At 34.7% G+C, this 72,089-nt stretch overlaps 1 protein-coding gene and 1 long non-coding RNA gene across 17 annotated transcripts; one reads left to right on the top strand and one right to left on the bottom strand.

Moving 5' to 3' along the window:
• The first annotated feature begins 30,127 nt into the window (after positions 1–30,127).
• On the top strand, positions 30,128–47,410 carry LOC108465488 (uncharacterized). Of its 10 annotated transcripts, none has more exons than XM_053025749.1 (9): positions 30,128–30,277; positions 30,884–31,038; positions 32,287–32,416; positions 32,537–32,649; positions 33,054–34,157; positions 35,884–35,921; positions 36,035–36,191; positions 46,141–46,232; positions 47,123–47,410. In XM_053025749.1, exons 2-8 carry the CDS (start codon positions 30,904–30,906, stop codon positions 46,141–46,143), a joined length of 1,680 nt encoding a protein of 559 aa, XP_052881709.1. In that variant the 5' UTR covers positions 30,128–30,277; positions 30,884–30,903; the 3' UTR covers positions 46,144–46,232; positions 47,123–47,410. The 10 variants fall into 10 exon arrangements, with proteins under 10 accessions (XP_052881709.1, XP_052881708.1, XP_052881715.1 ...); XM_053025748.1 differs by having other exon boundaries at positions 36,002–36,191; XM_053025754.1 differs by lacking the exon at positions 30,128–30,277 and adding an exon at positions 31,630–31,674 and having other exon boundaries at positions 30,975–31,038; positions 32,280–32,416; positions 36,002–36,191.
• Positions 47,411–48,801: 1,391 nt separating this feature from the next.
• On the bottom strand, positions 48,802–50,468 carry LOC128290358 (uncharacterized). 7 transcript variants are annotated; one of them, XR_008280124.1, is made up of 4 exons: positions 49,968–50,468; positions 49,624–49,712; positions 49,429–49,519; positions 48,802–49,360 (listed from the first exon to the last, which is right to left on the bottom strand). It is a non-coding gene; the product is annotated as an uncharacterized LOC128290358 (long non-coding RNA). The 7 variants fall into 7 exon arrangements; XR_008280126.1 differs by having other exon boundaries at positions 49,429–49,523; positions 49,634–49,712; XR_008280125.1 differs by having other exon boundaries at positions 49,429–49,523; positions 49,634–49,712; positions 50,101–50,465.
• Between the last annotated feature and the right edge of the window lie 21,621 nt (positions 50,469–72,089).

Here is a 72,089-nt window from a genome sequence, read left to right as displayed (position 1 = left end):
ATGGGCTAACAAGAACATCAAGCTAGCAACTAAAATATACATGAATCTCATGGCAAAACATCAAACTTACCTTAATCTAGGTACAAGTATGGCCAAACCTCCTCCTAAACCTCTTCCAAACCAACATGAAACAAGAATTCCTTCCTTCTTCCTTAGAATTTTCAGCCCAAAGGAAAAGAAAAATGATGAACAAAAATTCTTCTTTCTTTCTCCACACTCACGGCAATGGGCATGCATGAGACCATTTTTTCTCTTTTTTTTTGTTCCTTTCATTATTAAATTCCCATGCTCACTATTTTATTTTTTCTTACATACACCATTGTCCCAACATGTTTTATGACATGTTTTTACCCATAATCTCTTGTCATGGCGGCCACTAGCTATTAGGGGGAAATTTGACATGCAAGTCCTCCCCTTTGACTACATGCACTATTAGGTCCTTATAGATTAGCCTATCACTTTTCAAAAGTGTCACACAAGTCCTACTAACTGAATTCACATGCTATCGGCTAAATCGAAGCCTGAAATTTTCACACATTCATAATTACATATTCTAGACAATAAATATTACGTTCAAACATTTCGGTGACTTGGTTTAGCGGTCCCAAAACCACTTCCCGACTAGGGTCAATTTTGGGCTGTCACATCCCCCTTTGCAGAAACTCTGCCAAATTCTCAAGAAAAGATACCATGTCTCACAAAAGAACCAGATCTGCAAAGACTACTCCTAAAAACCCAATTTTGATCGATGAAGAAATGACAAAGAGATTTGATTCAATCTTCAAGCATCAACCTATGATGTCGGAAAAAGGTTTTAACTTGAAGAGTAATGATTTGATGGGTGTTCCTATACTATTTAGAAAGAAAATCAATGCTCTCAAGTGGGAACAATTTTGTAATGCTCGTTCACTTCTCGATGATGAACTAGTTTGAGAATTCTGTGCTAGTTTGACTATGCAAGATGCTATTGAGGTCATCGTTCAAAAGAAAAAGGTACCTCGTACTTCTAAGTCCATAAATGATTTGTTTAACTTACCTAATGTTGAAGAAGATGATTACTACCCTACGATGAACAATATCAATTGGGATATTCTTCAACAAGTGCTTGATGTTGTGACAAATCCTGGATCCCAATGGATTATAAGAAAGTATAGGAGCCATTCTTATCGAAGGGAATACCTAAAACCAGTAGCAAAGGTATGGTTTTATTTCGTTCGCTACAGTTTTATGCCTATCTCACATAATTCCACCATCTCGATGGAACAGATGCTCTTGCTAAATTCAATCTTGACAGAAAAGTCCATTAATGTTGGGAAAATTATTCTCAAGGAGATTCATGATTGTGCTAAAAAAAGACAGGAAGTGTTTATTTTCTATCATTAATCACTTCACTTTGCTTAAGGGCCCATGTTAAAACACAAGAAAATTTGAAGAGGCAATATGTTCAAGGGTGCATTACAAGTCATGATCTTGAAAGGTTAGTAGAGAAAGTGCATGAGCTGAATCAAGGCGAGCAAGAAGTGTAACAGCCCAAAGTTGGGTCTAGTCGGAACAGTGGTTTCTGGACCACAAACCCGAGGAGAAAAATTTTATTTTTATTATATTTTTATAGTCTATAAATTTATGGAAATATTTCGTAAAAATTTCGTTCGAAAATTTTGACGTTTGGGCACTCAATTTAGTCAAAAGGACTAAATTGTAAAAAGTGCAAAGGTTGAGTTCTTTATATATGTAACACCCCAAACCAGGCCCAGACGTTATGGCTAGATCTGATGTGTCACATGGACTTACGACTTAGTATGCATTCGCTGGTTTTAGTGATTAGGGTGGTCTTTGTAAAAAACAGCAGTTGAATGAAAAGCCAGTTTATCAATCTTTAGGCTAACCATTTGTTGTGCTTGTTGAGTCTTGAAAATGTTCATTAATTTTGAAAACCCGCGCAGCCTAACACTAGCAGTTTCATCATAGTATAAATATAATCAGAAAATAAAACCATAGCAGAAAAAGAAATTTAAATAACGGCCTTATTACAAATTAAAACCCAAAATTAAATCGAATATAAAATAATAAAATAAACTAACTTAGAAAACCAACTTTGCAGATGATGTGGCCACTCCAATCCCACACGCTCCAAGCCCACTATGGTTGGGGATTTCTGCAGAGATGAAAATAAAGGGTGAGTTCGTTAACTCAGTGTGTAACATAACCCAACCATAGCCCAAAAGCAGATCAAACCTCAGTCGACTTATCTCGGGCCTTAGCCCGAGATAGAAATCAGAATGAAACCCATAGGCCCATAGCGGATCTGAACAAATATATCATGAATGCGTAAATCCCAACCCGTAGTCAGTCCATAACACCCCGTGCATCAGCCTTACACCATGTGGGGAGACTACTCGACCCACCCAACCGCTACACACCACAGAAATTACAACGAGGCTGCCAGATATTGTGACGAAGTCACCAGATACAAATATTGTGGCTAGGCCACCAGAATAGATATATATATATATGTGACGAAGCCACCAGATTGCAAATGAGGTCGCGACATCGTGTGTGAAGTCACCGAATCAGATATATATGGTGAGGCCACCAGATTGCAGCGAGGCTACCAGAACGCTTCCTCCATCAATATAAACCCATGTCCCATGCAACAGAAATAATATGTCATGGCATACGTATACAGAAACAGAACATCATGCTTTTCAGAAAAAAATAACCCTAGGGGTAAAATCGTAATTTTGCATGCATAAGGGTATTTCAGTAATTATTACCTATTACTAAGGTTTCATGCTCATTCTAACGTTTATCAAGTAATCAGAAGTACTTACCTCATCTTTTTACCAAAGTGGGCCCGTTGGCCCATTGGCCGATTTTACCCATTAAGCCCAAAAATACCGTTGTACCGAAAATGCACACTGCACTCTAATCATCCAAATGCACCATATTCATTAACAATCGTCTCACGAGCGCCACACTCATGAGTTCACAAAATACCAACGTTTCAAAGATTTTGGCTTTTCTCGATTTAGTCTAAGGGAGGGTGTCGTTTACACACCTGGTTGATGACGATTGATGACGATATCTCCCATGCGATAATCTTTCAATCGATCACTAACACAAATTAGACTTACGAATTAACGATAACTAACATAAATCCACGTCAACTAACCCAATCATCACACAAGTTAGTCATTTACGCACGAAGGGCAAAATAGTCATTTTACCCTCTAGGGGTAAATCAGTAGTCCTATCTTACAGGGGTATTTTAGTAATTCTACAACTTATCCACTTGGGCCTACAGACCCATTGGGACCACATGGCCCATTTCAGCTCATCGCGGCCCGAAATAGCCGCCCTACTGCTAGAGTAATGAGAAATACACTCCTATTAGGAGACTGCAGTTAATCCGCGCTCCAAACACTCTTAGCTGACGCCCAACCCAAACGAGCACGTCACAAAGCGAAAGGGATCAGCCAATAAGGGTATGCCTACTCTCCTCATGGTTTACTCTATTTAAAGCCAGCTCTCCATCTACTCTTATGTTAGCTTCCCGATGTGGGATCCCTCCATCACCAGAGTTTAAAACCAACCCCATCTATTCCATGACCAGAACAGGAGGGGATACACGTTACACCACGATTTTGAATCAGAAGAGAGATTTCAAGAAATGGCAGATCTATTCACTCTATTAATAATAGAGCCAGATCTTGTGTATTATAAGGGATTTGCCTTTTCTATTGATTCCTACGGATTGGATCAAAAACAATTCTTGAATGAGGTATTCAACTCCAGGGATGAATCGAAAAAGAAATCTTTATCGGCTCTACCTCCTATTTTTTATGAAGAAAATGAATCTTTTTATCGAAGGATCAGAAAAAAATGGGTCCGAATCTCCTGCGGGAATGATTTGGAAGATCCAAAACCAAAAAAAGTGGTATTTGCCATCCCAACATAGCAAAATAATCAACCTTTGTGTGCCAAGGGATTCGAACCAAAGTCCTCTCACATGCCCTTTAATTTATCTATTTATTTTGGACAGGTCTGATAGCTTTGTTGGATTACAAAAAAACCATCCAAATTGAAGACCAAGTCAACCCAAATTCGGCTACACATGGCTGTCCACATAAACCACTTTTTGGTTTAATTACACAAAGTCCTTGCAATGTTGAAGAAATTAGATCTTCGCCCGAAGATTTACATTTGACTAAGTCTCAATCCTGAGTTGTTATGGCATTTAAATTGCTTAAAAATCAAGCAAAATTCAACTCAAAATCCACTAAGCATGTGACAGTCCTAATTCGACCCTAGTCGAAATGTGGTTTCGGGGCCACAAGACCGAGTCCCAAAATTTATTTAAAATTTGGTTGCATATCCTCTATGTGTATTAGTGCATGTGTGAAAATTTGATGTTTTAATTTAGACTTATGAATGTGAATTTCATGTGATTGACTTAGTTGAGAACTTAAAAAAATATGATAGGGGAATATGTAAGGATCAAATAATAACAAAGTGAGGAAACTTGGGTTTGCATGTCAAATTGCCCAAAAACCCAAGTAGTGGCCGGCCAAGCCATGATGCCCCATCCACTAGGTTGAATTTCAATGCAATTCTTTTATTAGTTAACAATTAAAATAAATTAAAGAAAAGAATTGAAAAGAAAAGATGAATAAAATAAGGAAGGAAGAGGGAGTATTCATCTTCTTTCTTTTTTTTGCAATTGCCGTGAGTTAGGAGGAGGAAGGAAGAAATGCTCTAGACATTCGGCCAACTCAAAAGGGGTTGATTAAGGTAGGATTTATGTTACTTTTACTAAATTCTTGTGAAAATCTAGTTAGTAGCCAATGTCTTATTACAACCCATATGTTAATTTTCTACCTAAAGGGGTACTTAAATGGCATATGGTTAGGAAGAGGTAAATGCTAAGAGTATGGTGCTTTTGATGTTGTGAATGGAAGTAGTGGAAAAGTGAAAGAAAATTTATGTAGAAATGTGGTATATGTGGATTTATAGGATGTTACAAATAGATGTGAAGCCATGCTAGATTAGGAAAAATTCGGTCAAGTGTTCATGAGATGAAATTTTGTGTTTAGATGAATTAAAGATGATAGTATAGTTGATATCATATATATATATATGCATATTCGCCATCAAATTAAGAGCATAGGTGATGTTGAGTCTAAGTTTTGCACATTTCTATATATATATATATATATATATAAATGCATGCCCAGTCGTGATATTACTTTTTGATTATATATATAATCGACTAAAAATGAGTAATTAGCAAGGGTGGTTGCCGAATGTCCAATTATATATATATATATATATATGCATGTGTGATTGGATTATTGATAGTAGGGTGATAGCATATGGTTATTAGCCGAATAGCTCAAAAACATATGGTAGGAAGATAAGAATTAGTCATGTATCTCCTATGATATGAAATCATTAATATTTTGATATAAATATTTAGCAAGACGGTTAAACTAGTTAATTTATTGATTAAGCTCAAGAAGTTAAAGGAGAAGAATCAAGCAAAGGCAAAGGAAAGAACATCGAGTAGCCGAGTTGGAACCGTTTTACCCAAAACAAGGTAAGTTATTAAGCATATATTTTGTATTGATTTAAATAATCATAATACCTATGTACTTATGCCGAATGGAATGATATATAAATGCATGTAGTGACAAAATTATCGAGTGTAAAAAGAAGTGAGATGTATTGAGTTGTTGATTTCGGCACTAAGTGTGCGGGTATAAACATTTACGATAATGAGATTGGCACTAAGTGTGCGAGTTTAATTGTATAGCACTAAGTGTGCGAGTTTGATTATTAAGCACTAAGTGTGCAGACTTACTATACATTTTCGAATAATTATTAACGTTAAGTGTGCGACTTTATCGAGTAGATCATGGACAGCGGAATGAGTAGATACTTTGAGTTCATGAGGAATAGACGTTATGTTTATATTTGGAACTGAGCTTGGTAAGTCTTGAACCCATGCGGTGATTATATTTGAAGTTAGGAACATAAGATTATTGTGGAATAGATGAAATGCTATTATTAGCATAATCTAAACGAAAATAAAATGATGTGTGGAAATGCATCAAATATCATATCGAATATCATACGAGATGTCAATGGAGGCTTGGCTAGTTGAGAGCATGTAATGATAAATGTGCGTGAAATTATAGCATAGTCGGTATGGATGGAGTACCTAATCTTGCATTATTTGTTTTCTTTTATGATACTTTATAAATGGACGGCAGTGTAATGCTTATGACTTACTGAGTTATATACTCATTTGGTGTGTTTATTTGTCATTTATTTAGGTTCCTTTGATCCATTTTTGTGTGCTCGGGACCATCGTCAAAGTCATCACACCTGCTTCCAACTTTTTGGTATCTTCTTCTTAGTTGGTCTAAGAGAACATTTCGGCATGTATAGGCTATTATGTTTTGTTTGAACTTTGGTATGTATACTTTTAGCCATGCGAAAATGGCATAAATGTTAAGTTGGATTTGGTCTTATGATACTTAGTTATAAGTAATAGTTAAAGTCTATTTGATTATTATGCCGTTTGTCATGGCTAATCATTTCCGGTGTTACACTCATGATATGGTTATTGAGTAGTAAGGAAATGCTTGGTAATGATTAGCCTTTGGTATGGCTAGTCATGATCATACTTGGTGATATGTATGTTAAATTACTCTAATAATAGATGCAGACAACAGTAGTGATGTGAAATTGAAAAATTACTAAAAATAGTAGAAATGGAATTAAATAATGAATAAATTATGTAATCGAAGCTAGATGAGTCTATTTTCATATGGAAGAAACGAAACGACCATATGAGCTATATTTTATGAGATGTTTCAATTTTTGTGAAACAGGGCCAGAGCGATTTCTGGATCCCCTGTTCTGACTTTGGAAATTCACCATAAATTTTGTAGAGATAATTAGAAGTCATTCTTTATATGTGCAGATTCATTATTGAGTCTAGTTTCATTAGAGACAAGCAGCATAGGCATTGAAGCCCTGTGTAGGGAGATATCTAAGTCGTAATGCTCAGAGGTCAGAGTAGTCGAACTCTGAAATAGGGGAGATTTTAACAAATAAACTGTACTAATTGGCCCAACCAAAAATTCTACAAAAATTTTATTAGATATATATATGAGTCTAGTTTCAGGAAAAATTTATGAAATTTAATTTCGAGTTTCGAAACTCAAGATACGAATTTTTAAGTGACTATAACGCAGATTGATAGCTTGTCTGGGAGTTTTAAAATAAATTGTTTGAGCTGTATAAATGATGAATTAAGCCCAATAACACCTTGTATTCGACCCCGGTGTCGGCCACGGTTTCTGGGTGTTACAAAGCATGGTTGGCCACTCATTGGAAAAGCTTGAAGAGACTAAACCTCTCTATTTTTAGCAAACTACCCTCCTCTCTTTACCTATAAATAAGACCTCATTTGATCCTTCATCAATCATCAATCATTCCTCATCCCTCATCATTCTCTCTTCTCTCTCAATTCTTTCTAGCATTTTCCATTTCCCATGCCTAGCATCACCTCTTCATAGAGATTTTACCAATTAAACCTCTTAAAGAGCCCTTGGTCAGCCACCTTGGAGAGCCATCAGCAAAGGAGCAAAGCTAAGGAGCAAAGGAGCCTCGTCGGTCAGAGTCTTGGGTGACAGCCACTTTGATTTGGGTTTAATCTTTCTTTTCTTTGATTTAATCTAAAAATGTTTGCTATGTGTTCTTTGTTCTTGTTTACAACAATGTTAGCTTAATTTTATTTAAGCTAGGATGATTGCTTTGATTAAATAATATTTATTTTATTCATGTTTATAATGTTTGAGCCTCAATCGATCATGTTTTCAATTAAAATCAAGTTTGTATTTCGTTCATATGTGATTGAAATGCACCTGAATTAGCTGAGCGATCCTAACCTAGCGATGGCTAGTGGACACATAATTGAAATTTGCATGCTCAATTTAGATCCTAACCCGATTAAATTGCAGGTTACATAACAACTCTAACCAAGCTCTGTTATTTGCATAGTTTTTAGATTTGTGTGATTAAATTGTTTCAAACCTAACACGTCCCTGTTACTTCACACGAATGCTAAGAAACCCTTATAAGGATCAGTAAAATGCGTATTTACTAAGTAAAGGATTTTGAAAGGACCTAATGTGGTTTCCAAACTCATGAAAGATCGAGTTGCCATGGAATTTTTTTCCTAATGTTATTAAGCATGTTGATAATAAATTGAGTTTGATTAAAGTAATTGTCCTAGTTTATTTATGTTATAATTGTTGCAAATTGTGTTTAATTTTGCTAAAATCTATTTCATTCATATAGTTTGCATACTTAGGATAATTTGCATTAGGGATCATTGCATTTAGTTTAATATATTCAATTTTAATCATCACTTCTCAACCATATTGTGTTTTGTTTACCAAGTTGTTAGTATAATTTTACAATTAAGTGATTTAACACAAATACAATCTCTGTGGAGACGATAACTTGATACTTACTTATTACTTGATAACAACCATGTACACTTGCACAAACCTACGCGTTACAATAGACACTTGTAGTCGACTCTAGACATAGAGTCATGATCATACAGAAGGAACCCATGCAAGATACCTAAAAAGCCTATAGACATAGGCAAGGTAACTTGAATTTTGCTCTCGTGAGAGTAAGGGTCAGTTCTAGGTAATCACAACCTTCCGAATTAAGATCACTTTATCCTTATTCTTTGTCGTAGTAACTTTGCCACAACATATTTAGTTGTTTATTTCTTCGTTTACATTACATTCAGATAATCGTTCTCGTTATTGCCATTACATTTTTGCTCTCACTTTTGCCATAGCATTTCCAATTATTTATCAATTCCACCTATCGCATACATCATCATTCCTTTGGATTATCACTGCATACTTACCTTTATTTACTGATAGTACTAGAAAGAACATATGTTTTCTCCCTACTTATTAGTTAATTTCTCTCCATTTAGTTATCTTTAGCACATATTTTAGCATTTTCAGTTCAATAATTTGCATTTTATAACTCAGTGGATCTTAACCTATTTATCCTTAATTTCGTCATGTTGTGGTACTGATGTCGCTATGTAACAGTCCGGATTAGACCCTGACCACATATTCGAGTTAGATATGATACGTGAATTAGCATGTGTGAAAGTTTCGATTAAAATTTAATCGTATGTGTACTCAATTTGATAAAAGGGCCTAATCGCGTAAAATGTAAAATTTGCATGCTGCTTGTTAAAAGTGCTTATTTGACTTGGCTTTATAATTATGAGCTCCTTATGTGGTTATTTGACCATGGCTTTGATTAAATGACATTGGTGGACATTAGTTGGTGGAATATTAATGTTATAATTCATGGATAAAATGGTAAAATATTTATTAAACTAATTAAAATAAAAAAAATAGCATGAAAATAAGTCAATTAGTGTTCTTCATTGTCGAAAACCAAAATAAAAGAAAAGAGAAAAGCTTTTCTAGGGTTCGACACTTGCAAGCTTTGATTTAGGTATGTTTTTGCTTCGGTTTTTTATGATTTCTATGTTTTTGTGATCGTTGTTAAGTGTTCTAGCTAGCCCATGCTCAAATTCATGAAATTATTGATGATTTGATGAGATGACATTGATGAATTCATGAGTTTTGTGAATATACATGCTTTGTAAAGTAATTTTGAGTAGAAATGTATAAAATGGGCTAAATTGTGAAATTTGTAAATTTAGGGACTAAAATGTGAAATAAATGAAATGTGTGAACTTGTATGAGAGCTATGAAAATTCAGCTAAGCTTGTGTACAAGCAAACTTTGTGTATTTTGTGATTTTGCGAATTAGGGACTAAAGTGTCGAAATGTGAAAATGAGAGGGTTAAATTGTAAAATGCCCTAAATGAATGTTTATGGATTGATTTGAATTATTTGGTGAATAAAAGGGTTAATTTTGAATACATATAGATCAAGAAAAGAGGAATTCGGATTTAGACCGAGGGAAGTCGAAGGTTATAAAGTAGACAATCCGAGTCAACAACTCCGAGTACGAGGTAAGTTCATACGTAAAACATGATGTTATAAGTATATTTTGATGTTTTGATTATACATGCTCCACTTTAAAAACCCATTACTCACAAGTACTTAATACCTTTGTGAACTAGAACACACATTTTACAACTTCTGCAATATAGTCCTAAATATCAAATTGGACCCTTTATCGATAAAATTTCTAAACAAAATTTTCACACAATCATGAAATCATGCCATAGACCTTAAAATGATAATAAAATAAATTTTTCTACCTCGAATTTGTGGTTTTGCAACCACTATTCCGTTTAGGCCCTATTTTAGGATGTTACACAACTAGTGTACATGATAATTCATCTAAAACACTGATAGTTTTTTCAAACCAAAATTCGGTCCTTTTCGGATCATCTTTGGTAGTAGCCCTAAATTCTTTTACCCCATATTTATGGATTTTATCTACTGGAGGCTTTCCATTTCTAACAAGTTTAGCACCTTGTGGCATGTCAGGAACTAGTTGAGGAACAGGAGGGGGAGGTTTTTGCACAATAGGATTTGTTCTCAAAAATTCTGTGAACCACTCGTTCATCATTTGAAAGAATGCTTCTTTTGCCTTATTACCTTGGCCCTTAGATACAGGCCTTCTACTACTAGTAGATGCAGCTCTTTGTACTGAAGCTTGAGCATTGCTCTCAGCTTCCTTGAATTCAGCTCTAGCTTGGTTGGATGACATTACTATACGAATAATAGTCAGGAGATATCACACTTATCATAAATATATAATGGCATGTATAGCTAAACTCGTACTTGCTAAGTTAGTTCAAGAATTGACTAAATCGTAACTCTGATACCAATAAATGTAACACATCTAACCTATATCCATTGCCAAAATAGGGTTACGGAGTATTACCGGAGTTTACAAAACAAATATAATTAATTCATTTAATTTACTATTCATATCCAAATCTAATCATATTCAATAATATTATCCCTTAAATGGACCCAAGAGGCCCAATTTATGCATTAGAAACAAGTTGGGACTAAATCGAGAACTCAGAAAATTTTTTGCAAAATTTTTAAAATTTTCCTAAATGCAAGGGACACACGCCCGTGTGGGTAGACCATGTAGCTCACACAGTCAAGTGACATGCTTGTGTCTTAGACCGTGTAGGCATTCGATGTAAGATACACCGCCGTATCCCAGCCCGTGTCCTTACCTGTGTAACTTTCTGACTTGGGTCACACGACTAGCCACACGCCCGTGTGTTAGACCGTATGGACAATTTAATTTTCGAAAATTAGGTGCAAGGGTTACATGGCTAGGACACATGCCCATGTGCTAGGCCGTGTGTCTCACACGGCTGAGACACACGCCTGTGTCTCTACCTTGTGCTCAATTTTGAGCATTCTGTTTCTTTAATTTTAATATGCAGGGGACACGTGGCTAAACCACAAGCCCATGCGCATGGCCATGTGTCACACACGGTTGAGACACACGCCTGTGTGTCTGGCCTTGTGGACAGAGTAAGGTCGTTTTCCAAGCCTTATTTCTCACCCTTTTTTCCTTGCACTTACATCAACACTTCAATATATTCACCAACCAATTCAAGGCATATAAATCAATCTAATGATTATGTTTTATGCATGACACACTTACTCATGCTTTCAATTATCATCTTTACATTAAAATTATATACTTACCCAAACTTAATTGCATCTAATATATTAAACTAAACACATCCATACCCTAAATATAATAAACTTCATGCATAAGTATGCATTAAATTTACTATCACTAGCTGTAACATCTCGATTTTAGGCCTAGTCGGAATAGTGGTTTCGAGACCACAAATTCAAAGTAGAAATATTTGTTTTATGATTATTTTAAGGTCTATGGTGACGTGATTCAGCTTGGTTGAATGAGTCAAGTCTACGTAAGTTGCCCGATTGTCAACGAAAAGGGTCGTGCACCAAATTGTCAATTGGATTGAATCGGTTTAGGAGGCTGAATGTTAATGAAATGGGGCTCAAAGTTGGCTAAGTATATGATAGTAGGTTCGGCTAGAAAGAAACAAAGATAGAAGATTTATGGATGACTCGGTTTAGGATAATAGGTTAAATAAAGGAAGAAGACGGAAATAGAAAACGAACTTAAACTTCAGGAGTGATTCAACACTATATGAGTGTCACCCCGATTCCTATATCATTTAAGGTGGGAAAAGTGATTGGTAGTTTGGACAGGAGAACGACACACCAAGTGATGGTGATAAGTTCTAAAAACAAGTTCGGTTGACGCCACTAGCAAGATAGATAAGTCACTCGAGACTTGTACAAAAGTTGAGAAGAAGTAAACCTCATAGAAATAAAGTTTCATTAAACAAAATGTCAAAAGTTCCTTACAAGCTGAAATAAGCAAACTACTTATAGGTATTACAAGGGATAGCCAAATAGGCTCTTAAGATAGCTAAATGGTTAGCAAAAAATTCCAAAATTCTTTAGGAGGATTCCTTGAAGTTTCTTGTGCATGGAAAACGTCAAAGGCTACTTCTAGATGCCTCTAATCAGCTGGACATTAATGAAGTTTAATGGTGAGCTAGAGGGTTTTTGGTTAGATTCGGCCAAGAGGGTGTGAATGCTTTAATGGAGCTGCCTTGATCAACTAAGTATTCTTAGAACTTAATAAGGAGCTTGGAGATTACAAAAAGCATTAGAAGTGTGAACCGAATTCAAACAGCCCCTTGTGTCTGTGAAAACACAAAACCGAACAGCCTTGAAGTGTGAATGGAATTTTCCAGCGAGTGTGAAAGCTTTCATAGCTGCTTTGGAGAGTTGATCGGTCAGCTTGGGGAAATAAATCTGTAACACCCCAAACCCGGCCCAGACGTTATGGCCGAATCTGACGTGCCACATTGGAGTTGAAAACCCACGTTCCGTTTTAGTGTTTTAAAACCATACATTTTATTGAGTTAACAAAGTGTATGGAAGCTGGGCACCAGTGTAATATCCTGATTTTGGGCCTAGTCAGAATAGTGGTTTCGTGACCACAAAATCCGAGATAGAAATAATTATTTTATGATTATTTTAAGGTCTATGATATGATTGCATGATTGTGTGAAAATTTCGTGAAGAAATTTTATGCATAAAGTGCCTAATTTGAAATTTGGGACTAAATTGAATAAATTGCAAAACTTGTGTTCTAGAAGTATTTTGCATAAAATTGAATTAGATTATTAATTAGAGGTCCTTAAAGAGTAATTTTACCAATTTCTAAGTCTATGGAAAAAATTAGGACATGGAAGGAATTTTTGGAAAGTTTAGTAGTAAGGGCATTTTGGTCATTTAGGGTAAAATGAATTAAAATACAAAATTAAAGCCAATTTTGCTCATCTTCAACCCCATGGCCGAATATAGCAAGGAGAAACCATGGCTAGGGTTTTCAAGCTTCCAAGCTCGATTGTAAGTCCGTTCTAGCCTCGTTTTAATGATTTTTATGTTTTGGAGTCCGTAGCTCGATTTAGCTTATGCTAGCAATAATTTAACCTAGGTTTATATTTGGAAAAATACCCATAGGTGAAATTTGTGTATTTTGGTGTTTTATGATAGAATATGAGGTTTTAAATTATGTTAGACAACTTGTGCTACTCGGTTTTAAGTGAAAACGAGCAAAAGGGCTTAATCGGTAAAAATACCTAATAGTCATAAGTACATGTTAGAGTGAGAATTTGATGTTGCCATAGAAGGAAAAATGATCAGCATGTCATAAAACATAAGAAAATAGGCTGAATTTTAATTTACGAGCTTTGGGGCAAAAGTGTAAATATGCAAAAGTTTAGGGGCAAAATTGTAATTTTTCCAAAATATGATTTTGGGTCAATTTGAATAATGTGAGTCCTAATTAGACTATATTTTAAATGATAGAGCAAGGAAAACTGAAATTCGGGCTAAAATGGGGAAAATACCAAGTGGTGGACGAAATGGTAAAATAGCCATTTTCGCATACGAGGTAAGTTCATATGTAAATGTTGGTAACATAGTTATTATTTTAAATGTTTTAATGTTTTTTAATGATATGATAATTATTATGAAATATTATACTTGTGATAATTGTTTGATAATATGTCAAATTATGTGATATACTTGGAAAATGTGAAATACTACCGAGTATCGATATCGGCATTCCGTAGAAGATGGTTGAGACACATGATTGGGAAAAGGTCCGTTGAACCTCGGGAATGGATTAGGATACAAGTGACATGTCACTGGATATTTGGGCATCTGAACTCGTTGAGTTGAGTCCGAGTTCACTTATGGATGCGGCGTCCGAACTCGTTGAGTTGAGTCCGAGTTCGTGAGATGTAACTAGGCATCCGAACTCGTTGAGTTGAGTCCGAGTTCACTTATGGATGCGAACGCCTGAGCTCGTTGAGTTGAGTCCGAGTTCACTTATGGGCGGGTTACATGGTAGCTTGGCTACATATGTGGCACTTATGTGCAAACTTTCCATGTATCCAAATTATATTCGATGTGTTCAACGGGTAAAGTTCTACTCAAATGGAGGAATACTCAAGATGAAAGGGACGTATTGGTAAGTGTTGTGAAATGGATAATTTGAACAGGTATGTACTTAACCCTCGGGTTGAAAACTCGATATAACAACAATATGGTAAGATGATAAATGAAAAGGTGATATGAATGTCTTGGTGATGATTATGCAAATGATGTTTTATGTTTGCTTATATGGTTATGTTACTTGCTATTTGCATGTGAGCTTACTAAGCATTTATTCTTACTCCTCCTTTTCATTCCTTGTAGTGTTGACAAGCCAGCTCGGAAATCGGAAACGGTCGGAGGCACGCCACACTATCCGTATACCATCTTGGCATAATGGCTTGTATATTTTGAGTATGGCATGTATAGCATTATAATCATTTTGTATATATGGTCTTATGATATGGTTATTGAGTGGTATGGAAATAGAAATGCTTGGTAATGATTAGCCATTGGAATGGCTAATCATGATCATATTTGGTATTATGTATGTCAAATTGCTAGCTAATCCATGGAAACCATGAAATAGGTAAAATTTACCATAAAATAGATTCAGACAGCAGCAGTGATGTGAGTTTGAAAAATCACTAAAAATAGTAGAAATGGAATTAAATAATGAATAAGTTATGGAATCGAAGCTTGATGAGTTTATTTTCATATGGAATAAGCGAAATAGGTATATGAGCTATATTTTATGAGATGTTTAAATTTTTGTAAAACAGGGCCAGAGCGATTTCTGGATCCCCTATTCTGACTTTGGAAATTCACCATAAATTTTACAAAGATAATTAAAAGTCACTCTTTATATGTACAGATTCCTTATTGAGTCTAGTTTTATTAGAGACAAACGGCATAGTCATTGAAGCTCTGTACAGGGAGATATCTGATTCGTAATACACAGAGGTCAGAGTAGTTGAACCCTGAAACAGGGGAGACTTTAACTAATAAACTGTACTAATTGGCCCAACCAAAAATTCTAGAAAAAAATTAGTAGATATATATATGAGTCTAGTTTTAGGAAAAATTTACAGAATTGGATTTTGAGTTTCGTAACTCGAGATATGATTTTTAAAGCGACTGTGATGCAGTTAGCCAGCTTGTCTGGAAATTTTAAAATGAATTGTATGAGCTGTTTAATTAATGAATTAAGTCCGTTAACACCTTGTGTTCGACTCCAGCAACGGTCTCGGTGCACGGGTGTTACATTTAGTGGTATCGAGCAGGTTTAGTCGGTTCTCGGACTAACCTAGCATGTGTAAAAGTTTAGCTATACATGCCAGCGATCGTGATAGTGTGATGTCTTCCGACGCGTATAAGTACCGCCTTATTTAGACAGGTACTCTCCAACCGAATGTCTTGACCATGTTCAATGTTATGTGAAGATATTTGAGTAAAATTATGATTATGATAAGTCTCGGTTCAGAAAAGTATGAATAAAAGTTTATGATACATATGTGATAATATGTGAGATGAAAGTTCATGTTGTGATAAATATCCATATTTGCTTAATGCTCATACGATGTAGTGTATGTAGCTTACTTGATAAGATGAACGGAATAAATAAAAAGTAGTAGAGGTATGAATAAAGGTCATAATATCATAATACTGAATGAAAATGTCCTTGTCTTGATTGGATGTCGAATGTTGATGAATGTTAATGGTATATAATTTTATGAGGTAAAGGATTATAATGAAATGAACTTATCTATGTTAAATTGTTGGACTGAATTATATGATTGTAATGATATGTACATGATGATGCACGAAATGAAAGTTGTGATTGTGATGCAAATATCTATGTTTGTTTGGCCTTATATAATGTCATGAGCATGAATTAATTTAATTAAATGAATGGATAAGTAAAGCTATCTAGAAAACATAGAATGTATGCATAAGTATATTGTCTAAATGGGACAATAGGAAAATTGGTGTAAGCCAACATGAATGAATGACATGATTTTGATGATGTTACTATGATGATGGAAGTTGTGTCATATGTGTATGTAAAAGAAAGTCGAGTCAGAGGTCCTACAACCCCTCCCCCTTACCAAAGTGGTACTTATAATGGAATTTCATGAGATTTGTATTGAATAAGTTTTGGTTGAGAACCCAAAGAGTTCAATGATAGAATAATTATAAGTATGATCCGAGATTAAAAATGAGCTGATAAGTAAAGTCGAGCCGTAAAGTATCGGATTGACGTAAAAATTATTGGAGTTATGCTTGTCCTAGTTAGAAAAGGAATTCTCCTTGGTAAATCGAATTACTCAAGTGCAAGGTCGAGAAAAGTGTAAATCGAAATTTATTCGAATTGGCCTTTTTAGTGAATGGTTTAATATAAAATTTGTGACGGCAGAACTAGTTGGGGAAATGATATTTCAAATGTGAATTATCTAAGTGTGATGATTATGACCGCATGATTTAGCGATCTCTTTTGAGATGTTCTATGTGTTCACCCGTTCTCGTAAATATTTCTATGGCTATTGATCTTCGAAGAAATTCTTGTTATATGGGAATGTCTTCTAATTCGGTGTTGGATGAAAGCATTGGTAGTCCTGATTGGTTTATAATTTATATTGCTCTATTTTATCGGGTATTCTATTTCATTTAAATCGATAAGAATTGATGAGAGAATTCATATGATATTATGATTCTGCTTTCTTCTACTTGATGCTTCATCCGATATATATGTATGGGAAGATATATTGATCTTGTTATATTTGATTTCAGTGGGATTAAATGATGTTTTCTTTTGGACTTTCTTTCTTTGAAGAATTATCAGGGTATTCTGTATTTTCTCTATGAATTTGGTTTTCGATTCTCCGGCATAGTATCGTATCTTGGGTTTCTTTATCCTGGATCTCTTTATTTTGGATTTCTTTATTCGGGTTTTCTATCTTGGATTTCTTTATTCGGTTTTCTTGTTATCTTTGTTCCATAATTTGTCAATTATGACTCATGTTCGAAGTACGTTCTTCAGCTCGTGATAATCATGTCAAATATGACTATACTTCTAATTTGATCTTGGTAATGTGGTGATTTTAGTATTGGGATTTTTTCTAATTTCGTAAGGATTTGACATCAAGAAAGGCATAGGTGATAAAAGCGAGTTTTAGTCGGTATGGTAAATTATTTATTTGAAAGATTTCATGTGACAATTATGTCAAGATTATTTTCCCAAGTCGATAATAGAATTTCATTTTGTACGTATAAAAGAGTAAATAGTTTGAACGAGAAGTGTATATTTAATAGAAAGAGTTGAATATTAGTTTAAGTCACTACGAATGATAAGGTTTCCATCTTGTGAAAGCTGAAAAGTTTATTACATGTTGATGAGTTCGGATAGATGAGAATATTGGTAACCAAGGCGTCCGAACTAGACTAGTCTACATTGAGCAAAGACTTCGACTTTCAAGAATGTATTGTTGTATGAATTGTGATGTGTTTCAAGACGGTGAGGTAATGTGATAGTTTAGAGCATCCGATGTTACATAAAATCGGAGTTGTTAAAGGGGTTAAAGCCGAGCATTGGGATCTATCAAAATTATCCTTGTCAATGTTGATATTAGGATGGAAATGAGAAGGATTATTCTTGAGGCCATATCGAATTATTTCTATGGCGGAAAGAGGAAAATGTGATGTATCCTATTGTTAAATGTTTGGCGAGATCTATAAATCACATTCAGTATTGAATGAATTCCTACTCATCGATTCATGGAATTTCGTCTCTTTGATTGTTGGATTTCTTAGAATTCGGTCTCCATTAAATCAAGTTGAGATCCGGTTTTATGTCATGATATCATGGGAAATTAAGAAGGGTTGAAAATTTAAGAACGGTTGAGAGTTGAGACGTAAGCTTTTAGATCATATGAGAAATTGAAGAGATGTATTGGAGGTACAGTCTAAGTGCAAGTTCTTGACACCAAATATGAGATTAAAAGTGAAGACCACTTTTCGGTAAGATTTTAGGGACGAAAATCCGAAGGGGAGAGTTGTAATATCCCGATTTTGGGCCTAGTCGAATAGTGGTTTCGTGACCAAAAATCCGAGATAGAAATAATTATTTTATGATTATTTTAAGGTCTATGATATGATTGCATGATTGTGTGAAAATTTCGTGAAGAAATTTTATGCATAAAGTGCCTAATTTGAAATTTGGGACTAAATTGAATAAATTGCCAAACTTGTGTTCTAGAAGTATTTTGCATAAAATTGAATTAGATTATTAATTAGAGGTCCTTAAAGAGTAATTTTATCAATTTCTAAGTCTATGGACAAAAATTAGGACATGGAAGGAATTTTGGAAAGTTTAGTAGTAAGGGCATTTTGGTCATTTAGGGGTAAAATGAATTAAAATACAAAATTAAAAGCCAATTTTGCTCATCTTCAACCCCATGGCCGAATATAGCAAGGAGAAACCATGGCTAGGGTTTTCAAGCTTCCAAGCTCGATTGTAAGTCCGTTCTAGCCTCGCTTTTAATGATTTTTATGTTTTTGGAGTCCCTAGCTCGATTTAGCTTATGCTAGCAATAATTTAACCTAGGTTTATATTTGGAAAAATTCCATAGGTGAAATTTGTGTATTTTGGTGTTTTATGATAGAATATGAGGTTTTAAATTATGTTAGACAACTTGTGCTACTCGGTTTTAAGTGAAAACGAGCAAAAGGGCTTAATCGGTAAAAATACCTAATAGTCATAAGTACATGTTAGAGTGAGAATTTGATGTTGCCATAGAAGGAAAAATGATCAGCATGTCATAAAACATAAGAAAATAGGCTGAATTTTAATTTACGAGCTTTGGGGCAAAAGTGTAAATATGCAAAAGTTTAGGGGCAAATTGTAATTTTTCCAAAATATGATTTTGGGTCAATTTGAATAATGTGAGTCCTAATTAGACTATATTTTAAATGATAGAGCAAGGAAAACTGAAATTCGGGCTAAAATGGGGAAAATACCAAGTGGTGGACGAAATGGTAAAATAGCCATTTTCGCATACGAGGTAAGTTCATATGTAAATGTTGGTAACATAGTTATTATTTTAAATGTTTTAATGTTTTTTAATGATATGATAATTATTATGAAATATTATACTTGTGATAATTGTTTGATAATATGTCAAATTATGTGATATACTTGGAAAATGTGAAATACTACCGAGTATCAGATTATCGGCATTCCGTAGAAGATGGTTGAGACACATGATTGGGAAAAGGTCCCATTGAACCTCGTGAATGGATTAGGATACAAGTGACATGTCACTGGGATATTTGGGCATCCGAACTCGTTGAGTTGAGTCCGAGTTCACTTATGGATGCGAGCGTCCAACTCGTTGAGTTGAGTCCGAGTTCGTGAGATGTAACTAGGCATCCGAACTCGTTGAGTTGAGTCCGAGTTCACTTATGGATGCGAACGCCTGAGCTCGTTGAGTTGAGTCCGAGTTCACTTATGGGCGGGTTACATGGTAGCTTGGCTACATATGTGGCACTTATGTGCAAACTTTCCATGTATCCAATTATATTCGATGTGTTCAACGGGTAAAGTTCTACTCAAATGGAGGAATACTCAAGATGAAAGGGACGTATTGGTAAGTGTTGTGAAATGGATAATTTGAACAGGTATGTACTTAACCCTCGGGTTGAAAACTCGATATAACAACAATATGGTAAGATGATAAATGAAAAGGTGATATGAATGTCTTGGTGATGATTATGCAAATGATGTTTTATGTTTGCTTATATGGTTATGTTACTTGCTATTTGCATGTGAGCTTACTAAGCATTTATGCTTACTCCTCCTTTTCATTCCTTGTAGTGTTGACAAGCCAGCTCGAAATCGGAAACGGTCGAGGCACGCCACACTATCCGTATACCATCTTGGTATAATGGCTTGTATATTTTGAGTATGGCATGTATAGCATTATAATCATTTTGTATATATGGTCTTATGATATGGTTATTGAGTGGTATGGAAATAGAATGCTTGGTAATGATTAGCCATTGGAATGGCTAATCATGATCATATTTGGTATTATGTATGTCAAATTGCTAGCTAATCCATGGAAACCATGAAATAGGTAAAATTTACCATAAAATAGATTCAGACAGCAGCAGTGATGTGAGTTTGAAAAATCACTAAAAATAGTAGAAATGGAATTAAATAATGCATAAGTTATGGAATCGAAGCTTGATGAGTTTATTTTCATATGGAATAAGCGAAATAGGTATATGAGCTATATTTTATGAGATGTTTAAATTTTTGTAAAACAGGGCCAGAGCGATTTCTGGATCCCCTGTTCTGACTTTGGAAATTCACCATAAATTTTACAAAGATAATTAAAAGTCACTCTTTATATGTACAGATTCCTTATTGAGTCTAGTTTTATTAGAGACAAACGGCATAGTCATTGAAGCTCTGTACAGGAGATATCTGATTCGTAATACACAGAGGTCAGAGTAGTTGAACCTCAAACAGGGAGACTTTAACTAATAAACTGTACTAATTGGCCCAACCAAAAATTCTAGAAAAAATTAGTAGATATATATATGGGTCTAGTTTCAGGAAAAATTTACGGAATTGGATTTTGAGTTTCAGTAACTCGAGATATGATTTTTAAAGCGATCGTGATGCGCTTAGCCACTTGTCCGGAAATTTTAAAATGAATTGTATGAGCTGTTTAATTAATGAATTAAGTCCGTTAACACCTTGTGTTCGACTCAAACGGTCTCGGGTACGGGGTGTTACAACCAGGTAGGTATCCGAGACAGAGGAGGTGAGCCATGAAGGCTGCTTAAGTACCAAGCTCTTTAATTGGATCCAATTCTAGACATGCCCACAACCATAGCCACACTTTGTTATATCGAGTTTAAATTTGTTTAAGTGGACGTCTTTGATAAACCGATGAATCGTGGTGTTGAGATAATTTGAAAACAAGTATCATTTTGAAAACACGTCCTAAGTCTAGCCCATTTGAATAATTATTAACCAATTTTAAAGTTATTAAAATTAAAATAATTCCAAAAGAAATAAAAGGAAAGTTAAAATTGGCCTTATTACAACCCAAAAATAAATAATAATTAAAGGAAATTAAATGAAAACCAACACTTATTTAAAAGCCCAAAGATGATCACCGTGGCCACTCTGAATCCTCTCCGCCCAAGTCCCCACATCAAGGCTCACCAAGAAGGTTAAGGAAAGGGGTGAGTTTGGAAACTCACAGCAACAAGCCCTTTCAGAGCCCAAAACAATAATGACTGTTGGGTCTAAGCCCAAATCCAATCTCAACATATTGGGCCATAGCCCTTTTCATGTTTCATATTCCATAACACCTGGGTCAAGCCTTTTCATATTTCATATTCTTGGGTCAAGCCTTTATCAGAACGGTATGGCCCTTAGGCCCATTTCAATATCACATATAATTTCAATGAAAGAATGCAACCCATTTGGGAGACTACTCAACCCACCATCCGCTACTCTCCACCGTACCAACCAACACACCATGTGGGATTAACTCAACCCACCCCGCCATATTTCTCCATTGGCAAAGATAGTTGCTTTATCATATAACCGGAGGCCTAGCCTCTTTTAATAATCGGGCAAAAGCCCTTTCAATAATCGGGGCATAAGCCCTTTTGATAATCGGGGCATAAGCCCTTTTGATAATCGGGCATAAGCCCTTTTCACTTCCTCCATCCATATAAAACCCAACCCAATGCATTTATGATTACCTCATGTGCATATCATACATATCATGTGCATATCATACATTTCATGTGCATATCATACTTACCATATTTATCAAAATCCCATGTATTAAAATCATACATAAACCCTAGGGGTATAATGGTCATTTTACCTAGGGGCAAAACGGTCATTTTCATGGTCTAAGGGTAATCTCATAATTTTACCAAAATTAGGGTTTCCATGTTCATTAACGATTACTAACAATCCATGGGTGCAAACAGTGATTCGGCCCATTTTAGCGAAATCGAGTTATTGGGCCTAAAACCCTAATGGGCCCTACTTAGCCAATTTCGTCATCTAGGCCCATTTAGCCTATATTCCATAACGGTTTTAACAGTCTTATCATGCCATATAATGATTTCGTTTTCTACCAATTTTTACCCAAATGGGCCCGAAAGCCCAATGGGCCCCACTTCGGCCCCTCGAGGCCCAACTTACCAAGAACGCCAAAAATCACATTCTTACCGTTTCCATCGTTCTCGATCACCGTCTCATCGATTCTAACTAACTAGTGAGCGTTCGCTTGCTCACAAGTCCTCGAAATGCCAGAATTTTGGCATTTCGGCTTTTCGGCATTTTATCGCTTTAAGCTATGAAAGGGTTCGTTACACACCTGATTTGCGATATTCCTTGACGAGATCTCCTACACGATTTCTCCTATAATCAATTGTTAAATAGATCAGCTCGCAATAATTGAACCAAATTAAGAACTTTCCAATATTAACACTTACACATTCGGCCACCATCTATAATGGCCTTAGGCACCTTACCTTTGTCGCGATTGATGACTCGGCCTAGCGACTCCGGCGATCCAAGCTACTCCAAATTGACACTACACCTTGCTGCTCCTTCAATAAATAAACCAAAAATATTAAAAGAAGACCCCATAGAGTCTATGCCCATATTCGGCCATCTCCCTAAACTTGGAGTTTCGGCTTTTGGCCAAAGCTACACTAGGAATTGTTTAGAGTTTGAACACTTACCACAGTCTTTCTCCTCTTGAATCTAGATGTCTAAAAGGTAAAGGAACTGAACGCCAACTATTGAAAAGGAAGAAAAAGGTTGCTGGTCACAAAGAATCGGCACCCCCTATCTTCACTGATTCGGCTTTTTAAGACTTCGGCAAAAATAGAGATAAGGAAAACAATGGTGAATGAAAGGAAATAGTGGGCTGATTTGAAAGAAAGAAAAGGAAGAAAATTGAGTAGAAGGGAGGTAGATTCGCTGGAAAAGAAAGAGAGAAAAGCTACACACCAAAGAACAAAATCGGCACAACTAAGACCCTAATGCCGAAATTACTAACCTAATGCCCCTTGTGAAAATCCCTCTCCAATCTCCTTATTCTACCAACTCTATCTCCCTATCACATCCCTAAAATCTCTCCCTTATCCCTCCTTAATTTATGCATTTGACTTGATCCAACTCTCCTCTTAGAATCCACTTAAGTTCCAACACTTACCCTTCCCGCACACAAAATAAATACTCTTATTTGCCAACACAGGAATCGAACCTGTGTCTTCCTCTATGCCCACACGCCACCTTTTTAGGAGCTTAGTGGCGTCACCCTTGCCACTCTACCAAAGCTCTTTTGTGATACACTTTACCCACAACTTAATATAAGGGCACCTAACCAGAACCCCTAACTCCTAAGTCCAAAATTTAAAAAATTCTACCGGGTTTTGGCCAACTCATAGGCCTTCCATAAGCCCATTTACATACCCAAATTATGAATTCCATCATCACATACCAAATTTTAGAAATTTACTTAAAATATCAGGAATTGCGAAAAACCCAAAAATCAGGATGTTACAAAATCAGTAACTTGGAAGAAAGGAAACATCAGCTCCCTTGGCCCTTGGCATACATGAAGAGTTGCTTTAAAAAGATGAACCATCAGCACACCATATTCATGCCGTCCATTGAACATGGCTGCACCTAATAAATCAACAAAATTAATTAGTTAAAGACACATTAATTTCAGCAGCCTAAGACACATTAAAATCATGCATTCAGCTAGGACATATTAAACACAAATAATAAATTAAAACACAATATAAATTCAACTATATCTTGGACAAATTAAAAGCATGTAGAAATCTGGACACATTAAATTTGACTAGCTCAAATATGAAAAACGAAATAATTTAATGAGCTGATTTGAGCTAGAGAATTCAGACATGAGCTGTGACAAATTGAATTAAAATAAAACAAATACTTAGTTTATTAAAATAATAAAAGAAGTAAGCTAGAGAGAAACTAAATCTAGTTCAACGAGCTGAATTAAGCTCAAGTGAGCTGAATTGAGCTAGATAAAGCTCAGCAAGCTAGAGTTGAGTTGAAATTAGCTTGCACTATGGTGCATGGAACTTGTATTAAGCTGGCTCGATCTATCCCATTGGTTTGGAGCTCATTCTTGTTCCAAAGTTGAGCAAACAAAGCTGAAACAGGTTTTTAAAGGCGCTTAGCCCGAGCTCGAGTTATGGGTCCTTTGGGTAACTCGATGGGATCAGGCTTAGAGCTTGTTGAGCCTCGTGGCGTGGTCACGTCATATGGCATGATTTCATGATTGTGTGAAAGTTTCATGAAGAAATTTTGTGAATAAGTGTCAAATTTGAATTTTAGAACTAAATTGCAAAAGTTGCAAAATTAGAGATTCTAGAAGCTCTAAGTATGAAATGGCTTTAGATTATTAATTAGAGGTTCTTAAATATCAATTTTCCCAATTTCTATTTTTATGGACAAAAATGGGCATGCATGGGTAAAATTTTAAAGAATGGCCTTAACAGCATTTTTGTCATTTGGAAAATAAAAGAATTAAAAGGGAAAATAAAGTGAAAATCTTTTCCATCTTCTTCAAAGGTGTACTGAAATTTCTAAGGACCATAGCTAGGGTTTTTCTTCAACTTTTCAAGCTTGAAAGTAAGTACATCATAGCCCCCTTTTTTTATGTTCCTTATGTTTTTGAGATCCTTGAAGCATGATCTAGCTATTTCTACAATTATTTTGAGTTAGGGTTCATGTTCAAAAACTTACCCATGTGTGTCATGCATGTATTGTGGTGTTTAATGGAAGAATATGAAAGTTTGATGCATGATAAACATCTTTCACTGAGTGATTTTTCATGAAAACCCCTAAAAGGACCTTTTTGTAAAAGTTGTAAAAATGAGTAGTAAAAATCTAAATTGAAGGAAAATGTGGGTTGTTATGAGTATGTGTTAGGTTTGGCTAGCCTTGGGTAATAAAGAAAAAGATTACATTTCATTTTACGAGCCTAGGGACTAATTTGTAAAATGTGAAAGTTTAGAAGTAAAACGGTAATTTTGCCAAATTATGATTTATGGGCTGTTTTGAATAATGTGATAATTAAATAAGTGAAATTTGCTATTATAGATCAAGAAAAACGGAGTTTGGGCCTAAATTGGGGAAAGAGCAAGATCTTAGACTAAATCGAATTAATTATCCATATTTTGTATCGAGGTAAGTTTGTGTGTAAATAATTCAACATTATGTTATTATGTATTTAAATGCTTTAATATTGCATGAATTCTATGATTGTTTTTGTGGATTTATTGATGATGATTCGATGTCGATTCAATGAAGAATTGATACCATGATATCCTGGTTGAACCTTAGGAACAGTTGGGATACAAATGTCATAACGTTAGGGATATGCATGATCCCATGTAAGACCATGTCTAGGACATGGCATTGGCATCGAAATGTGACCCATGTAAGACCATGTCTAGGACATAGCATTGGCATCAATATAAGACATCGTGTAAGACCATAACTGGGCTATCGGCTTTGATATGCATGATTCCATGTAAGAACATGTCTGGGACATGGCATTAGCATCGATATGTGATCCCACGTAAGACCATATCTGGGATATGTCATTGGCATCCGACTATGTGAATGTGATTTCCAAAGTATCCTTTAGTATTCCAAGTGGTTCAACGGGTAATCCCAAGATTAAGTCAACGAGATGACAATGTATGATCATGTTGGAAGGGTACAGGTATGTACACCAAGCTCAGAAACATTAAGTTTATAAAAAAGATGAGATCTCAATAAGAAGTGGATGAATGAATTTTGATATTGGGTTTAATTGTACATTATGTAAATGACATGTTTTAAAATGTATTTATGATGCTTGATGGCATTGTGATAAGTTATATTATGTTTATATGTATAATAATGCTTGGTTAATATTGTTAATTATTTACATGAAACTTACTAAGTTTTATGCTTACTCCCCTTTCTTTTTCCATTTTTCTTATAGTATCGCCAAGCTAGCTTGGGGATCGAAGGATGTCGGAGCTCGATTCACACTATCAAACTAATTTTTTGGGGTATAGTGAATTTAAGTATTTTGAGTATGGCATGTATAGGGACTTGGTCTTTTTGTTATATGTCATATTGATTTAGCCAAATGTGTTAGCTTATAATGATATTTGATTTATTTTGCATAAGACCATGAGATGTGGCTCATTATGAATATTGGGTTGTAGGTCAATTCAATTATACATGTATGTGCCAATGCCATTATGATATGGCCAATGGTTATTGATGGTTGAATGATGATGGTAGTTTGGTCTAGGGAAAATTGTTTATTTGTATATTTGTGTGCTGGTAAAATTGGTCTTCCATGATATGAAGTCTTACTCAAGTACAATGTGATAAGAAGTTGTCATGCATGAGCTATTTTCTTGAAGGTTTAAGTAGATGAAATTTATGTCATGTGGAGGTGCCATTGAAGTCATGTTTGTGTAAGTGCAATTAAGGGTGGCAATTGACTCGGAAAATAGCCTCAATAATTGTCTACATGGGTAGACACACGGGTGTGTTTAGGCCGTGTGTGACACACGGCCTGCCCCATGGGCGTGTGCTGTGTGACTTCATTTTGTTGATGATGTCATAAACAAAGAGTTACACGGGCTGAGGACACGGACGTGTCCTTACATTGGTATATTAATTTATTTACATTAAAATAACACAATAAGCATTAAATTTAAATAACATTATATAGTTCATACGAACTTATCTAGCTAAATTGTGGAAATGACTAAGTACAAGGGCTATTTGGTAATTTTGGAAATGACTAAGTACAAGGGCTATTTGGTAATTTTCTCTTCTCCTTGATTTTCCACTCATTCTTGATCTAAATTAATAACTTCATTCAATTCATTAATTTAGACAGAAAAACCAATTCATTTTATGCAATTTAGTCTTTTTGACATTTTTATAAAATTTCCTCAAATGTTTTACTTTTATTCAATTTAGTCCCCGAGCCTAAAACATGCAAATTAACCATTTTTACTCAAATTTAAGCTTAGTCAAATTTATTGGTACCTTACAACAACCCATATTTGTTGTTATTTCACATTAAATCCTTGTACTTTTACTATTTTAATAATTTAGTCCCTGATCGGTAAATTCATCAAAATCACTTAACAAAATACTTATAAATAACAATAATACTTCAAATTCATCATTTAACATCTAAAATCATAAAGATTCATTAACGACAATATTCAAAATTTTTAACAGTTTCAAAAAAGAAGGTATGAGCTAGCTAGATCTAGTTGTAATGATCTCAAAAACATAAATATTACAAGAAACAGAATAAAAATAGACTTACATACATACATTGAAGCTTGGCCGAAGGTTAGGAGGTTCAAAAATGGTGTTTCTTCAACCACAATCGGTGGTAAAACATTGAAGATGATAACTTAATTAACATTTTTTTTTCTTATTTTTAATTTATTTAATAATTTACCATTATAACCCTTTATAACTTACCTAAAATTGTTTCCACTAACATAAACAATGTATATTTACCTTTTAAAACCCTTAACTTATGGTTCTTTAGCCAATGATCGACTTTTGCATCCTTTACAAATCAATCCTTGTTAATTAATTAACTACCTAAATATTAAAATTTCTTAACGAAACTTTAATACAACCTTAATAACAATCTGTAAATATTTAAAAAAATAATTACGGCTTGGTTTATAGAAATTAGGTTTGATACCTCATTTCCTAAAATCACTTGACTTTAGGGTCTTACCACTTGAACTTAATTGTTCACTCAAATAGCATAAATAACAAATTCAACATTTATTTGAGTACCATAATTGACTCTTAAATATTAAATAATAATATTTAAAAAACTCATTCGTCAGATTTGTGGTCCCGAAACTACTATTTCTGTCACCAATAAAAAACGAGTTGTTACAAGCCTGATGTACTTGGTGATTAGGAATTATAAACCATCTCTTTAAATGTTTAGTTTGATTAAGGCAAGTTAATTTGATGTTTATACTATGAGCTTACTAAGCTCATTTAATTTGTTTCATTTTTTATCTTTTGTAGTTATCAATATTGCGGACTCTGCTAAAAATATTGAAACACTAAAACTATAAAAATAAAAATAAAATATTTATTTAGATAATCAGTTTTAAACCAATTAAAATACTATTAAAATTTTTAAAATATAATAACAACATTTAAATAATTAAGGATATTGTTAAACCTGATAAAATTTACTCATTATTTATATAATTTATTTAAAATATAAAATAATTTTAATATATTTTAATTTACACATAGAATTCGTATAAGTATAATTAATTTTAATGTCATAACCTCTTTTCAACCCTTAAATATGAAGATAAATATTTTTCAGCATACTTGAACTCACATCCCTTATATTGTCAATAATGTGATTATTTAATCAAGCTAAAACTCAATGGATAACTTATAGCCAATTCTATAAACATGCAAACTACATTAGAAAATAAATAAAATAAACTAACAACTCTATCTCACACGTATGTGTGTGGAGATCATGTATTTAGAACATAAATTTGTGTTAAAAGTATATAATAAATAATAAAAATATGATTAAAAATAATTAATAATTAATATATACAATTGATGGATAAAATAAATTATGCATGATAAAATTAAAATGTATAAAAATATCAAAATAAAACTTTGGTCGAATGATAAATTTAAAATTTTACTAATACAATTTGATTCAAATCTCACTATTAAATTTTTTTATAAAAATTATAATACCATCAAATAATATAATTTATTTTAAATACAAAATCTAATTTAATTTTTATATTTTCTTATTTTAAATGCAAAAAATATTAAAGTATTTTTAGAATTTTTTATTTTTAAAAAACATTAAAATATAATAGAATAATATAAAATATTTTAAATGTGGAATGACATCGAAAGACCGATTGTTTTGTTTTAAAAATAGATGTCTTTGACATCCAACTATAGCACTGAATTATTTTTTTTTTGAATGGCACTTCTAAAAAAGTACTTCTAAATAAAAAAAATGTATTCAAAAAATGTTTAGAAAAAGAAAGTATATTGGGTGGCCTTGAAAGCTTTTTCATTAGCTAAATCTTTTCACGAGGAATTTAATTTTTTTTGTAAGCTAAATAAATTTAAAGTAATATGAATTGATTTAACTTGAATATAATACAAAGATTTTACTTTCTTCATTTAAGAGGTGGGAATTCTTATTTTTCCCATGGCCTACTGCATTTGTTATGTTAGTGTTATAATAATTTGTTATTTTTATAATATTTAATAATAAATAATTAAATAATAGAATAAAATTTTCCTAATTGAATTGACGTAAGATTAAGGAGGACAGCAACTCAATAATTTAAAAATAATATAAATAAATAAGTTCACTCCGAACACTATTAAGACCAAAATGATCCGTTATTTACGAGACTGCCATTTCCGTTAGGTTGTCTGAATCTGTGCTGTAGAAGAGCGTATAATATTTCCAAAGCCCGTCCTCTTACTACTTAAGCTCCAAAGTAAACCTTTTTCCTTCATTTCAGCAATTTTATTGGCCACTTTCCGGGAAAAAAATCCAGATCAGGTAAAGTTTTCACCTTCCATTTCCTCTTTATCGTCTTCTTGTTTCTTGTCATAGAACAGAAAATTCAACCAAAAATTAAATTTACATATTGACTTTTTTTTTTTGTTTAATTTAGTTTCTTACTCCGGAAACGTACGAAAATAATCATGCCGTGTCTTTATTTTTTTTTAATTTCGAAATATTTTCATTTTTCACAATTTTATATTTCAGCTGTGCTTGGTTCAACTCTCCACTTTGGCTGATTTTTTTTTAAATCTTAAATTTTGAGGTTTTACTTTTTTTCCCACAGTTTCTTGGCACCCAAATAGGGTTTCTGAGAGAACATAACTTAATTTCTTTTCTTATTTTTTACCTTTTTAATTCTTTTTCTTTGGTCCGTGGGGTTCTATAAGTGAAGTAATTTTAAGGTAAGAAGATACTGAATGTGGTATTTCAAAAAAAAAAATCATTACTTTTGTATATATTCTTGCTCTATTTTTCCTTTTTTTATTTTCTATTGTTGATGTTTAAAATTTAAATTTATGTACTTTGTTAGAGCGAGAACTTTCATTTGTTAAGTTAAATTGAATGATACAAAACTAATTTAGATGCTGTTCTTCATTATAGATTTAATTGGTTGAGATCCAATGGAAAATAAGGAAGATGAGGGTTTTTTTCATAGCCTTTCTAGGAAAGAGCTTCAAAGTTTGTGTAAGAAGTATGGTTTACCGGCTAAGAGGTCCCATTCTGATATGGCTAAATCATTGGCATCTTATGTAGAGGTACTTTATTGAGATACTGTCTTTGTTGGTAATTAAGAGTTAGGAATCTGAAGCATATTGCACTGCTTTTTGCGCCATTATGTAGCTGTTCGATATGTCAACTTACATTAGCTTATAGTTTCATTCTTTTATAGTTGGTTCCCTTGGTATGTTGTATTCCTGTTGATGGTAACGGTAGCATGTACTATTCATAGGAGTAGTTAGTTAGATATATGGTTTTAGAACATCCTGAATATGAGAAATTAGGGGGAAAAAGGAATCTTTGAGTTTCAAAATAGAAAGCTTGTAAGTTGTTACGGGAAGTGGGATTTTTTAAAATTTATATTTAGTATGTTATTAATGCCGCAAAGAAACAGATTACAACTTATTAAAATGGATCTGAACGAGAAGAAGTAAATGATGATTGGTAATTGGGGCAGGGGGCAGGAATACCATTTGTAAGTATTCAAAATGGAGATATGCCACACTTGTTATTTTTTATTGCCATTTTTTTTTATATTTTTATAATGAAGAAAGTTTGTTGGATAGACATGCTCATTTTTTTTTCTTAAACAAGCTCAACTAAGATAAATGTGATTCTAACTAATGCAGTATAGGAGGATTCTAGCAACATCATATCTAATCTGATATCAAAAGGTATCTTTACAACATAAGTTGGCATTATTGTTGATTAAGAAAGTATTTTATTAAGCAATTATTCCATTTAACACAGTATAGCATTTATTTGTAAATGGACACATCATTAATGAGAAATAATGTTTCTTGAAATATGGAATGTTGATGAAGCCATGTGCCAAATGTATTAATGGAAGAATTTACTTATCCCTCGGAATTGATGAAATTTTAGTTTGAGAGCCAAAACAAAAAATTTATATCATTAGTTTGTTGAAATTGGCATTTCTAGCTGTAATGAGTTTTTTGACTCTGCTTATTTATTGCATACTGAAGGCATGTTTTTGTGGAGTTGATATTTCTATTCACTATTGGTTGGACAAGATTTCCTTGTATTTTCTTCCCCTCATTTATGCATTTAATGAATTATGTTATTTAGTAATCCGCGTCCGGATATTTTCTTACAGTTGCAGACTTGGATGTGAATTGTGTCAGCCTATTATATACTGCACAAACTCTAATATTTCTTTATTCTTCACATGGATCTTTTATTTGCCAACACAAGCTCCTAAATTTACAAAAACTTTGAAGATTTTTTTTGTCCAATCATAAAATATCTCGGAAAAAAGTATGCAGAACCAGAGATTGGTTTCAATGACATCGGGGGAAAGATTCTATGGAATTCAAGAGGCTGGACATCCTTTGTCCCTGAAACTACAACTGCAACCTGGAGCATCATTAAACACCTTAAGGGATGCTGGAAAAGGTTTATACTGCTCACTGTGTTCCTGCTAAGTTTGTTCTTCATTTTCTTAAATTAATTTTATTACTATGTTTACTTTAATTGATGCATCATTGTATGAATAATATTTGGCTGCTTCTGCAGATCACTATGGACTCATCTCTTGTCCCCTAGACAGGTGTAATGGAGGGAACTATTCTCAAGCTGTTAAATATAATGCATTGGGTTGTTGCACAGGGGATAAATTTTATCATAAGGTTTGCTTCTATTCATGGATTTTTTTTTCTTTTACTTCTGATGCAGCTAGATAAATACCATATGATTCCTCTCTACTTCTTCTCAACCTCTTGTTCTCTCATCTGGCATGTGTTAGGTTATGTAGTTGTTCTTGAGTGAAAGATATAGACCTTTTTTATCTATTCAGAAGCGAGAAGGTTAATTCTCCCCTAGCCCCACACTACCATCAAAAGGAAAAAGAAACTATGATGGTGCATATGAACCATACTGGACGACACTTTGTATTTTAGTCTATAGAAGATGACAATTAATCCAATGGCTGCGTTTAAGTAAAATGTATGCTGGCTCGTAGAAGCTTGAACCTTCAATGCTTAATTGTATTTCAAGAATTGAAAACTTGTCTTTAATGATATGTCAAATGCAGGACGGTGATGGTGGTGACTCTATTTTGTTTCAGCGAAGACCACATTCTCATTTTGTTAGTCAGTATGATGACAGTGGTTTTAAGAATAAAGAGTTCCAAACTATAAGCTCCAGTAGAGATTGTTTGAGTCTCTCAAGAGATGGAAGGCTGAATGATATGCCTCAAATTGGACATGAAGACACAGATGTTGCTGCATGTTTTGATGGGCCTTTCTTTCCTTCTTCCATAAACACTTCAACTGTTTCCCCCCCTTCTTTTCAGTTTCATGTCAGTTCAGAAGAGGGGATCAACCTTTATGTAGATTTAAATTCAAACCCATCAGAGTGGATTGAGAAACTGAAAAGTGAGGTTTCAATAAGCCAGGACATGTCCCATTGCAAGTCTAAGACTTTTCCTAAGGAGCTTGGGCGCTTTGGGGAAAGTAGTAAACAGATGGAGAGATCTTTTCAGTTGAATGTAGATACTGGGGAAATGAAAGATGACTTTATACACTCTGGATTACCCCCAAATTTGATCATAAAAGAAACGAGTTCATTGCAGTTTGATCATCCTGATCGAGATAATGGATCCTTCGGCTCAGCTGTAATGATACCATGTGGCAGAGCTGTAGATTTGTCAGAGCATTTAGAAGGAGATCGAGGACTGACCTTAGTTAGAGCTCATCCTGATTCTCAGGAGCAAATAATTTCTGCTATTGCACCATGTGCTAAAGATGGGTGGTTGGTAGCCCCTAATTCAAATATTAATTCTCCTAGGGAGAAGTTAGGTGGTGATGGTGCATTAAATATATCAAATGGTCCTCTGAGTCTTCTGAGGAAGGAAAATGAAATATGTGAAAATTGTACCCTACAAAGCAGTTGTCATCTTGTAAGTTCTGGTCGAATAATTCCTGGATGCCAGCCAGATGGTTCATTACTGATGCAAAAGCCTGAAGATGTGGTTCCCCAGAAAGATGCATTACATTCGCCTGGTGATAATGGTGAATTTGTGGATTTAGTTGATCCAAAGCATAAGTTTTATGCAGACCAAGGTGGGCTAGCCGGCTCAACTGATCTCAATCAAGAGACATTTAGGACCCGGCTGCCTACATTAGTTGAAGAACAGGTGACATTTAACCTCCTATAGCTTTGAACTTCATTAATGCTATGCATGAACTATTGTCAATACATAGCCATCATTGGTTGATGTTTTGCCCCACTTTTTTATTCTTCCTGGTAATTGGAAAAAATATTGCATTCTTTGTTGTATGTACGGTGAATGTTTGTATACCAGTCAAGGAATTTGCTTGATATGTGTGTTTGCTTGCATGTCTGTGCCTTTGGGTCATTTTGAATCATTGACAGATAATTAAAGTAGGGTGAATTTATTTTTAAATGGTTTCTTGTTGTTTAATTACAATGTTAAGTCAATATCATTCAACATTGTCAGAAGGGGAAAAGAAACAGATAACAATAGATTACAAGACAACTAAATGCAAAAGTTTGTTCTTCTGTTCCTTGTTTACCCCATGTCTTTCTCTCTATGGTGGCATTGTTTGTCAACTTTCATGTCTTAAGGCAGAAGCGAGGGCATTGCTTTTGACCAGTTTATGTCTGCTTCAGGTTTTGTGTAATAAGAAATTGGATTTTAAATTTAGCTTTTGTGAGATTGATTAATAGTTTATATTGGATCGAGTTTTAGTTACTGGAAATTGGGAGCTTTAAACAGAATGAGAGAAGATAACAAGAGTAAGAGAGAGATTGAAATTAGAGGAAGATATATCTTCTCTAAGAAAGTAAATAGAACTTAAATAACAATACTTATTGGATATTTATTCTTTATTATAAGGGAAAGGTTGATAGATTATGAACCTATTTATATACCGAAAATCTGATAAAAGCAAGCTATAATCGACTATTTTTCCTTTATGGTAACTCTACTTTCAGATTTGCAGAAATTGCAGTGTCCTTTCTAATGTAAAATGATATTAAAGTGATCTTTTATATATATTTTTATTATGATTTCCCTCTGCAAGGAGCCATCAATTAGTTGTGTGCTCTTAAGGCAGTCAATCTGTCTTGCACTTTTTATGTGAGTGCTTTTTCTTTTTTTCCTTAACTGGACTACAGATAGATTAGGATCATTTCTTCTTCTTTTTTTCCCCTCTAAATAGAACTATATAACAGAAAATAGGCAGATATTTAGTGAGTATTGCTAATGATATTAGTTTCAAAAACTGCAACATCTTGCATTCACTTGTAAAGTTTATAGGTAAATGATCAATTTTATTTTGGTGAACTTAAATCTTAGTCTATCATCTATCTACTTTGTGAAAGATATTCCTCTCATCCTAGTTTAACTTTCTGCAAATCAATAACATAGTGATTTTTTCCATCCATGATTGACATGATTTCTACTCCTTCCCCTTTCTGACTTTTATTCTATTCTCATTCTTTCTGCATTACGTTACTCCTAGATTAATGTGAGTGTCAAAATGTACCAGTTAGCTATTATTTAGAAAGTTTAAAGTATTGCTTTTGACATTTAATTTTGTACATTGCTAAGTCTTCGATCGTTCTTTATGGTATCTTTTGTGGGTTCATCTTATGGGTAGAACAAAGTTCTTTTCTTATCTGTCTCTTCTAGGCTTTCTTTTCCTCCCTTTTTCAGCACCACCACTGCATGAATAAAATAATTCTCTTTCAAAAGAGATTTTTCAAGTTCCAGGTATTTTAGATGATAGTATAATCAAATGAATTTTTTTTTTTGTGGGGTGGGGGGTGACACATCTGTTTTTCCTCAGTACACTCAATGAAACAACTAAAGTTTTACTGTATTAAACTGCTTGCAGGATAAGAGCAAAATTAATAATTGGGGAGAGAGTTCAGAGTAATTATTCTTCTTAATTTAATTATATGCTATCAAATTTTTATTTTGTGTTGAATTGAGTGCATAATTGCCCTTTTCAGATGCTCACAAGATGAGCTATTTGAAAATTGTAGAGGACTTGATAATGTTGAATCTAATGGACTCAGCAAAAAGAGGGCATGTATAGATGGCGATAAAAATGACTGTAGCTTGCTTGATGCCAAGATTTTAAGAAGCACAAAGCATTTGATTAAGGTCCTTCCCAGAAGATCCACGCGGCTGGTTTCCAAGGTTCATTTTTGTGCTTTCCTTGTCATGCAATTATTTGTGGCATTTTCCCCCTACTGAAATAATTCGCATATTTTTATTTATAGCCACCCAACCCCAATATGGAACATGAAACCATTCATTTATTAATATGCAAAACATTTTGTTCTTTCTGTGCTCTTGATTTATGTTTAACCTACAAGGAAATTTGAAATTCTGAAGATGACAAGAGTTTTATGTTGGTCCTGTTCTGGTAACATGTTTGTCTTTATACAATTAGTTTGTTGTTAATTCTATCATGTATATGTGAGAGTTGTGCAGTTGTAACTTTTTATTTAGCTTGAAGTACCCATGTCCGACACATATTCGTATTGGTGGACACACGTCCAAATCTGACAATCACACCCAAGATGGAGAGTGATTTTAGCACCTTAAGTAAAAGATGAAATTAGAGATGAATAATTTATTGAGGAAAAACTCTCTCAAAAGTATGTATTTCTTGGAAATATGTACAGGAATATATATACATGAATCAGTTAAGGAAAGAATATCTCTAATTAGAATCTCTAAAGATTTAGCTATTCAATGTTGTCAAATAAATCAAAGATTATCAACACTCCCCCTCAAGTTGGTGCATAAATGTCTCGCATGCTCAACTTGCAAAGAAGATAAGTCTTACAACCAAGCCCTTTAGTAAAAACATCAACCAATTGTTTTCCGGATTTTTCTTGATAAAATGGCGATCTATTTTGATAAGCTTGGTTCTAATCGTGTTGCATTAGATTTTGAGCTATGCTGATGGTCGTTTTGTTGTCACAGTACAAGGTTGATCCATTTTTATTCAACAACTTTAGCTCTTCCAATACATTTTGCAACCATAAAAGCTCACAAACACCTTGAGCCATGGCCCTATATTAAGCCTCTGCACTTGATCGAGTCACAACACTTTGTTTCTTGCTCCTTCAAGTGACTAAGTTTCCTCCCACAAAGGTACAATATAACTCGTTGTAGACCTTTTGTCATCAAGAGAGCTAGGTCAATCTGTATCTGTAAATACTTCTATCTTGAGATGACTATTTTTGGAGAAGAGAATACCTTTGCCTTGTGCAGACTTCAAATAGCATAAAGTTCACAATATTGCCTGCATATGGACTTCACGAGGATCATGGATAAACTGACTTACCAAACTAACTGCATAGGCTATATTAGGTCAAGTATGAGCGAGATAAATTATTCGTCCAACGAGTCTTTGACATCTCCCTTTATCCACCATTTCATTGATCTCTGCTTTTAACTTGTGATTACTCTCAATAGGTAATTATGCTGGTTTGCAAACCAACATGTTAGTCTCTATCAGAAGATCTAAGATATACTTTCTTTGGGAAATAAAGATTCCCTTTTTCGATCTGGCCATTTCTTTTTTGTGGAAATATTATAACTTTCTTAAGCCTTTGATTTTGAATTCCTGAGTCAATTGTTTCATAAGCTGGGTCATTTCTTCCTTGTCATCTCCTGTCATAATTATATCATCAACATAAACTATAAGGAGAGTAGTCTTACCTTTGTGATGTTTTATAAAGAGGGTATAATCAGCATTACTTTGTTGATTGCCAAATGACACCATGACCTTACTAAATCTGTCAAACCAAGCTCAGGGAGATTGTTTTAGTCCATATAAGGCATTTTTCAGTCTATATACCTTGAATATCTTTATCCTTAAATCCTGAAGGGAACTTTCATAAACACTTTTTCTAGGTCTTCATGTAAGAAGACATTCTTTACATCAAGCTGCTGTAAGTCGTATTTGAATTTTGCTACACATGATAAAAGGATTCTAATCGTATTCAATTTAGCAACTGGGGCAAATGTTTCTTGGTAATCTACTCCATATGTTTGAGTGAATCCTTACGTTACTAATTTGGCTTTGAGTCTTTCAATTCAACCATCAGTCTTATACTTGACAGTGAACACCCATTTGTAGCCAACCATTTTCTGCCCCTTAGGAGGATTAACTAGTTCCCACTTCTCATTTTTGCTAAAGCCCTCATTTCTTTAATCATAGTCCTTTTCCATCTTGCATTAGTGATAACTTCTTTCCAATCCTGTGAAACAAACATAGAGAACGAAGACAAAGTAAAATCTCTAGAAGATGAGGATAAAGAATTATAAGAAACAAAGTTAGAGATAGGATGTAAAGTGCAAGTTCTAACACCTTTTCTTTGAGCTATTGGTAATTCTAAATCAGTAGCAAACTCAAGTAAAGAAGACTCACCTGATAGTGAAGAGTTAGGGCATAGAGTAGATTGGATGATGACATCTTCTTTCTTGCCTTTTCTTGTGTATGTACTTAAATCAGGCCTATCCAACAACTGTTCACTAGTATTCTCTTGAATTAAAGTCTCTGTTGAAACTAAATTCTCCCTCGATAGAGTAACAGAACAAGGTGTCATCTCTTCATTTTCAATGACCTCCCCCTGAAGAGGTGGTTGTGATGAATTAAAATAGGGTTCATCCTTACAAAATGTTACATTCATACTTACATAATACTTTTTAAATGGCAGATGATAACATTTGTAACCTTTTTGTGTGGGAGAGTATCCAATGAAAACACATTTGACTATTCGAGGATCCAGTTTGCTCCCATGTCGAAGATGGACTTAGTGGACACAACCAAAGACCATCGGTGAAATTGGGTAATCCATCTTGCCTTAAGAGGCATTCGATTAATGAGATAAGCAGCAACCAAAATCGCATCCCCCTAATAAGGCTTTGGGATGTTCATTGTGAACATAAGTGATCTAGTAACCTCCAAAAGATGCTGATTTTTTCTTTCGATAACACCATTCTGAGCGCTTGTACCAGGACAACTGGTTTGATGCAAAATCCCATAAGATTCTAAATAATCATTAATGTCATACTTGGTTCCGATATCAGTTCACAAAATCTTAACATTAGCATCAAACTGAGTAATCAATTTATGTAACAAAATAATGATTACCAGATAAAAAAAGTAAGGTGAGTAGGGCCTCAAACATCAGGATGAATAATCTTAAAAGGAACAGTACTTCTATTATTACGTAAAAGATAATTGTTTCTTGTATGCTTAACAAACTCACATGCATCACAAACTAAAGAGTCTAATTGAGTTCTTGAAAACAAAGTAGGAACCATTTTAGCAAAAATAGTAAATGATGGATGTTCTAACCGTCTATGCCACTGAATTATCTCTCGATTGACATCTTTATTGTCACCAATTAAGGCTTGAGACATACTGGAAAATCGATCTAGAAGATATAAGCCATCAAACCTATCACTGCCATTCATGTTCCTGTCCTGGAGGTCCAGAAAAACACAGTGATCAAGAAAGAATTCAAGTTTACAAGTTACGGCTTTAGTGATTGTACTAACAGATAAAAGGTTAATTGACAATTTAGGGACATGGAGGATAGTGATATAGGGAGTACAAACAACATAAGTTGTTCTAAAGACGGAAGTAAGGGAGCCATTTGCACACTATCTTTAGATGGACAAGTAGTATAGTTAATTAAATAAGCTTTTGTTTGACCCTGTCATATGTTTATTCGCACCGGAATCAATAATCCAAAATTCAGAAGTGGATGAAGAATTGAAAATAGTACCTGATTTCGCATAATTAGACTTAGCACCCGAGGTAGAGTCCAATTGAGACAAGAAACATTGGAGATGTTGAATCTTGTCTAAGGTAAAACTCCCAGCAGAAGTGTACTTGTCCTTTGTTGTCACAGAGTCTGACAAATTTGCCTTAGACTGAGAATTACCCCCTCGCTTTCCACCACAACCTCGAGCGGGTCAACCATGTAACTTCCAGCATGAATCTTTAGTGTGCCGAGGCTTACCACAATAGTCACACGTCAAGTGATCCTCGTCAGACTTACCACCCGGTGGACCATCTTGATTAGTAATGTGGCCAGCTTTATCAATAGGTGGATTATAGAGCATAACAATACGACGACTCTCTTCCTATTGTACATAAGAGTGTCTCATGGAGAGAAGAAAATGGAGTTTTGCCAAGAACTTGAATCGGAATCTGATTATACTCTGTATTCAACCCAACCAAGAAATAAAAAATGCGCTCCTTTTCCACCATTTTGTGAAATTTTTCAGCATCATCATACCAGTCGCCTGAAAATCTTGATTATAATAAAGTTCTTGCCACAACCCACTTAATTTAGCAAAATATTGAGAAATCGTTAGATCCCCTATTTTGTACCATGAATCTTATTACAAATCTCAAAAATTTGCGCATCATTCCCAACATGAGAGTAGGTGAGAGCAGCAACATTCCAAATTTTTTTTGTAGTATCAAGTAGCAATAAGTTTTGAAAATATGGGGTTGCATAGAATTGAAAAGCCATGCCATAACAAGAGAGTTCGTTGAATCCTATTGACTAAAAGTTGAATTAGTATGTATCCCTGCAAACCACAAGCCTTGATAAACAAAGTAAATCACGATTTCTTGTCTTTAGACATAATGCTGAAAAAAACAACTAATTTCCCAAAAAAAAATCTGCTTGAAACATTAGAACAAAAAACACCCAAAAAGAACACAAAAGAGATCTCACATACAAAGAAAACAAAAAAACTTAGCCAAAATACACCACCAATCAGAGGAGAAAGACTGGAAGGAGCAGAGAGCATAGTGACGGCGTCAGAAAGAACACGGTGGCAGCAGGTGAAGGCCACGAGTGGCGCGTGAAACGAAGATACCGTAACTTGTGATGGTGTGTGACACAAAGATACCGTAACTTGTGATGGTGTGTGAAACAAAGATACCGTAACTTGTGATGGTGTGTGAAACAAAGATACTGTAACTTATGACGGCGCATGAGGCCCATGCGAGAGTCTTCTGGTCACCGGCTTCTGGGGTTTCGCTGGCGAGTGGATGTCGACTCCAATGGTAGGGCGGTAAGAAAAAAAAATAAGGCTAGATGGAAAGTACCAATTCAATTTCTAGGATTTTTTTGAACAAACTTTGAAATTCAAAAAAAATGATCCCACAAATCGGATTCAAAAATTGATACCATGATAAGAGGAATACTCTAATGTATTGAGGAAAAACTCACTCAAAGGTATGTATTTCTTAGAAATATGTACAGGTATATATATACATGAAACATTGAATCAATTAAGGAAAGAATATCTCTAATTAGAATCTCTAAAAATCAGTTATAATCTCAAAAGATTTAGCTATTGAATACTGTCAAATAAATCAAAGATTCTTAACAGTAAAAATCCAATATCCCCCATCAGAAACTGGTCTTTCACCTTTTGAGGTTTTCAAACTCCACCAACTTTGTTGTCCTATTGGGGTTCATAACTTTTTTCTCGTATCTTTTTAACAGGTATGAGATTCTAGATGCACCGCTATTGATGCATAGCATGTGATAGATGTTTGTCATTACCTAAACATATATGGTTAATAAATTATAATAGTTATTGGTTGCATATTTTGCAAGATAATATGAATGAATTGCGTGTAAAATTGATTTTAGACCCTTTTCTCGATTCAAGAAGACATTCTAGTTGTTCAGATATATATTCTCTATTGCACCTTCGTCACTGTGTTCCAACTCTTTACACTTTCAAATCTTGGGCTTACCTTAGCTGAAGGTGTTCATACCTATCTACAAAAAGTCGCAAATGGTTGATTGTCTAAAATTGGTGACTAGTTGGTTTCCCTGAACCAAGGATCAAGTAGGTTTAAAGCTCCTAAGAACTTGGATTTCAAAATGAGCTCTTTTGTATTTCTTTTTCCCTCTGTTCTTTTGCTGTGATTGGGATACGTTCTTATTCAATTCCAGGTCGATTAGTGGCAAAACATGTGATATGTTTGTTACTATGCAAAACTTGAAAAAAAAATCCTTGAACAATTGGAAAATTTCTAGTAATTCATTTTGGCAGCTATCAAACTATTCTGCGGCAAACATGGAAGTTTCTGGATTTGGATATGATATATGTTGGAATTCCTTAAATTAAGCAGATTTTCTACCTTAGTTCTAGGAATTTTCTTGTACCATTAGCCATAATCAAATTACTAATTTTTAGGGATAGGCTAATTTCTAGAGATTATTTCCTTTTATTTTTCTGTTATTCTTTAAAAGGTCAGAGTCGATTAGAAGAAATAAGAATAATTCTTCTTCCTAAATTTGTACATGGTATCAAGAGCATCGAGAATTCAGAGATCCTGCTTTTCTTCTCTTTTCTTGTTCTTTTCTCTGTTAGAAACCCTACTCTTATGGGTGACACTGAAAATTCCTATGAGACTCTTCATAAACTTCGCTAACCAAAACTCAACTTGAGGCTCTTCATAAATTACTCGGGACTCCTACACCAGTGGGTCACTAGCTATTCACAGATCGCTTTAAATACTACACACGAACCTATCACAACTTCCCGGATACTAGACTCAGTGCATCCGACCACATGACAAGTAATCTAAGTTTGTTTCACACCTATTTACCTTGTCATGATCACTCTCGGATTCGCATAGTCGATGGATCTTACTCACTGGTGGTGGAATGGGGACAGTTAGACTTCTGAAAATTTTTCCCTTGATAAAGTTTTACATGTTCCAAATCATTCCTATAATTTACTCTCAATTAGCAAGCTTACCAAGGATGAAAAAGTACTTGTTGAATTTTCGCTTTAGGTTGTGTGGTTCAGAACAAGAATCGGGAAGATGATTGGCACTGCTAAAGTTGATGATGGCTTATATGTTTGGAACAAAACAGTTCACAAGAAGGGATGGCCTTATCTACATCAAAAGAAGATTCTATCATGCTATGGCACCGTAGACTAGGACACCCAAATTTCATGTACTTGAAGAAATTGTTTCCTCTACTATTTCTAAATAAGAAAATAAGTTCATTGAACTGTGAAGTTTGCCAACTGTCTAAACACACTCGTGTCCCTTATCCTTTGAAACCTTATGCTCAATCTCAACCTTTCTCTTTAATCCACAGTGATCTATGGGGAGCCAGTCGAGTAAAAAACATCACAGGGGCTAGGTGGTTCATAACTTTCATTGATGACCACACTAGAGTTTGTTGGATCCATCTCCTTAAAGAAAAATCCGAAGTCTCTAGAGTTTTCAAAAATTTTCATTCAATGATTCGAACCCAGTTCAATTCAAATATTCACACCCTTAGAATTGATAATGGGAAAGAGTACTTTAATTCTATCCTAAGTCCTTATCTTTCTGAGCAAGGAATCATACATCAAAGTTCTTGTCCTGACACCCTTCAACAAAACGGGGTTTCCGAGAGGAAAAATAGACACCTTGTAGCCGTGGCTCGTGCTCTTATGTTTACTATGGGTGTACCAAAGTATTTATGGGGAGAAGCTGTCCTCACTGCGTGTTATCTTATAAACCGACTCCCATCTAAGGTATTAAACTTTCAAACACCTTTACATACTCTTCAAAAAAGTTTTCCCTTGTTTCGTGTTCCTAATCTCCCAACCAAAACATTTGGTTGCAAAGCATTTGTCCACAACCATCAACCTAACCGATCTAAACTTGATCCTAGAGCCCACACTTGTGTCTTTATTGGTTACTCACCTACACAAAAAGGGTACAAGTGCTACTCTCCAACCTTACACCGGATGTTTGTGTCCCTTGATGTTACTTTCTTCGAAAATGAGCCATATTTTTCAGCCTTTCATCTTCAGGGGGAGATACTTAGTGAAGATGAGACCTTGAGCAATCTTCTCATTATACCTCAAGGCTCTATCAGCCCTACCACCACTACAAAACCTGCTGAAAATCCTACAGCCACCGTTATTCTGTTTTGGAACCTGTTTTTCCTATCTCCACTGTTCAAGCAACAAGAAACAAGGGTGATTAACCATACTAATGAAGAAAAACAGCCTACTCATTCGAAAACAACAAGAAAAACTCGGGGCTTCGTGTATACTCTCGGAGACATCACTGCCGAGAGAAACAAAGCAGTGCCAATGCCATCTTTACCCGAGGTCTGTCTTGAGGAAGAAGTTTCACCTCCTTCATCTTCCATCTATCTTCCAATTGCAGTAAGAAAGGGCACTAGGAGCTGCACTCAACATCCCATTTCTCGGTTTGTATCCTATGGAAACTTGTCTAAATCTTACAATGCCTTTGTTTCTAATGTTGACTCTATAGAAACTCCAAAAAACATAGAAGAGGCTCTTAAGTCAACCAAATGGAGGCAAGCTGTGTTGGAAGAAATAAAGGCTCTTGAAGACAATGGAACTTGGGAAATATCTAAACTACCTACTGGGAAGAAGATCGTGGGTTGTAAGTGGATTTTCACCACAAAATTTAAACCAGATGGGAGCATTGATCGATACAAGGCTAGACTTGTGGCCAGGGGTTTCACTCAAACATATGGGTTGGATTATGAGGAAACCTTTGCACTGGTGGCCAAATTGAATACTATTCGAGTGCTTCTCTCAATTGCTGTCAACTTAGAATGGCCTTTGATCCAATTCGATGTAAAGAACGCTTTTCTCAATGGAGAATTAAACGAAGAAGTCTACATGGATTTTCCGCCTGGATTCGAAGGAAGCAAGGGCCAAGTATGCAAGTTGAAGAAGTCCTTGTATGGACTAAAGCAATCCCCTAGGGCTTGGTTTAATCGTTTTGCCAAAGCCATGACTAGTAGACATTATACTCAAGGTCAAGTGATCACACCTTATTCTACAAACACTCGGATAATGGGAAGTCTGTATTCTCATTGTCTATGTAGATGACATAATATTAACAGGGGATGATTCTATTGAAATTGAAAGACTAAAAGAGTTCTTAAGTCTTGAGTTTCAACTTAAAGACTTGGGGAATCTTCGATATTTTCTAGGAATGGAGATTGCAAGGTCAAAGGCAGGTATTTCAATCTCTCAAAGAAAGTATGTTCTTGATCTACTTTCTGAAGTTGGACTGTTGGGTTGCAAACCAGCCGAGACTCCTATGGAACCCAACTTTAAATTAGGAACTGATAAGGATGGAGAAGAGGTAGACAGGAGGAGATATCAACGGTTAGTGGGAAAACTTATCTTTCTCACACTCGTCCGGACATAGCTTTTGGAGTAAGTGTCATAAGTCAATTTATGCATGCTCCTAGGGAGAAACATTTGGAAGCTGCCTACAGGATATTGAGATACTTAAAGGGACTCTGGTAAGGGGTTGCATTTCAAGAAAGATGTAAATCGAAGCATAGAAGTCTACACCGATGCAGACTCAAGGCAGGCAATTAATGACAGGCGCTCACAAGCGGTTACTGCAGCTATGTTTGGGGTAATCTCGTGACATGGAGGAGTAAAAAGCAATCTGTTGTGGCACGCAGCAGTGCTGAATCTGAATATCAAGCTTTTTCCCACGGTATATGTGAAGGAATGTGGTTACAACGGCTAATGGGAGAACTAAAATTATCCTATACAAAACCTATAACATTATACTGTGACAACCAGGCAGCAGTTAGCATAGCTCATAACCCTGTACACCATGACCGTACCAAGCATGTGGAAATTGATCACCACTTTATTACGGAGAAAATTAACAAAGGGGAAGTTTGTGTTTCATATCTACCTACAAGACAACAAGTAGCAGACGTGTTAACCAAAAGCTTGAGCAGAAAAACGTTCGAAGAAATTATGGGCAAGCTGGGTTTGATTAACATCTACACTCCAACTTGAGGGGGAGTGTTGGAATTCCTTAAATTAAGCAGATTTTCTACCTTAGTTCTAGGAATTTCCTTGTACCATTAGCCATAATCAAATTACTAATTTTTAGGGATAGGCTAATTTCTAGAGATTATTTCCTTTTTATTTTTCCTGTTATTCTTTAAAAGGCTGTAGTCAGATTAGAAGAAATAAGAATAATTCTTCTTCCTAAATTTGTACAATATATGTTTTAGCTTTTTATTCACAGTTTGTCTAATATATTCAATTTATTCTTCCTCAGTGAGTTTATGAAGTACGTGCTGGCCATGTCCCGAGTATTGTTTCAGCTCACATTAGATTCATTATTGCAAAGCTGAGTATTGTCTATATATAGTAAGTTTCAACTCTATGCTCTCCCCTCTGCTTTAGTTTCTGCATAATGATTCATTTTCCTAGCCAAGTAGGTTTTGATGGCCTACTCAGACACAACATAATGATATTCTTATTTTTGGTACTGAACAAATTCTACATTGGGGGATGGGTTTGAACAGAGGGTTCAAACTCGGGATATGGTGTACAAACTTAGATGAATGCAATTTAGGAATTTGATTTGTCCCTTAAATTTTCATACATTATACCTTAACTTATAGTTGATTGATAAAATTTAATTGCTACTTTTACTACTGTTTTTGCTTTCTCACCCTTCATTTTCTTAGTAAAATAAGCAAGTTTCCTAAAGCTATTGCAAAATTAAATAAAATTCATAAGCCTTTTTTAGTCATTCATCTATGTGAAGTGTTAACGAAAGTGTCGGTGAAATTTAGCTATAATTTTTCAAATCTTTGTTAGTAGCATTGTCCGGACAAAAAAACTTATTTATTCGTGTTACTTCTATATGTCACAATCACGTTTAAGGCGTTGGAAAAAATTACAGTTTAATGTATAGCTTTCTGGTTTTTTAAGAATAGAATTGAATACCATAAGAACTGAACCAAATTCTATCGATTGGGATTGGTTTGGTTAGATTAAAAAATCTCTTCGGTTTGGTTCAAAATAATTAAAACAAATTGAAAGAATACATTCGATTGTTACTTGGACTAAAACTGAATCAAATTCAATAAAAACCAAACTGAAATCGAACTGAACACTGAGATTAGAACTTTTGTTCGGTCCTAGATTTTGATACATTCATATCATATTGTATTTTGTTTGTGTTATTTTGGTATCAAAATTAGCTGAGTTTTAAGCTTGGTTCTCGTATTCATGATGCCAACTTCTTGCAGGTTCATTCATTCTTAGGAAAACAGGTTTTCTCAGACATAATAATAGACTGATACGGTATATCATTCAACTTGCTGCCTTCTTATTTTGTAATTTTTAAACAATTTTAAAAGCAAATTGTATTTCTTGAAAATTTGATACAAAACTAAAGATCATCTGTCGTCGCCGCTTTTCTTCTTGTGGTTACGTTCAACGTTGGAGTAAATATAATTATGGATATATACGACATTGTTATGTTCAAATTTTTTTTTTTAATATTTAATGGATACTTAGATGATCGTAACTTTAAATTTATGGGTGCTTTAACAGAAATGAAGTGACTATAAGTAAGGTGATTATTTTTAGCACTATACATCATATCTACCATTCGACTTTTAACCGACTTACGTGTTAACTCTGTGGGGATGTAATAATTTCTTGTTAACTCTGGTTCTTTGGAGGGTTAAGTTGATTGATTCGAATTTGGTTCGATTTTTATGCCGGTTTTTTTGTCAAAGAGGGTTTGAATTATTGTCCATTTAATAAAAGAGTTTCAATTTAAGTGTACTATATATTAATCTTTATATAAATATGTAAACTATACACGATAAAAATTAAACTATTTTAACATTTTAACTAACAAATAGTGCTTGTGGATCGACTCAATCTAGGTTTTGGGGAGGAAAGAATTTCTTGGGCCGTAGATTAAGTCTTTGAAAACATGGATTCCGAGAGTATCTCGACGCATGCTTCTAAAGTCATATTTTGAAGAAAATAAAATTGTCAAATTTTTTTAAGTTGGACCTCACTTAATTGACAGTTTTATTTGAATAAAAGAATGGCAAAAATACAAACCAAATCTCAAAAATAATTACTCAATTATACAAATATCTATAATCTAACATTAACTCAGTTTAAGAAAATGATAAAATAATTAAAAATAATACCATATGTTGTCACTGGATATGGGAATATTTGATTTGCCTTGCAAGTCTTTATTGACATGGAAGTACCCATTTTCTACTACTACTACTAATAATAATAATAATAATGCACCTTAATGAAATAAGACAAGCAGAGAATCAGCAAAAAGTTTTTCTAAGAAAAACATTATTTCCACGACTTTAACAACCATCGATTCTTTTTCCTGGGTAAACTATAAGCCAAAGTATTAATGAAAGATCAAGTCTTTTCTCGAGACTAGGTCTTATTTAGTTTAGTTGGTTATTATGTTTTATTTTTTATATCTTAATTTTCTTTTTTTAGCTATTTAGTTTATTTTGAATAATTTGAACACTTTATTTTATTTGTAAATCGCTTATATATGTGTATATATATATATATATATATATATATATATATATATATATATATGAGTGTTTTTTCCATCATCAATGATGTAGAACAACCTTCTTTCTTCTAAAAACTTTTATTGTATTAGAGACTTTTTCTTTCAACAACAATCCACTTTTGTTGCAAATTTCTAACTTCTTTGACACCGACGACTAGGTCATCCAAACAATGAAATCTCAATTTTATTTTGAATAAATTTGCATTTACCAGTTTCAACGAAAGATAAATACTCATTTTATAATGCTTGTTCTTATAACAAATCTCATTGATTGTCATTTTCTCATACAACTTTGATTAGTGATTCACCTTTTAGAAAGAATTTTCAACGATTTATAGGGATCATCACTAGTTTTATCAGTAGATAAAAAATTTTATTACTACCTTTTTGTTGATTAATACACCAGGTATATTTGGTTATACACTCCAAGAACTAAAAATGACATCCAATCAATTTGTTGGTAGAAATCTTTTCCAAGGAAAATAACTTCATTTTACAATGATAGTGGAGGAGAATTTTAAGGTATAGATCCTTATCGTCAATCCATATGTAACACCCCAAACCCGGCCTAGACGTTATGGCCGAATCTGTGATGTCACATTCGAGTGTTTTTCCAAAACACTAATTGATGAAAAATCTATTTTTTATAAACACTTCTTTAGATTCTTAACAAAAGGTTAGAAGGTCTAGCTCATTGTAAAACTCAAGTTATTTAGGTAAAATACCACTTCAACCAGTTTATTATTAACTTTAAAACCGTATTTGGTACGAAAGCTTTTAAAACGTGTTGCGTGAGCGTGATGTTTTCAGAAAAACCTTTGTTTATATTTTCATGAAAATCGGCGTCCCCTTGCTTTGATCGATCCACAAACCGTTGCCAGCAACCCCTTTTTCAATCCTTAGAGGCTACCTGCAACCATACATCCCTTGTAAACTATTACCTCACTCAAACCATTATACCAAGTGTAAAGAACTTACCAAACTCGTAGACTAAGAGCGAGGGTTAGCAGTATTCGGAAAATGTCCCAAAGCACACCTTAATCCCGATGCACGAGATGTAACAATCTTGCTCCCTAGAAGAAATCGCCAAAAGGAGAGTTATTAAACATGATTAATTCAGCCAAAACCAAAGAGGAAAAGAGAGAAACAACATGATGGAAAGGGAGAAAGAACTTGCCCTAACCCTTAACCTAATGCTCAAGAACCCACTTCAAAAGCCGAAACACGATAAGAGTTGAGAGAGTTACAGAGGGGTTCAGCTCCTAGAGAAAACAGTGTCGGCTCAGAACCAAAGAAGAAAAGCTAGATTCGGCAAGGGTTAAAGAGGTAGAAAAAGAACAATAATAATAATAATAATAATAATAATAATAATAATAATAATAATAAAGTATTTGGCTAATAGACCAAAAGAGAAGATGAAAGTTGATGACCGATTGGGAGGAAGAGAATGAGGGTTCGGCAAATGGTGAAGAAGATTAAGAAAGGAAAAAGAGGAAGATCAATTACTCAAACACAACCTTGAAGACAAAACCACAACAGGCTAGTATGCAGAATGCCCCGAGTGGTCACCAGAACATATGGCTACCAAGCAAAACAATAACCGAAAGAGGGAAAAACATGAAAAGTAGACAGAAGACAAATGACGATTACCCAAAATGGAGAGCACTAGATTACATTTTCGGCACTAAGAATATAGCCGAATGACTAGGTGCACTACTCACACCAAACAATTGAGGAGAGTCCTCATTCGGCACTACACTCCCACACTCTCCAACTCCTTAACTTTCTCCTCAAAAACCTCCCCACATCTCTCAACCAATTACTCCCCTATCTACTCCCACCAAACTCTCCCCAAATTTGGCTATTCATCCCCACTCAACCACTCCAACATCAGAGTTTCGGTCAATCTCTACTTCTTACATTGCAAGGCAGCAAAATAAAACACCTTAGCGCACAGAAGGCTCGAACTCAAGACCCCTAGGCACACACCACACATTACTTACCACTAGGCCAGCAGGCCTTATATTGTCATACTTTACTCGTTTTAGTTTAAAAGTCTATAAGCTGAAGACAAGGGTTTATTCACTTAGAAGCAAAATTTTGCTCAAGCCAAGGCTTGAACCCATGACTTCCCAGACACTCCTAGAGCACTACACCATTAAGGCAGACGTACATCTACGCCACAACCATGCAAAAACAATTTTAACTGGGGTTTGGGATTTGAGAAATTAGGGCGTTACACAATAAGTATAGAACATCTTACAACTCCAGCATACACCCCACAAAGAGTAGCTCTCGCTGAAGAGTGACACTGACATATAATTGAGACAATCAAAATACTTTTACACCAAGTGTCTTTACCATCTGATTTTTTGAGTTTTGCATATTTTTCATTTAATAAATCAGATACCCTTTCCTAATCTCAAACATGATTTTTCATACAATAAATTATTTAGAAAATATTCAAATTACAAATATCTAAAAAGATTCAGTTGTTTATGTTACCTGTGGTTGAAACCCTGTACTAAAAATAAACTTGTTCTTAAGTTTTTTTAAAATTCATTATTATCATCAGTGCCATGACTTGTCACTTCAAAAATGTTTTTATTACTAATGTCATATTTTTTAAGGTGTTTTCCCTTCGAAAATATTTTCTCTACCATGAAAAATAATTTTTTGAAAATTTATTGGATAAATGTAGAATCATGGAATTTTTTTCCGAACTTTTCATATCTCGCAAGGTAATTTCTGAGTACACTTCAAATTCATTGCCCATTAATCTTGCGTTACTTGAAATACCAAATCCCATTCATTAAGATCGGAAAATTCAACTACTCGCAATAATCCATTACCTCATGTTGCATAGATATTGGATGCTCCATAGTCAGGTACACTCTCTTCCTCTACTCTTTTTAATTTAAAACTAATCTAAACCTCCTTCTCTTCTCACTAATTCCCGTCGATCAAGAACCACCACCCATTACAAACCCTACTCCATCATTACCACCTCTATCTTCCTCCCATCTAACGGCTCAATCATAGCAATTGCCAACCCCTCAAACTGAGCCTACCTTAGTAATTAACACTTCACCACCATCTTGTCTCGTTACAAGATCCTAGAATAATATTTTTAAGCTAAAAAATTTTGACTATATAGCCCATGTCAACTCTACATCCACACCAAAAAAACACAAGCAAGCCTTGAAAAATAATCATTTGAAAGCTGCAATGCAATCTATGTTTGATGCATTACAATAAAATAGAATATAGGAATTAGTTTTGCCAAATCTAGATGTTTCTATTGTTAACTATAAATGGATGTTTCGAGTAAAACAAAAACTAGATGGCTTTGTGGATCACTATAAAGCGAGATTAGTAGCAAAAGGATTTAATCAAACACTAGGTGTGGATTATCATTCTACCTTCAGTCTTGTTGTCAAACCTGTAACAGTGCGGTTGTTGTTATCTGAGGTAGTGCAAAATTAGTGGGAGTTGCACCAAATGGATGTTGATAATGCCTTTCTATAGGGCTCACTTGACAAATTAGTTTTTATAAAACAACCTGCATGTTTTGAGAATTCATCAATGCCAAATCATGTATGCAAGTTAACCAAGACCATTTATGGACTTAAACAAGCTCCTCAACAATGGTATAAAGAACTTACCAAGGTTTTATTGTCCATGGGTTTAAGAAGGTTGCAATGTGATGTCTCTTTGTTCATCAAACACATTGATGGAAATTGTATTTACTTATTGGTTTAAACGGATGACATTATAATAAAAAGTAACAATCTAACTCTCATAAGCACTACCATTTCATTATTATCTGCAAGGTTTCCTATTAAAGATCTTGGTAAACTTATTTTTTTTATAGGCATTGAAATGATTCATACTCTTAATGGTTTGTTATTGTCCCAAACTAAATACGTTGGGGATATTCTTTGAGAGACAAACATACATGAAAGCAAGGGTGTTCATGTAACACCCCGTACCCGAGACCGTTGCCGGAGTCGGACACGAGGGGTTTGCAGACTTAAATCACTTGCTTTCACAGTCCATTTTAAATATTTCCAGGCAGTTGACTAACTGTGTCACTGCCACTTTAAAAATCATATCTTGAGTTCCAAAACTCGAAAATCAGTTTCGTAAATTTTTTTTCCTGAAACTAGACTCATATGCCCATCTACAGTTTTTTTTTCTAGGATTTTTGGTCGGGCCAATTAGTACAGTTTATTAGTTAAATTCTCCCCTGTTATAGGGCGCGACTACACTGACCTTCATGCATTACGATTCGGATATCTCCCTGTACAGGGCTCCAATACTGATGCCGTTTGTTTCTATAGAAACTAGACTCAAAAAGGAATCTATACATATATGGCATGACTTCTAAATGTCTCTGTTTAATTTATAATGAATTTCCAAAGTCGAAACAGGGACTCCAGAAACCGTTCTGGCCCTGTCTCACGAAGACTTAAATACCTCTTAACATACTGTCCATATGATTGTTTCGTTACTTTCCTATGAAAATAGACTCGTCAAGGTTCGTTTACATAATTTATTCACTATTTAATTCCATTCCTACTATTTTTAGAGATTTTTCACATTCACATCACTGCTGCTGCCGGCATCAATTTTTTTAAGGTAAACTTTACCTATCTCATGATCCTCCATGGATCAACTAGAGTTTGTCATACATATACCAAAAGTGATCATGAATAACCATTCCCATGACTAACCGTTACCAACATTTCCATACCTCTCGACGGACGACATACAAAATGATTATAATGCTATGATCAAAGTATACTTAAAGCCATTTTCGCATGGCTTATATACATTAACCAAAATATCCTCCCACTACTAGTCTATTCTATACATGCCATAAGATAATCCAAAACATAGCAGTACCAAACAGTGGATAGTGATAGTGTGACTAGTTGCTGATGATCCTCGAGCCTGTAGCTTCCAAATGAGATCTATAAAACAGAGGAAACAAAGTAAACGGAGTAAGCATTACAATGCTTAGTAAGTTTTAAGCAGTGTCAACAGATAACAACCAAATTATAACATAGTTGTTCGTATTTTTATTTCACTCTTCCTTCGGGCATACCATCCCTTTACCGAATATGCACATCTCATCATATATAATAGTTAGATAAATTCTCACTTGATAGTGATCTCTTGTAAACATAGGTACATTACATATTTTCACCTAACTTTCCACATCGACCAAATGCACAATAATCATAGAACAGTCTTATTACTTTACTCACATATGCATCATATAACGACCTTGTGATTTAGTCCAAATCAAGCTTAAATATAATCTCAAAATACATACCTGACCAACTTAACGCATTGAATGTATTTATTACCAATTGTTACTGTGAAGTCGTATAATCTTCCGCTTTACTCGAATCTTCAGCGAAACCTTTAGTTCGGGGCTTACCCGGACAAGATCTCCACCCGTGGTCATCGGGTCTTACCCGGACATAATCTCCACACGTAGTCATCGGGTCTTTAGAGCTCGGATATAGTACGAGCACGAAGCTTACGGACATTAATCAGGATAATATTCTCGCATAAAGCCTGCGGGGTTTTAACCCGGATATAGTACTGACACAAATGCCCTTCGGGACTTATCACATTTATACACTTTCACATCCATCACATTGGCCAATCGGCCTTATCACATATATACACTTTCACATTCATCACATTGGCCATTCGGCCTTATCACATATATGCACTTTCACATTCATCACATGGGCCATTAGGCCTTGTCACATATATACACTTTCACATTCATCACATCGGCCATTAGGCCTTATCTCATATATGCACTTTCACATTCATCACATCGGCCATTCGGCCTTATCACATATATACACTTTCACATTCATCACATCGGCCATTAGGCCTTATCACATATATACACTTTCACATTCATCACATCGGCCATTAGGCCTTGTCACTTATATACACTTTCACATTCATCACATCGGCCATTAGGCCTTGTCACTTATATACACTTTCACATTCATCACATCGGCCATTAGGCCTTATCACATATATACACTTTCACATTGATCACATCGGCCATTAGGCCTTGTCACTTATATACACTTTCACATTCATCACATCGGCCATTAGGCCTTATCACATATATGCACTTTCACATTCATCACATTGGCCATTCGGCCTTATCACATATATAAATCTCATACATATTTCATATTTTTCTTGTACATCAATTTCAGCAATAGCTCATAAGCAACTCAAATAGTTTCATCAAAGTTTACAACAAAATCACATATTCACTCATAGCGGTTTTCTTGAGCAACAATCACTAAATTGTTTATAATCGAGCTACAAAACTCAAAATCAATTGCCGTTAATTTTCCTCAATTTAGACTCATGTATCTTTCATCCATAAAATTTTCATAATTTTAGGTGTGGCCAATCAATACCAGATTTTTCTTAAAATTTTCCCTGTTTCACTGTTCGACTAATCGACCACTCCTCACTACTTAATCAGATTTCTCATTGTACGTAATTCAAAATGTGTTATATTCAATTTCATTTGAAACTAGACTCATTAAGAAGTCTAAGCATATAAATTTTACCTTACCATTTTTGTGGAAATTATAACGATTTTCTAAAAATAGAACAGGGGATTTCGGAGTCATTCTGACACCGTCTCACGCAACTTTAAATATCTCTTTATAGGAAATTTCTTTGCTCACACGGCCTCTTTTATAAGGAACTAGACTAATTAAGCTTTGATTACATATTTTATTCAGCCTATAATTCCACACCAACAATTTATGGTGATTTTCTAAAATCACGTTACTGCTCTTAAATTTCCAAGTCCAAACACTTATGAACTTACCATTTGAGTTTAAAACATATCATGGCCACATCATATCTTATTAAATCAACTCATTATGTTCTATTATGATTGAATTTACTCAACGTTTAATCACTTAAAACTTACCTCGAAAGTGGTCGACGACTAGATATCCACGGCTATTCGTTTACTTCCTCTTTTCCCATATCCGACTTTGATCCTCTTTACTCTTAAGCTTAAGTAAAACAATAGATTTGCTTAAGTACTTAACTAATATTATTCACTTAACAATCACATTTGGCAATCACATATCATTTAATCTATATCTAAAACAATAGATTTCAATATGTATCATATTTATGGTCAAACATAGCAAGAAAACTAAATAGGCTTTACTAGCCACACTTAGTTCTATTATAACATAACTCCACTTACTTATATGCACATTCGGCACAAGCAAACTTCATTTCAATTTTGCCACTCTTGAACTTATCCATAATATCATAAGTTCATTTAGTAGCTAGGCAACAATTATACAAATCAACAAGCATTTAACAACAATGTACTTAACCAATCCTTCAAGCATACATTCGGCAATATATATATGGTAATGACGAAAACACTTAGGCCAATTCTAAAACTTCCACAAATCTTCATGCTTACATGCCATAACCGTATGGTTCTTATCACACTTGGACCACAAAATGCATAAATTTCCCAAATTCTAATTACTATCATAAGCTCAATTTAGCACTCATTTAGCACTTCAACATAGCCGATTGTCATTAAGCAATTAAGCCACAACTATTCAATTTTTACCAAGCTCAACTCATCTATAATCAACCTTCAATACACTAAAGCATCAAAAACAACATCAAAAAAATACAAACATCCATGACCGAATGTCATCTTCATAAATTTACAAAACATTTGCCATGAGCTAGCTTCTATACTTGATGACCACTCCAAATATACAATGATTTTCAATGAAAGAGCATTAACATACCTTAATCCCTTAAAGGTGACCAAATGCCTTAACTTCAATTTCTCCTTTTTCTCTTTAGGTACGGCAATGGAGAAGAGAAAGATGAACCAACTTTGTTTTTATCACCCATTTCTTTTAATATAAGTCCATACTTCATATTATTTATTCATTTAACATTTAATTTATTAATATAAAAGGCATAAAATGGCAATCATCCACTAGCGTTGCCGTCCACTAACTTGAGGGAGGGATATTTGACATGCAAGTCCTCATACTTTAAACCATACAATATTTGGCCACTACAAATCAACCTATCACATTTTCAAGTTTCTCACATAAGTCCTTTTTAATAATTCCACATTCAAATGAAAAAAATTAAAACACGATACTTTTACACATGAAACTTTACATATAATAAACATAGAAAAGAAAATTTATATACTTTTGTGACTCAATTTTGTGGTCCCGAAACCACTTTCCGACCAGGGTCAAGTTAGGGGTGTCACAACTCTCCCCCCCTTCAGGGATTTTCGTCCCCAAAAATTTCTACCGATGCATAGTTTAGGATAACGTCCTCTTATTGAATTATATCCATATTAACATTAGCTCATCGATAGCAATTGTAATTCATTACTGATTACGCATCGATCTATAAAATCATTTTCTTATCTTAAAACAAATACATAAACATTTTTACAAGTATGCACATATATCTCATTTTCTTGATTTCATAAGCAATAATCACTTAATTTAGTTCACAAATGCATTTCAAACACACATATTAAGCACATATTAACATGTATAATTCACATCATCAACCCACATATTTGTACCCTACATTTTTTTTTTATAAATAAGTCAGAATCTCGACCGAAAGTACACGATACTCAAACATCCCAATAATTATCCTTTAACTCCATCATATCTCACTATTCAACTTAACCTATTTCCAACGGAAAATCAACTTCCACATACCGAACATTGAATTCATTTAGCACTTTCAATCATCATTAACGATACCAGTATACAATCGATTAGGCATAAAGCCTCATATAGTATCTTGGCATGGGATTTATTTTAGCACATAACTCATATATCCAAAATCATCAGCATTCATCAAAAATTTTACAGACTTCCAAATGTCGAACTTAATCGAAATAATTTCTTGAACATGACTAACAAAAATAGGGTCATTTAGCAATAGCACATATGACTTCATATACCAAGCATCCCATAAACTAAATCAGAACGCATTTATAACATGAATTCATTTCTTAACAACATATCCACCATCTTAAATCAATGACCTTCGTTCCATACGAGGTCATACACTAAACACACTTCGCATACACAAGTTCCATCGACCGATTTCGCACTTATAGCGCTCGATTAAAGAACTCGCACACATAGTGCTTCAACTCATCGATCCGCACACATAGTGCTCGGTTGAAGAACTTGCACACACAAGGCCTCATAATTCTAGCACGAATGCTCTTCGAGGTTTCGCCCGAATATATCACTAGCACGAATGCTCTTCGGAACTTAGCCCGGATATATCACTAGTACGAATGCTCTTCGGAAGTTAGTCCGGTTATATCACTAGCACGAATGCTCTTCAAAACTTAGTCCGGATATATCACTAGCACGAATACTCTTCGGAACTTAGTCCGGATATATCACTAGCACGAATGCTCTTCGGAACTTAGTCCGGATATATCACTAGCACGAATGCTCTTCGGAACTTAGTCCGGATATATCACTAGCACGAATGCTCTTCGGAACTTAGTCCGGATATATCACTAGCACGAATGCTCTTCGGAACTTAGTCCAGTTATATCACTAGCACGAATGCTCTTCGGAACTTAGTCCAGATATATCACTCTCAATTCTCATGTACATATACATATATGACAATACACATTAGTATATCATTCACATTACTTGAATACAAACACAACATGCTTATCGACTATTTAACTTTCAGTTCCATAGCCACATACAAAGATCACATTTATAGTCGTACATTCTTTCAAAATTGCATCACTTATACCCTTATAATTTAATCCAAATCAAAATTCAAACACGAGTACATGACACGTACCTGATTAACTTAATAATTTAAGCATATCCAAGTGAAGTTATATCGCAAATTCTCATAGTTGAAAGCTTGCTACAGCTCGGTCGGGATCAAAATTCATTACAATACAACAAACACATTTTAATAGTCAAAATCATCACACTATCATTTTATCACTTTATGGCATGTATAAATAGACTCACGCGTGCTACGTTAGTCCTAGAATCGACTAAACCGTAGCTCTAATACCAATAAAATTGTAACACTCCGTACCCGAGACCGTTGCCGGAGTCGGACACGAGGGGTTTGCAGACTTAAATCACTTGCTTTCACAGTCCATTTTAAATATTTCCAGGCAGTTGGCTAACTGCGTCACTGTCACTTTAAAAATCATATCTTGAGTTCCAAAACTCGAAAATCAGTTTCGTAAATTTTTTTCCTGAAACTAGACTCATATGCCCATCTACAGATTTTTTTCTAGGATTTTTGGTCGGGCCAATTAGTACAGTTTATTAGTTAAAGTCTCCCCTGTTACAGGGTGCGACTACACTGACCTTCATGCATTACGATTCGGATATCTCCCTATACAGGGCTTCAATACTGATGCCGTTTGTTTCTATAGAAACTAGACTCAAAAAGGAATCTATACATATATGGCATGACTTCTAAATGTCTCTGGTTAATTTATAATGAATTTCCAAAGTCGGAACAGGGACTCCAGAAACCGTTCTGGCCCTGTCTCACGAAGACTTAAATACCTCTTAACATACTGTCCATATGATAGTTTTGTTACTTTCCTATGAAAATAGACTCGTCAAGGTTCGTTTACATAATTTATTCGCTATTTAATTCCATTCTTACTATTTTTAAAGATTTTTCACATTCACATCACTGCTGCTGCCGGCATCAATTTTTTTAAGGTAAACTTTACCTATCTCATGATCCTCCATGGATCAACTAGAGTTTGTCATACATATACCAAAAGTGATCATGAATAACCATTCCCATGACTAACCGTTACCAACATTTCCATACCTCTCGACAGACGACATACAAAATGATTATAATGCTATGATCAAAGTATACTTAAAGCCATTTTCGCATGGCTTATATACATTAACCAAAATATCCTCCCACTACTAGTCTATTCTATACATGCCATAAGATAATCCAAAACATAGCAGTACCAAACAGTGGATAGTGATAGTGTGACTAGTTCTTGACGATCCTCGAGCCTCAGTAGCTTCCAAATGAGATCTATAAAACAGAGGAAACAAAGTAAACGGAGTAAGCATTACAATGCTTAGTAAGTTTTAAGCAAAGTGTCAACAGATAACAACCAAATTATAACATAGTTGTTCGTATTTTTATTTCACTCTTCCTTCGGGCATACCATCCCTTTACCGAATATGCACATCTCATCATATATAATAGGCGATAAATTCTCACTTGATAGTGATCTCTTGTAAACATAGGTACATTACATATTTTCACCTAACTTTCCACATCGACCAAATGCACAATAATCATAGAACAGTCTTATTACTTTACTCACATATGCATCATATAACGACCTTGTGATTTAGTCCAAATCAAGCTTAAATATAATCTCAAAATACATACCTGACCAACTTAACGCATTGAATGTATTTATTACCAATTGTTACTGTAAAGTCATATAATCTTATGCTTTACTCGAATCTTCAGCGAAACCTTTAGTTCGGGGCTTACCCGGACAAGATCTCCACCCGTGGTCATTGGGTCTTACCCGGACATAATCTCCACACGTAGTCATCGGGTCTTTAGAGCTCGGATATAGTACGAGCACGGAGCTTACGGACATTAATCAGGATAATATTCTCGCATAAAGCCTGCGGGGTTTTAACCCGGATATAGTACTGACACAAATGCCCTTCGGGACTTATCACATTTATACACTTTCACATCCATCACATTGGCCAATCGGCCTTATCACATATATACACTTTCACATTCATCACATTGGCCATTCGACCTTATCACATATATGCACTTTCACATTCATCACATGGGCCATTAGGCCTTGTCACATATATACATTTTCACATTCATCACATCGGCCATTAGGCCTTATCTCATATATGCACTTTCACATTCATCACATCGGCCATTCGGCCTTATCACATATATACACTTTCACATTCATCACATCGGCCATTAGGCCTTATCACATATATACACTTTCACATTCATCACATCGGCCATTAGGCCTTGTCACTTATATACACTTTCACATTCATCACATCGGCCATTAGGCCTTGTCACTTATATACACTTTCACATTCATCACATCGGCCATTAGGCCTTATCACATATATACACTTTCACATTCATCACATCGGCCATTAGGCCTTATCACATATATGAACTTTCACATTCATCACATTGGCCATTCGGCCTTATCACATATATATATCTCATACATATTTCATATTTTTCTTGTACATCAATTTCAGCAATAGCTTATAAGCAACTCAAATAGTTTCATCAAAGTTTACAACAAAATCACATATTCACTACAAGCAGTTTTCCTGAGCAACAGTCACTAAATTGTTTATAACTGGAGCTACAAAACTCAAAATCAATTGCCGTTAATTTTCCCCGAATGTAGACTCATGTATCTTTCATCCATAAAATTTTCATTATTTTAGGTGTGGCCAATCAATACCAGATTTTTCTTAAAGTTTTCCCCTGTTTCACTGTTCAACTAATCTGACCACTCCTCACTACGAATCAGATTTCTCATTGTACAGAATTCAAAATGTGTTATATTCAATTTCATTTGAAACTAGACTCATTAAGAAGTCTAAGCATATAAATTTTACCTTATAACCATTTTTGTGCAAATTATAACGATTTTCTAAATATAGAACAGGGATTTTGAGTCATTCGACACCGTCTCACATAACTTTAAATATCTCTTTATAGGAAATTTCTTTGCTCACACGGCCTCTTTTATAAGGAACTAGACTAATTAAGCTTTGATTACATATTTTATTCAGCCTATAATTCCACACCAACAATTTATGGTGATTTTCTAAAATCACGTTACTGCTCTTAAATTTCCAAGTCCAAACACTTATGAACTTACCATTTGAGTTTAAAACATATCATGGCCACATCATATCTTATTAAATCAACTCATTATGTTCTATTATGATTGAATTTACTCAACGTTTAATCACTTAAAACTTACCTCGAAAGTGGTCGACGACTAGATATCCACGGCTATTCGTTTACTTCCTCTTTTCCCATATCCGACTTTGATCCTCTTTGCTCTTAAGCTTAAGTAAAACAATAGATTTGCTTAAGTACTTAACTAATATTATTCACTTAACAATCACATTTGGCAATCACATATCATTTAATCTATATCTAAAACAATAGATTTCAATATGTATCATATTTATGGTCAAACATAGCAAGAAAACTAAATAGGCTTTACTAGCCACACTTAGTTCTATTATAACATAACTCCACTTACTTATATGCACATTCGGCACAAGCAAACTTCATTTCAATTTTGCCACTCTTGAACTTATCCATAATATCCTAAGTTCATTTAGTAGCTAGGCAACAATTATACAAATCAACAAGCATTTAACAACAATGTACTTAACCAATCCTTCAAGCATACATTCGCAATATATATATGTTAATGACGAAAACACTTAGGCCAATTCTAAAACTTCCACAAATCTTCATGCTTACATGCCATAACCGTATGGTTCTTATCACACTTGGACCACAAAATGCATAAATTTCCCAAATTCTAATTACTATCATAAGCTCAATTTAGCACTCATTTAGCACTTCAACATAGCCGATTGTCATTAAGCAATTAAGCCACAACTATTCAATTTTTTACCAAGCTCAACTCATCTATAATCAACCTTCAATACACTAAAGCATCAAAACAACATCAAAAAAATACAAACATCCATGACCGGATGTCATCTTCATAAATTTACAAAAACATTTGCCATGAGCTAGCTTCTATACTTGATGACCACTCCAAATATACAATGATTTTCAATGAAAGAGCATTAACATACCTTAATCCCCTTAAAGGTGACCAAATGCCTTAACTTCAATTTCTCCCTTTTTCTCTTTAGGTACGGCAATGGAGAAGAGAAAGATGAACCAACTTTGTTTTTATCACCCATTTCTTTTAATATAAGTCCATACTTCATATTATTTATTCATTTAACATTTAATTTATTAATATAAAAGGCATAAAATGGCAATCATCCACTAGCGTTGCCGTCCACTAACTTGAGGGAGGGATATTTGACATGCAAGTCCTCATACTTTAAACCATACAATATTTGGCCACTACAAATCAACCTATCACATTTTCAAGTTTCTCACATAAGTCCTTTTTAATAATTCCACATTCAAATGAAAAAATTAAAACACGATACTTTCACACATGAAACTTTACATATAATAAACATAGAAAAGAAAATTTATATACTTTTGTGACTCGATTTTGTGGTCCCAAAACCACTTTCCGACCAGGGTCAAGTTAGGGGTGTCACAGTTCACATACCTATGAGTTCTACATAAGTGTTATCTTCGCATGATTGGACAAATTTGACAGATGCCATTGAATGCTAAAGAGTGCTAGAAAAACTACAATATTTGACATTTACTTAGCCTGATATTTGTTTTTCTGTCAACAAGCTGTCCATGTTAACACACAACCCTACTGAAACTCATTGGAAAATGGTAAAAAGGTCGTTTCGATACTTGCACTACAAATTATGGATTTCACATGCCAAACCATTTAGACTTCAATCTTTTTATGTATAGTAATGTTGATTGGGCTGGTGACTCCAATGACCATGCTTCTACAGTAGGCTATATTCTGTATTATGGTACTTCTCCCATAAGTTGGTCATTGGGAAAGCAATCAACTGTTGCACTATCATCTATAGAAGTAGTTGAATATAGAGTAGTTGCTACAGCTGCTTCCGAAACCTGGTGAAGCATTTTTTACAAGAGCTTAAAATTCCTCTTATTCATCTAACCATGATTTACTGTAACAATTTTGGTGCAAATCTTCGCTACCAACATCACGTGTTGCATAATAAAATAAAACACTTGGAGGTTGACTTTCACTTTATTCGAAATTTTGTTGAATGCAAGGAGCTAGTTGTTTCGCATATCCATGTAGCTGATCAAATTACAAACATCTTCACCAAGCCTCTTCCAACGGTAGCTTTTCATCACAATCTCTCCAAGATAGGTGTTGAATCTCTCACAACCAAACTTGAGGGGGGTGTATTAATAAAAGACCAAGTCTTCTTTCAAGACTAAGTCTTACTTAGTTTAGTTGGTTATTATTATTTTTTGTCCTTTTGGTATGCTTGTGGTGAAATGTGAATGGTTAAAGTGATGTCTTTAAGTAGCTAAATTGAATAGGTTTTGTGTTTAAAATGTGGAATTATAGCATTGCTTTGGTTGAAGTTGTTTTGGAATAAGTTGTTCTTGATCATAACTTTGTTGTGCTGGTGATAGTCAATACATAATCACATAGATCCGTCTTTTTTCTTAACAAATATAACTGGTGCACCCCAATGTGAGAAATTGGGTCGAGCAAAACCCCTATCTGTCAACTCTTACAACTGCGCTTTCAACTCTGTAGGTGCCATTCTATAAGGAGCTATCAATATCGGAGATGTTTCTGGCACTAACTCAATAGCAAACTCGACCTCTCGGGTCGACAGTAGCCCAGGTAATCCCTCTAGAAACACATCTAGATAGTCACATACCACTGGAACCAATTCTAGTTTCAACTCAGAAACTTTAAAATCAAATATTTAAGCAAGATACACATTACAGCCTTTTCAAACATATCTATGTGCTAACATAGTTGAAATAACATTAGTCATACTATCCAGTCTATCTAATTTGAAGCTTTACTGTGACACCCCTAATTTGACCCTAGTCGAAAAGTGGTTTCGGGACCACAAAATCGAGTCATAAAAATAATTAGCCGTCATATTTTATGACTATTATATGTGAATACGAATGTGTGAAAGTTTTAAGCTTTGATTTAGTAAATTGGATGTGAATTTAGTCAATAGGACTTATGTGTGACACTTTTGAAATGTGATAGGTCAAAACATAAGGATCTATTAGTGCATGAAATAAAAGGGTGGACTTGCATGTCAATTTCCCCTAATTAGTAGTGGCGGCCATGAGCATGAGAATGGACAAAATGTTATGGGGTGAAACATGTTGGAAACATGTTGTGTTAGTGGGTTATGGGAGAAAGAATGAAATAAAGGGTTAGTAATAAAGAAATGAAAAGGGAGGGTGATGAGAACAAAGTTGTCTCATCCATGTTTCCCCATTGCCGTGACTTGAGAAAGAAAGAAAAGAAGAAATTGGTTCTTCTTGGCCGTGAATTGAAGGAGGAAGAAGAGGGGAAGTTCGACCAAGGTGGTTCTTGAGATTAAGGTATGTTCAATGTTGCTTTTGGAGGTTTACACATCCTTTGGAGGGTTAGCCTACTTCTATTTATCTCATGGATGAAATTGGAGTTGTTGGAGAGTTAGGATTCGGCTAAGAGGCTTCAAAATTTTAGTTGATGCCTTGATACTACTAGCATGTTAGCTATGCGGATGTGTTAAGTTACTTGAAATGTTGGATAAATTTGAACTCCCTACCAAATTCTTTAGGCAACCCATGTTAGAAATTTCGGTATTGAGATGTCTAGATCTTTCGGCCATTGTGGCTATGGAGGAAGTAAGTTTTGTTTCTTGCTAAATTGGATGAATTTTGTTGTATGAGTGCTTGAACAAACTATGATTAAATGGATGCATAGATTCAAAGTGGGAAGAAATGGGCTATTATATTTGATGCTAATGCCGAATATGAAGATGATGAACTTGAATAAATAATATTCAGCTAGCATGATAAGTTATGAAATATTAAGTAGATGATATAAATGAGCTATTTAGATGTTAAAGAATGTTGTCTAAATGGGTGAAGACTATGATGTCTAAAACTGCTATTTATTTGCTTTACAAGCTGAAATTTAAGGGGATTGAATGCCGAAATTAATTGTACATGAAGGTTAAAGTTTTTGTATCCGATGCTTCAATCCAAGCTGAGTGATGGTGTTCGAAAGTGCTCTGCGGCTTTAGCTTAAGAGCCAAGAGGATCAAAGTCGGATAAGGGAAAAAGAGAATGTAAACGAATAGCCGTGGATACCTCATCGTCGACCACTTCCGAGGTAAGTTTTAAGTGATCAAACGTTGAGTAAATTCAATCAAAATAGGACATAATGAGTTGATTTAATAAGATATGATGTGGTCATGATATGTTTAAAACTCAAATGGTAAGTTCATAAGTGTTTGGACTTGGAAATTTAAGAGCAAATTGTAATAATTTGCTTAGGACAGCAGCAGTAACGTGATTTTAGAAAATCACCATAAATTGTTGGTGTGGAATTATAGGCTGAATAAAATATGTAATCAAAGCTTAATTAGTCTAGTTCCTTATAAAAGAGGCCGTGTGAGCAAAGAAATTTCCTATAAAGAGATATTTAAAGTTGTGTGAGACGGTGTCGAATGACTCAAATCCCTGTTCTGTTTTTAGAAAATCGTTATGATTTGCACAAAAATGGTTATAAGGTAAAATGTATATGCTTAGACTCCTTAATGAGTCTAGCTTCAAAACAAATTGAATATAACATATTTTGAATTCGGTACAATGAGAAATTTGATTCGTAGTGAGGAGTGGTCAGATTAGTCGAACAGTGAAACAGGGGAAAACTTTAAGAAAAATCTGGTATTGATTGGCCACACCTAAAATTCTGAAAATTTTATGGATGAAAGATACATGAGTATACATTCGGGGAAAATTAACGGCAATTGATTTTGAGTTTTGAAGCTCCAGTTATAAACAATTTAGTGACTGTTGTTCAGGAAAACTGCTTGTACTGAATATGTGATTTTGTTGTAAACTTTGATGAAACTATTTGAGTTGCTTACAAGCTATTGCTGAAATTGAGGTACAAGAAAAATATGAAATATGTATGATATACATATATGTGTGATAAGGCCGAATGGCCGATGTGATGAATGTGAAAGTGTATATGTGACAGCCTTAAAACGACCCTAGTCGGAATGTGGTTTCGGGATCACAAAACCGAGGCATAAAAATAATTTAATATTCATTTTGATGTCTATAATATGTGTTAAATTGTGTGTGACATTTTTGATGTTTTGATTTAGGGTTATAAATGTGAATTTCACTAAAAAGGACCTAGTAGTAAACTTTGAAAGTAGGATGGGGAAATGTGTGATGACTAATTGAATCATGCATGCAAAACAATGGTTTTGCATGTCAAATACCCCTCTTTTTATAAGTGGTGGCCGGCCATGACAAAGAAGGATGGGCAAAACATGTCATAGACATGTTTTGTTGGTGCATTATGTTGGAATAAATAAAATAAGGTGCATGGGTAATAAAAAAATGAAAAAAAAATGTGTGTGAAGGCTTCTCCCTCCCCATTGCCGTGAAGGTAAGAAAGAAAAACAAAAATTTGTTCATCCTTTTCATTCTCTCTTGGCGAAAATTCTAAGGAAGAAGGAGGGGTTTTTGCTTCATGCTTGGTTTGGAAGAGGATTAGGAGGAGGTTTGGCCATACTTGTATCAAGATTAAGGTATGTTTGAAGTTGTGCCATGAGATTCATGCATGTTTTTAGTTGCTAGCTTGATGTTCTTATTAGCCATGGTTCAAATCCTTGCTATGTCATGGGGTGGTATTCGGCCAAGGTGGATTTTGTGTTAATGCCATTGCATGTTAAATATGAAGCTTGATAATGATACATGTGATGGTGGATTGAGGACTCTTGGATTTTCTTTTAGCATTTTTGAGTGAGACATTAAGTTCTTTGTTTAACCATGACCAAAATTGAAACGGTATGGTGTTGTGGTGTATTCGCCATGGTATATCCATAAGCATGATTTATGCATATTGCATGGTAGGTAAGATTTGAGCTTTGGATATATGTTTATATTTGGTTATAAGCAACTTGAGATTCGCCCTTGCACGCATACATGTATATATGTTTGCACATGATGTATTGGTATGACATATATACTATCTCAAGGTATATATTTACATATGATGATGTTTCGGTTATGGAGTAAATGATAGATGTGTATTGAGCTACAATATGTAATGCATTAGTTAGTAAAATGTATGCCATTCATGTGTGGTATTAAACATGTAATTGGCCTCAACATCAACATGCATATTCGGCCACATGATTGAGTACATAGGTTGATGTGTTGTTCGGCCATAAGTAAGCATGTTGAAGGCTTTATCTTGACTTAGAAAACTCGGCTAAGGAGAGTACTAACTAATGTGTTGAGCTTGATTCATGATATCCGTACATATGTGACTTTAATGTCTAATGAAAATATGTGGGCTAAGTACCTTGAATTCCTCTTTCGATGTTCAAATGATTAAATCAACTTATTTGTTAAATTAAGCTCAAGAGCAAAGGGGAGCTAAATCCGATAAAGGGAAGGAAAAAGTGGTCGAATAGCCGTCGAAATCGTTCGACAACATCCGAGGTAAGTTCTTGAGTAATAGAGCTTAAATTATGATTTGATTAGATCATGTTTTAAGCAAATCGAAATCATGCTCTTTGTGTGTGGCTATTGAGCCGAAATTGTAAATATGATAAGTGTCTTGTGTTTGAGCTTTGGTAATGAGAATGTAATAAGAATGCGTATTGATTTGTTGATATATGTGCTTGGTTATTCGAATGGTATCCGAGCTAAGTCCCGAAGGCTTTTGTGCTAAGTGACTAAATCCGGGTCAATTCCCGAAGGCATTTGTGCGAGTTACCAAAACCGGGTTAAGTCCCGAAGGCATTTGTGCTAGTTACCAAAACCGGGTTAAGTCCCGAAGGCATTTGTGCGAGTTACTAAATCCGGGCTAATTCCCGAAGGCAATTGTGCGAATCACTATAACCGGCTATGTCCTCAAGACAATCGAGCGAGTCGCTATATCGGTTAAATTCAAGGTACGTGATTCGGAATGAGCAATCTTGCTGTAAAAATTTCAGTTAATACGCTTGCAAAAATTCCAGCAACGAGGTATGTTCGTATGTGCTTGAATTAGTTGAACCCTTACAAGTAAGTATTCGCTCAGTTGATAAACGAGCTACCGGCCTTTGGCTAAGTTGATCTTTTGTGTATGAACATAAGGGTTGGTAATGTGAAGTAAGTATGATATTGAGAATGTGTGCATATGAAATTATCCGTTTAGCTATATGAATGCTATGCTTTTGTTGTGCTGGAATCCCTTGCTCAAAACTTACTAAGCATAAATTGCTTACTCCGTTTCTTTGTTCTCTGTTTCATAGATTTTGGCTCGTCAGCTATCGGACTCGGGATTTTTGGAAGTCAAAGTCTCCCACACTATCAAAGCCCCCTTTTGGTACAAATTTTGGTTGAACTTTGAAATGGCATGTATAGGACTACCCTTTGTTGTTTTTCGAGTACTTTTGTGATGTATGTGTACAGACCATGCGAAAATGGCGCATAGAAGTGGAGTATGGCATTAGACCATTTGTGTTTATGTATATATATATATGGTTTCATGATGTGACTATGGATTGGAATGGAAGTGTTGGGCAATGATCAGCCCTTGGAATGGCTAAATATGATCATATGTGGACCTATGTGTGACAAAACTCTAGTTGGTCCATGGAAACCACGAAATAGGTAAAGTTTACCTTGAAAACAGATGCTGACAGCAGCAGTGGTGTGGATGTGAAAAATCACTAAAAATAGAAGGAATGGAATTAAATAGTGATTAAATTATGTAAATGAACCTTGATGAATCTACTTTCATATGGAAGAAACAAAACGGTCATATGAGTTATACGTTAAGAGATATTTAGGTTTTCATGGGACAGGGCCAGAACGGTTTCTGGATTCCCTGTTCCGACTTTGAAAATTCATTGTAAATTAACCAGAGATAATTAGGAGTCATGCCATATATGTATAGATTCCTATTTTAGTCTAGTTTCTATATAAACAAACGGCATCAGTATTGAAGCCCTGTACATGGAGATATTTGAGTTTTAACGCGCGAAGGTCAGTGTAGTCGACCCCTGTAACATGGGAGACTTTAACTAATAAACTGTACTAATTGGCCTGACTAAAAATTCTAGAAAAAAATATGTAGATGGACATATGAGTCTAGTTTCAGGGAAAAATTACGAAACTGATTTTCGGGCTTTGAAACTCAAGATATGATTTTTAAGGAGACAGTGATGCAGTAACCAGCTTGTCTGGAAATTGTCTGGAAATTTTTTTATGGACTGTGAAAATAATTAAGTCTGTGTGCACCTTGTGTTCGACTCCGGTAACGGACTCGGGTACGGGGTGTTACAGTATATGTGTGATAAGGCCGAACGGCCAATGTGATGGATGTGAAAGTGTATATATGTGATAAGGCCTAATGGCCCATGTGATGAATGTGAAAGTGTATATGTGTGGTAAGGCCGAATGGCCAATGTGATGAATGTGAAAGTATATATATGTGATAAGGCCTAATGGCCCATGTGATGAATGTGAAAGTGTATATGTGTGATAAGGCCGAACGGCCAATGTGATGGATGTGAAAGTGTATATATGTGATAAGGCCTAATGGCCGATGTGATGAATGTGAAAGTGCATATGTGTGATAAGTCCCGAAGGGCATTTGTGTCGATTATATCCGGGTTAAAACCCCGCAGCTTTATGCGAGAATATTATCCTGATTAATGTCCCAGAGGCTTCATGCTCGCATACTATAACCGAGCTTTAAAGACCCGACACTAAATGCTAGGATTCAAGTAAGACTTTGATATTGAGTATCTGCATTAAGTTACCATCAAGTAAGTATTATGTATTTAAGATGTTCAGGTACGTATTACTTACTCATCGGTGGAGTGATTTCGAGGTGAATTATCAGTATCAAAGAGGTAGGTAAATGTGATTAATATTATAACTCCAAATATGAGAATGATCTAATTGGTAATGGTATGTTTGTATAATAAAGTATGCGATGAAATATTCTTATGTATTAGTGCATATTCTGCCCAAAAGCCTTATGATTTGAGTATGGGTTGGGTTGAGCTAGATGTGCCAGTACAAGGTAAGGATTATGATTTGTAAGCTTACGTATATGTGATAAGGAATATGTTTGGTTCTTTATGTACCTATGGTAATTTAGTACTTGTCATGTTGAAATACTTAAAAGTATGGATGTGATTATGAACAAGTGGAATGGATTATTGAAAGTTGAAAGTCGATGAAGAATGTGCTTTGGAAATATTTGACCATCTAGGTCATTATTATTCGAAAGTATATATGTGGCAGCCAAGTGTTGCGTTTAATGATATTATAGATCAAGATGAAGCTCTAGATTAACTTCATCGAACAGATGAAATGAATGACCAATGATAGTGATTGAGAACACTTTGTTTTGCTTAAAACTTACTAAGCATTAAATGCTTACACCGTTCTTTGAATCTCTCTTTATAGATTTTGGTTCGTCACTATCGGATTCGGGATCATCAAGTCAAGTCATCCACACTATCAAAGCCCTTTTGGTACTCTTTTAGTTGAACTCTGGATATGGCATGTATAGGACTACCCTTTGCTGTTTTTTTTTTCAAGTACGTTTTGTGATGTATGTGTGTACAGCCATGTCAAAATGGCTCGTAAAAGTGGAGTATGGCATTAGACCATTTGTGTTTATGTATATATGTATGGTTTCATGATGTGACTATGGACTGGAATGGAAGTGTTGGGCAAATGATCAGCCATTGGAATGGCTAAATATGATTATATGTGGACCTATGTATGACAAAACTCTAGTTGGTCCATGGAAACCACGAAATAGGTAAAGTTTACCTTGAAAACAGATGCTGATAGCAGCAGTGGTGTGGATTTGAAAAATCACTAAAAATTGTAGGAATGGAATTAAATAGTGAATAAATTATGTGAATGAACCTTGATGAATCTACTTTCATATGGAAGAAACGAAACAGTCATATGAGTTATATGTTAAGAGATATTAAAGTTCTCGAGAAATAGGGCCAGAACGGTTTCTGGATCCCCTGTTCCAACTTTTGAAATTCATTATAAATTAATCAGAGATAATTAGGAGTCGTGCTATATATGTATAGATTCATATTTGAGTCTAGTTTCTATAGAAACAAACGGCATCAGTATTGAAGCCCTGTACAGGGAGATATCCAAGTTGTAATGCGCGAAGGTCAGTGTAGTCAATCCCTGTAACAGGGGAGACTTTAACTAATAAACTGTACTAATTTGCCTGACCAAAAATTCTAGAAAAAAATATGTAGATGGAAATATGAGTCTAATTTCAGGGAAAAATTACAAAACTGATTTTCTAGCTTTGAAACTCAAGATATGATTTTTAAGGCGACAGTGATGCAGTAACCAGCTTGTCTTGAAAATTTTAAATGGACTGTGAAAATAGTTAAGTCTGTGTGCACCTTGTGTTCGACTCCGGTAACGGACTCGGGTACGGGGTGTTACATTTACACTATTCTGAGACCTTAATACAATAAGCTTTCGTCTACAGTCCACAACGGCATCATGAAAACTCAACCAATACATACCCAGAATCACGTCAA

Source organism: Gossypium arboreum, chromosome 3, assembly GCF_025698485.1.
Source record: "Gossypium arboreum isolate Shixiya-1 chromosome 3, ASM2569848v2, whole genome shotgun sequence".
Classification (NCBI taxonomy): Eukaryota; Viridiplantae; Streptophyta; class Magnoliopsida; order Malvales; family Malvaceae; genus Gossypium; species Gossypium arboreum.
Note: the sequence above shows the minus strand (reverse complement) of the source record. Positions and strands in the feature narration are given on the sequence as shown.

Excerpts from the sequence above, each read along its gene's own strand:
- LOC108465488 (XM_053025748.1), top strand. The coding sequence starts at position 30,904 with ATGGAAAATAAGGAAGATGAGGGTTTTTTTCATAGCCTTTCTAGGAAA. Across the intron at positions 31,039-32,286 it reads CATTGGCATCTTATGTAGAG|AACCAGAGATTGGTTTCAAT; the intron begins GTACTTTATTGA and ends AAAAGTATGCAG. Across the intron at positions 35,922-36,001 it reads AATTGGGGAGAGAGTTCAGA|ATGCTCACAAGATGAGCTAT; the intron begins GTAATTATTCTT and ends TGCCCTTTTCAG.